The 72,089-nt window shown below is 45.8% G+C and overlaps 1 protein-coding gene across 1 annotated transcript; it reads right to left on the reverse strand.

Annotated features, from left to right (window-relative positions):
* Positions 1-20,461: 20,461 nt before the first annotated feature.
* Positions 20,462-37,068, reverse strand: LOC127307213 (tRNA (guanine(37)-N(1))-methyltransferase). Its single transcript, XM_071822748.1, has 11 exons — positions 36,827-37,068; positions 36,583-36,680; positions 36,137-36,241; positions 35,836-35,898; positions 35,663-35,736; positions 22,717-23,233; positions 22,549-22,632; positions 22,182-22,331; positions 21,613-21,719; positions 21,391-21,465; positions 20,462-20,898 (listed from the first exon to the last, which is right to left on the reverse strand). The coding sequence occupies exons 1-11, from the start codon at positions 36,928-36,930 to the stop codon at positions 20,815-20,817; spliced, it is 1,461 nt and encodes a 486-aa protein (XP_071678849.1). The 5' UTR covers positions 36,931-37,068; the 3' UTR covers positions 20,462-20,814.
* Between the last annotated feature and the right edge of the window lie 35,021 nt (positions 37,069-72,089).

The following is a 72,089-nucleotide window of genomic DNA, read 5'->3' on the forward strand; positions in this document are numbered from 1 at the left end:
AACGCACCAGAGCTCTACGCCAGGAAGTTAACTACATGGTAGCTCATTCGCTACACCGTCATTCTGAGAGCCTGGTGAACGCTTTCGAGCGCGTTGCGGTTCGCGTGGTTCAGGAGATCATGAAGCATCAGTACTCTCCGTCAGGACCTACCCTAGGTACTCACCAAGGAGAAATACTGTTCCAGACCAGACCGCAGCTTCCTTTCTCGCTAGCAGCCCCAGAGCCGCCGGGTTCACCGGCGTACGTCGTCTACAAGATTGGAGGCAATGCTGGTGACTACCAGTTCCTGCATGAACCGCCTAAGGAAATCCCGCATGGATACATGTGCACGTACGTGTCGGACTGCAATAACTTGGCGCGCACGAACCAGATTGCAGCAGGAGGGGTTTCTAGAGCAGCAGGAGGGATTACTGGAGTGGATGCCGATAAACAGGCGTGGCTAGCTAAATATGCCACTGCAACGAGTCATCAAAGCTCGGCCCCTGCAGCTCCTACAGTGGACCAAATCAGTGCAATTTTGAGAGATCAGTTCGGCATGGTGCCGAAAAGGAGGGCAATCGGCTATGGAAAGCCGTACCCCAACGAATATGATTTGATTCCACTGCCGCCCAAGTATCGGCTCCCTGAGTTCTCAAAGTTTAGTGGGTCAGAAGGCTCTAGTTCAATTGAGCATGTGAGCCGATATTTGGCACAGTTGGGCATGATTTCAGCATCAGACCCGTTACGTGTGAGGTTTTTTGCGCAATCTCTCACAGGGCCAGCTTTTGGGTGGTACACCTCGTTACCACCAGACTCAGTTCGGACGTGGAAGCAGCTGGAAGAGCAATTTCACATGCAATATCACTCGGAAGCTACCGAGGCTGGCATTGCCGATCTGGCGCAAGTACGACAGAAGCATGGAGAAACGGTGTCGGAATACATTCAGCGTTTCAGGACTGTTAGGAACCGATGTTATTCGGCTCGTTTGCATGAGAAAGAAGCAGTCGATCTGGCAGTGTTGGGCCTCGCGGCGCCGATCAAGGATCTGGCTTTCCAAGCGGAATACACTTCACTGGCGCATATGGTTCAGAAATTATCATTGTATGAGCAGCGCCACCCTGAATTGTATCAAGACAAGTTCAAACGCCCTATAAGCCTGGTTGAGATAGAAGAAGCTGAAGACTCTGCAGAAGACCAGGAAGTAGCCGTGGCTGAATGGGCTCGGGGGGCAAATCCCGTGTCCTGCAAATGGGTGAAGCCACAAGGGCCTGCAAAAGGGTTTGACTTCGACGTAAGCAAGGCTGAGCAGATATTTGATTTACTGCTTAAGGAGAAACAGCTGAAATTACCTGAAGGCCATAAGATCCCTACGGTGCAAGAGCTGAACGGAAGACCATACTGCAAGTGGCATAACTCGTTCACCCATATCACCAACGACTGCAAAGTGTTGCGTCAGCAAATCCAAATGGCGATAGAACAAGGCCGTCTGATTTTCGGTCAGTATGCCATGAAAGTGGACACGCAACCGTTTCCTGCCGTCAACATGCTGGAGTGCAATCACTCCGTGAGGCGCCAGCCAGATTTCTCGTTCAGTGTTAACATGGCAGGGCCTGTATACCACCCCGGCAAGGATAAAGAAGAGAGCAGTCGTTCTCATGGCAAGGACAAGGAGCAGGCCGGCCCACGTGACCGGCCCCGATATGATGACAAACGGTACGTCACCGAGGAACAAGTGAGAAGCGTGCAGTATCAACGACCACTCTCCGAGCATCTTCTCAACAAATATGAGCGTCAGTACGACGAACGCCGGCGGTACGACACAGCCGACGAAAGATATCGTCAGTCTGACATAAACAACAGAAAGTATCGTCGGTATGATAGAGACGACGAAGGATATGAGCGCCATGCTAAGGAAAGGTCAAGAGAGCAGGAAGACATGGACAGGCACTGGGATTGTCCTTTCTTTAAGCATTGCTGGGATTCAGGGATGAGCCGATTGCCTACGATCGACAACTGCCCGGAGTGTAGCCAGAAGAAGAAGGACACAGGTGACGTGTCAGTGTTCAAACTTCTAGGGCCTCTCCCATCTCGGAACAAGCAAGCTGAGTCATCTCGGGTGGAAGATCTCGAGGAGTTAGAAGATGAATCAGAAGAAGAAGAAGATAGATACCACCGGCCAAGGTGGTGCCCCGATGGACTCAGTCACTCCCAAAAGCGTAGAGTTCAGCATCTACGTAGCTTGGAGGAAGCCGAGAGGCAATACCTGCACACGTTAAGGAAAGCGCGGCCCGATCTGGCCGTGAAAATTCAGCAAACTTTGGACGAGGAAAGTCATCCACAGAAGAAAGAGTGGCGCCCCAAGCAAATGAAAGCCGATGAGAAAACATCGGCTGGCACAAATATGGTGTTCATCCTTCCGGCGGAGTTTTGTGCTCCAAGAACAGAAGAAGCGTCGGTAGCTCAGTTCGACTGTGGCCCACGGCCAGTCATCTTTGAAAAGCCACAGGAGAAGGGCTACAAACATCTGAAGGCCCTATACCTAAAAGGTTAGATCAATGGGCAGCCTGTCAGCAAGATGTTGGTTGACACTGGAGTGGCAGTCAATATAATGTCGTACTCCATGCTACGACGTTTGGGACGCTCTACAGAAGATCTGATCAAAACCAACGTCACACTAAGCGACTTCAACGGCCAAGCATCAGAGACGCAGGGCGTTCTGAACGTGGATCTAACCGTAGGCCGAAAAACCATCCCTACATCGTTCTTCATCGTCGACAGCAAAAGCACCTACGCTGTCCTGCTAGGGAGGGATTGGATTCACGCCAACTGCTGCATTCCATCCACAATGCACCAATGCCTGATACAGTGGGATGGAGATGAGGTGGAGGTCGTTCATGCAGATGACTCTATCGAGATCTCAATAGCTGGCATGAACATTTGGGACGCGGAAGACCAAGGGCCGCTCTCTGGAATCAGTTTGGACGGCTGTGAGCGCATCGAAGTTACAAAAAACGGGGTGAGGCTGGTCTTATCCACCGGCCTGACAGGTAGCAAGAGCAAAGTCAGTGGACGTACGTGGCAAGGCCGATCCCTGCGATCGGCCCCAAAAAATAAAAAGCAATGATCTAACCTCAAACATGTCACGTAGTCCTAGTAGGGAGACTCCCTCCCGTAGTAGAGCATGAACAAGTTGTAAACCTTCATGGAGCAATACAATCAAAATGGGGGCCGATTCCAGCAATCAGCCCAAATTATCCTCTCCATACGTTTTGCCTGTGTTCAGCATTGATCTAGTAGGCGGCGGAAAGCTAGGATATGGGTTTACATCGGCTGATGAGCTAGAAGAGATTGACATTGGTCCTGGGGATAAGCCACGACCAACTTTTATCAGCAAAAAGTTAGATCCGCATCTGAGGAGCCTGATGATAGCTCTGTTGAAAGAATACCCAGATTGCTTTGCATGGGATTACACAGAGATGCCTGGGTTAGACAGGAGCATCATTGAGCATTGGCTCCCTCTCAAGAAAGGATTTCGGCCGTTTCAGCAGTGAGCACGACAGATGAAGGCCAACATTCTAGAAGAAGTCAAGAAAGAGATCGAGAAAATGTTGACCGCCGGATTCATCAGGCCATGCAGGTATGCTGAGTGGATTTCTAGTATCGTACATGTGCAGAAAAAGGACGGCCGATGGTGAGTCGCCATAGATTTTCGGGATCTCAATAGAGCCACGCCAAAAGATGAATACCCCATGCCGGTAGCAGAGACATTGATCAATGCAGCTGCTGGTCACAAGGTTTTAAGCTTCATGGATGGCAATGCCGGCTACAACCAAATTTTTATGGCTCCAGAAGATATACACAAGACTGCATTCAGAGTGCCAGGTTCGGTTGGCTTGTTTGAATACGTAGTCATGACATTTGGACTGAAAAATGCCGGCGCAACATACCAAAGAGCCATGAATTACATCTTTCATGATCTGATCGGCAAGTTGGTGGAGATATACATCGATGACGTGGTAGTCAAGTCTGTTTCACTAGAAGGACACTTAGAAGACTTGTGACGCATCCTGGACCGAACTAGAAAATTCGGACTAAGAATGAATCCAAAGAAGTGTGCCTTTGGTGTGACGGCTGGTCAATTCTTGGGTTTCTTGGTTCATGAACGCGGAATTGAGATCGGCTTGAAAAGTCACGAGGCAGTGCAAACAATGCAGCCACCTACCACGAAGAAGGAAATCCAGTCTCTCATCGGCAAAATCAACTTCGTCAGAAGATTCATCTCTAATCTGTCAGGGCGAATTGAGCCATTCATGGGACTGGTAAAAATTAAATCTGATGAGGAGTTTTACTGGGGGGCAGAGCAACAGCGAGCGTTTGACGAAATTAAAGAGTATCTAACGAAGCCACCTGTGTTGGTTCCGCCCCAGCAAGACAGACCATTCTATATTTACTTGTCAGTAGCTGACACTTCCATCGCCTCAGTGGTGGTGCAAGTTTATGATGGTCTGGAGAGAGTCGCTTTCTACCTCAGCAGAAGGATGTTGGATGCAGAGACGAGGTACCATGAGATTGAGAAGTTGTGCCTCTGCCTATTTTTCACCTGCACCAAGCTTCGTCACGTCTTGTTGACAGCAGAAATTATCATCATATGCAAGTCAGACGTGGTCAAACATATGCTATCGGCTCCTGTGCTGAAAGGCCGACTCGGTAAATGGATGTTTGCGTTATCAGAATTTGATCTCCGGTATCAACCTGCGAAGGCAGTCAAGGGACAAGCGTTGGCCGATCTTATTGCCGAACGGATTAACACTGATATAGCAGCCTTGTCGGTACGTGCATGGGCCATGTTTTTCGATGGATCGGTTTGTGACGATGGCTGCGGCATCGGCATTCTGCTCGTGTCAACCCGGGGAGCAACATATTCCTTCTCCATCAGGCTATCTACCCCTTGCACCAACAATGTTGCTGAGTATGAAGCAATACGCAAGGGAATGGAGTTGCTTATAGAAGCCAGGGCAGAAGCAGTGGAACTTTTTGGAGATTCAAAATTGGTGATTTCCCAACTCACGGAGGACTACAAGTGTGAGAACGAGTCGCTCTTCCCATTATGGATGCAATGCCGTGAGTTGATGGCACAATTTAGGTACATAAACTTCAATTGGATCCCAAGGTCGCAAAATACCGAGGCCAATGATCTCGCACAGATGGCATCAGGCTACAAGGACATAGCAGATGGAGCCGATGTTCAGGTACAGTTCCTAGAACAGGACGACTGGAGAGCCGATATCTTCAATTACTTGAAAGATCCGGCTCGGGGGGCACCTAAACGGATAAGGTACAAGGCCATGAAGTATGTCCTTATAGGAGATGACATGTTCTACATGACTTTGGAAGGGTTACTTCTCAAATGCCTGGGACCAGCCGAGTCGAATCGGCTGTTACACGAGGTACACGAAGGCGCCTGTGGAACTCACCAATCGGCTCATAAGATGAAATGGCTGATCAAGCGATCAGGGTTTTACTGGCCCACCATGCTTGAGGATTGCTTTAGGTACTATAAAGGATGTCAAGCGTGTCAGATATTTGGGAAAATTCAGATGGTACCCGCATCAGCAATGAACCCCATCATCAAGCCTTGGCCATTTCGAGGTTGGGGCATGGATATGATCGGCAAAATCAATCCTCCATCGAGCAAAGGCCACGAGTGGATTTTGGCCATTACGGATTATTTCACTAAATGGGTGGAGGCCGTCCCTATGAAGTCAGTGGCGTCGAAAGATGTTATCAGTTTCGTTAAAGAACATGTCATTCATAGATTCGGGATTCCCCAGACTATCACGACCGATGGAGGTTCGGTCTTCATTTCTAAAGAGTTCAGAAAGTTTTGCGACGACATGGGGATTAACTTGATCCGATCATCTCCATACTATGCCCAAGCAAATGGGCAAGCTGAAGCGTCCAACCAGAGCCTTATCAAGCTGATTAAGAGGAAAGTTGACGAGCACCATAGACGTTGGCATGAGGTATTGTCGGAAGCTTTGTGGGCTTATCGCATGTCATGTCATGGAGCTATAAAAACCTCGCCATACCATCTAGTCTATGGACAAGAAGCCGTATTGCCTTGGGAAATTACGGCTGGATCGAGACGTGTTACGTTTCAGAATGATCTAACAACTGAAGAATATGCAGCCCTGATGAGCGATAGTATTGAGGATCTAACGGAGCTCAGACTTTGGTCGCTGGAGAAGATTAAAGAGAACAAAGCCAAGGTAGCTCGCGCATATAATAAGAAGGTGAGACCAAAGGAGTTCCACGTTGGTGATCTAGTATGGGAAGCTGTATTGCCATTAGGAACTAAGGATAAAGTGTATGGTAAATGGTCTCCTAATTGGCATGGGCCGTACAGAGTCGGCCAAGTGTTAAAGGGTAATGCATACATGCTCGAGGAACTGAATGGTGTGAAATTCCCAGTAGCTGTCAATGGTCAGCATCTCAAGAAATATTTCCCAAGCATGTGGGATGACGGACAGTGAGATATGGGGGCTGACGCATGAAATCGGCCCGTAAGAAATATTTCCCAAGCATGTGGGATGACGGACAGTGAGATATGGGGGCCGACGCATGAAATCGGCCGGTAAAAAACAAAATGTACATACAAATCACAGCCGATGCACAGACATCGACTTTAGAAAAATACACAAAGCAACAGGACACAAGTACAGCTGATGCACAGACATCGACTTCAGACTAAAAAGCCGATGCACAGACATCGACTCTAGAGGTACAAGCTCAATCGAGCAGTTACCAGATTACATAAAGAGGCTCTACTGAAGGAATGCCTCGAGGGCATGGAGGGCATCAGCACGGACACGATCCACCTCGGCGATCTCGGCCTCATCATCTTCGTCCTTGCCTGTCACCAGCTGTCTGTTCAGGACACGTATCTCGGCCAGATCAGTCTTCAGTTCAGCTTTGAGACCTTCTGCCTCCTCTTGGGAGCGTGCAATGTGGGCTTCCTTATCATGGATGAGCTGTTTGGTTGCCCGGACTCTCTCTTCAAGGTCCTCCAACTCCTTTCGCAAGGCCTCAAGTTCAGCAGTGCTGACAGAGGTGTCAGTTTTGACGTCCAAGGTTGCCTTTTTCTCATTAAGCCGCTGACATTTGTCTGCAATATCGGTTTTCAACGGAAGCTGGGCATGGCGTAGGTCAATTCTCTGACGAGCCAACTTCACCCTTGACCTGAAGACAGACAGAGTCACCACTGGCCAGAGTTTCACCTGCAACGGCACCGGGAGATGGGGCTGGATGTCTTCAAGAATGCTCTTCACTTCCTCGGGGTTTTCAACCAATGTCTCAATTTAGGAGGAGAGCAGGGCCTTGAGACGCTGGAGTTGACCATGGGTAGCGCTGGGTCCTGGCTCTTCACTTGCCCTAGAAGTAGCTGGTTCGATGGATTCAGGGTCGAACGCTAGCAAACTTGAGAGGTCGTAATCCTGACAAACAACAAGAATAGCGTCAGTATGCAGCAAAAGAAAAGGGTAGAGCCAAGGGAGAGGAGTGTACCTCTCCTAAGACCAGAGGGACAGCCGATGATGAGATGATCGGCTCTTGTGTTTCTGATGTGGGCTTGGCCAAATTGGCAATCTTGTCAGCTGCACTCTTAGAGGTTGCCAGGTCCAGGGTGGCGGATGGCATCAGTACCTCCTCAACTTCCCCACTAGAGGTGTCTTCAGTCTGCAAGGGAAGTGGTTAGCCAATGCGAGCAGTGATGGGTCAGCATGAAATATGAGCGAGGAGAGTATGGAGAGTAATTAAATTTGAAGCCTCTTGATTTGATGCAGGGGCTTGCGATTCCTTTCGATCTCTCTTGATGCATCGGCTCTTTGTGCGTACTTTGGTTGGAGCTTGGGGTGCAACAAGTTCAGCCACTGACCTCTTCTTGGAAGCCGATGGTGGCAAATCTGGCTGGCTCTGCATGGTGATTTTCACAGAGTGGCCCGAACTCGAATTCCCTCGACTGGAGTGGGTTTCCTCGCTGGAGTTGTCTTCAGTGGAAGCCTGTAAAAGAGGAGTTAGTAAGCACAAGCATACCCATAAGGGTAGATGAAATCGGTCAAGGCATGGATCAGCTTACGTGCAAACTTTCTTGAGCTGGGGCAGGGGTTTGGCGCTTCAAGGTCTTCCTGGCAGCTACTTTCCTCACTGTTGTTCTCGCCTGGGTTGAGGCTCGGGGGGCAGCTGGCCCGGAAGACACTTTGCTCTTGGGAGCCGATTTTGGTGAGATCGGCTGGCTCTGCATCACAACCTTCTTCAAGGGTGGTGAGCCTTTGCAGAAGAGAACCACCAGAGCTAGTGGGAGGAATTTGAAGGGAGAGTCATCATCATGTACAGGTTCTGGACCATCTTGTTGCTACAAGGAAACAGAGCAAGGTTATAAAGATCATGGTAAGCCACTGCAAGAAAAAATTTGTGAGTAGTGGTACCTGTTCTGGAGGGATGTCATATTCAGCATCAAGTTGTTTCAGCAACAGTCCCAGAGCTCTTCTGAAGGCATGAGTCTTCCACATTGACCACCAGGTCTCAAAACCATCAGTGGATGAGGTGAAAGAGAGGTTGTGAGGGACTGGGATGGCTAGAGCATCAAAGAAAGAGTAACACCTCTGGCCAGTAAGGACATCAGGCAACTCAGCTCTGCTCTCTGTTAAGTGGTGGAGGAAGAAGTGTGGAGACACCTACCCAAGACCAAACTGCCGGGCTACTACGACCTGCTGATAAGACTCATAACCAGGTTTGATGATCCTGTTTGAGGTGCTCATGCCAACTGGAAGGAAGCAAGGACGGATCATGATCGAATACAAGTGCCGGGTGCTGGGGTCATCGGCAAAGCTGTCTAGCCTGAAGGAGACTGGATTTTCAAAATTTTCAGATTCTGTGTAAGGAAAGAACAGAGGGTTGTCGAGGCCTTGGAAGAAAATTCTGAACCACTCTGATGCTTCCTTAGGGGTCAGCTTACTACCTGGAAGGCTATATAAAGCTTGGCCGTAGCTAGTGCATCGGATTGGTTTCCCATTAGCATCTGGGAAGGTGCAAGTGGCCAAAGGTGGAAAATTTGGGATCTGGTTCTGGAAATACAGTTGAGCCCATAACTGAATAAACCACCAAGGACCTCCTGTTTTGACTGTCTTTTGGGAAAACAGGTTGACAGACATCAGTTGGAGATATCAATAGACCTCTCCAAGGAACAGTTTGCCGATGCCAAGTTGGGTACCTCTGGCAAGTTCATAGGCCAAGGAAAGATAGTTCTTGGTTGGAGCAAGTGAAGGGCCACAGAAGATGAAGTGTTCCAACCAGAAATTCAGGAAGGCCGTGTGTTCTTTCTCTGTTACAGGGCCTTTGGTTTTCATGTGGCGTCTAAGGTAGGCACCCCAGCTTGTACACGCTGTTTTGGAGGAAAGTGTGAAGGGAATCTTTGGCAGCATAAAGGCAGAGGGGCTTGGGGATGCGATGTCTAGGCCAGTGATCATGGCCACGTCTAGCAGAGTTGGTGTCATGGGGCCATGGCCAAACATGAAGTAGTTCAGAGCATCAGACCAAAAGTAGCCGATGGTTTTCAGAAGGTTCTCATGCTTCTCAAGGGGAGACAGTGATAATGATAAAGCATCGGCTATTCCTGTAGTTTCCCATGTGGCTTGATGAGTTTTGGATACTCTACTGTACCATGACACCCAATCTTCAGGAGGGTTAGGCCAGGCTCGTAAGCAGTCGGCCCAAGAAGTTAGATCTAAATTCTGGTTTACAAAGGGAATCCTATTGGCCTCGCAAGAAATCAAATGAGCAGGACTCTCGGTAGAACGGGGGCCAAGACAAAGAGAATTTGGAAGAGAAGGATGCGGCAGCAGAATGTCTAATACCTAAAATTAATGATGGAATGAGACATTAATTCAGGTGTTTTGCTGTTAATTCTAACACTATTGCTCGGATGGCGAGGAGCGGTTGAGGATTACCTTCAGGCCAGAGACCGTAGCGTTGGCGCTGGATGATTCTGCCATTGGAATCGTTGCGGAATTGAATTGGCGCGGGTGAGATCTGAGATTCGCGTGGCCGTGAATTGGATCTGTTCGAGCGGCGGTTTGGGGATCTGAGTTTACTCCTTTAGACAAGGGTCGCAGGTTACCATTTGAACAGGCAACTAAGTTTAGCCTTACTAGCGTTTTATGGTGAAGGCCGATGCGCTGCCATCGGCTCTTTGCGCGTTGACTTGCTTTGACAATCGGCAGAAATTGACATCGAAACTTTCTTCATTAATAAAGGGGGTTTTTTACAGAGAAGAGCCGATTGCTCAGCGAAAGGTAGAACAAAAGAAAGGTCTACTGACCAATCTACTACTACTAGTCCTATACTAGTAGATGCTAATCTACGGGCCGTCGCTGCCCTCGTCGTCGCCGTCGTAGCTGCCGTCAGCACTGCTGCCGGCAGGTTCCTCGTCGCTGCTGCCGTAGCCCTCGGCAGGAGCTTCTTCCTCCTCATCATCGTCGGCGTCGTCGTCCTCCGACCCGGCGCGGAAGCATTTCGCCGGCGGGTACTCGTCGGAGGAGGTGTCATCCTCCTCTTCCTCCTCCTCGTCGGAGGAGGTGAAGTCGTCCCAGGAGAAGAGGTCGTCCTCGCTCTCCACCTCCAGCTCCCCATCGACGAGGAACTGGAAGTCGTCTTCTCCGTCGGTCAAGGATTTGTCATCCTCGGACCAAACGGAGGAATCATGATCCTCCTTGTCCCACTTCGGTGGGGCGAGGATATCGTACGCCGCCATCGAGTCCCACTCCGGCGTCGGCTCGCGAGAGGAAGAGGATAGGGAGGAAAGACCCGATGAGGCAGAGGAGGAATAGGAAGACATGGTTGCAGAGGAGAGTGCTTTTCGATTGCTAATGAGCAAGAGGATGAAGAGGCGAACTGCTCGGTGCGGTTAAATAAAGGGGATATAGTGGAAATTTAATGCTGCGGCGGTTTCCGAGGAAGTGGTGCCAAAGAACTGTCAAATCTTGCAGAGAAGTTGAGAAGGCAAGGCATCATGATGAAGGATACTGTGATGGTTCTGCTCTGCCACGACGTGATCCGACGAAGAAAAAATAGAGTGGTTTTGGAATTATCATTACCAAAACCAGGGGGCATGTGTTATCGCCAGATTTTAACCAAGTCCGGAGATGGGCCGTGATTAAATGGGCTTAGAGAATATGCACGTAGAATATTTATGAATCGGCCTTGTACAAGAGTTTGGGCTAGATTGCCCGTGTATCTGTAAATTATGGTAGGTTGCGTGTCGGTTAGAATTAAGAGATAGAGTTTAGCCCGTACGCAGTTGGGTTTATTCCCAAGTTAGAAAGTCTACGGACTATAAATATGTATCTAGGGTTATTGAGAAAGGAGGACGATCACGTTCGCAACAAACCAATCTAGGCGCATCGCCACCCCTTTTTTCGAGGGTTTCTTCCGGGTAAGCGTCATGCTGCCTAGATTGCATCTTGCGATCTAAGCAGCATCAAGTTTATTCGTTGTTTATGTGTTGCTCGTACTGAAGCTTTTTTATGGCGAGCAACACCGTTATCATAGATATGTTAGGGTTAGCATTGGTACTTTCTTGATGTATTTGCTTAGTTATGCTACCCCTGGATATCTAGCTGCCCTTGCACCCATCTTAGGTGTAAGGGCAGCATCTTGCTTAGTCTTTATTCAGTAGATTCGATCTGTTACGGTTGTTCCTTGTTCTTCAAGGATTAGTTTGATATCCATATGGTTAGGCCTTGCAAACGGGTTGAATGATCCAGTAGTGCGCAAGGTACGGTTTGCTGGTCCTAGAAGGGATGTTCCGGGAATCAACTCCATGTTGGTTTTTAGGCCTTTTCTAGGGCTGGTTTTCTGTTATCTTTCGTATCTGCCAGGCTCAACTACGTGTAGGACGTTCCGGTTATGTGGTGAAAACCCTAAATCGTCCTAGATCGTTTTAACTTAGTGTTGATCAAGCAGGACCACCATGTTATCGTAAATCCAATACGAATCATGGGTGGATCGGCTCCTTGAGCCGATTCACAGGATAACCTGAGAGCCGATCGAGGCTCGTATTTAATGTTTACGTGTCTGCCATGCATGAAATTAATCGAAGCAACTCATCACCTTCCTGACCAGGTATAGGTCAGGTGGCACGCCCTTGCACCAGCTAGGACGTGTGCCGGAGCATTGCGGGCCGTCGCCCGAGGGACCAGGACCCACCAACAGTCCTGGGAGCCTCCCGGCTCTCCGTGTTGCCCGTCGCTGCTCGCCGGTGGGTTTTGGCAGGCAACAATTTCTATCGGCAGTACTGCCTCTGCGCCATGGACCAGGAAAAACGGAGTCTCCTGCGTTGCTGTATTTGGTGTTGTTCGAATACTCCATAATACACTTGGCAATTCTTCTGGCCACGTATTCCGAGCTTTTTCCAGTGGTCCCAACAAACGCTTCTTGATACCGTTGCAGATGATGCCATTAGCTTTCTCGACTTGACCATTGGTTTGTGGGTGCCCAACTGACGCGATGTGCAATTTGATGCCTACTTCTGCGCAGTATGCCTTGAATTCCTTGGATGTGAAGTTACTGCCATTGTCCGTGACGATGCTATGAGGTACTCCAAACCGAAAAACAATGTTTTTCACGAACTTTATTGCTGACGCTGCATCTGGTGAATTTATCGGCTTTGCTTCTATCCACTTGGTGAATTTGTCAACAGCGACGAGCATATACTCGTATCCTCCTGGCGAGGCTTTGTGTAACTTTCCCACCATATCGAGGCCCCATTGAGCAAAGGGCCAAGACAACGGTATTGGCATCAGTTCTGCTGCCGGAGAGTGAGGTTTTGCGGCAAATCTCTAGCACGCGTCACAAGTTCGTACTATCTCCTTCGCGTCCTCGATTGTTGTCAACCAGTAAAATCCAGCCCGAAAAACCTTGGCCACGATAGCTCGACTGCTCGCGTTATGACCACATATTCCCTCGTGTACATCCTTCAAGATTATCCTTCCTTCTTCGGGTGTGACGCACCTTTGTAGCACACCCGAAATATTGCGCTTGTACAACTCCCCTTTGATGACTGTAAAGGCTTTGGATCGTCGAATAACTCGCCTTGCTTCGACTGGGTCGTCGGGTATTTCTTTCCTTAAGATGTATGATATGTATGCTTGCATCCATGGGACCTGCACCATCATTACTAGCTCCTGGTCCTCTTCTTCTTCTGGTGCTTCCTTGGGAGTCGTCGAGGTTTTCTCTTCCTTCTGCTTCTTCTGCGCCTTCTTTGGCTTTGTGGATCTCTCGGTTATCTCTTCCCAAAACACACCTGGTGGAATTGCGAGGCACTGCGACCCGATGTTTGCAAGAACATCGGCTTCATCATTGCTCAGCCTGCTGATGTGATTTACTTCGCATCCATCAAATAACTTCTCGAGCTCATTGTACACTTCCTTGTATGCTACCATGCTATCATTGACTGCATCACATTGGTTCATGACTTGCTGAGCCACCAATTGTGAATCGCCAAATATTTTTAATCGAGTTGCACCACAAGCTTTCGCCATCTTCATCCCGTGTATAAGAGCTTCATATTCTGCTTCATTGTTAGATGCGTTTGGGAACGTCATCCGTAGGACATACTTCAGTTTGTCGCCTTCAGGTGATATAAGTATTACGCCTGCACCAGCTCCTTCTACCCTCTTGGATCCGTCAAAGTTCATAGTCCAAGTTCTCGATAAACCCGGGGGTCCTGTGTTTTGCAGCTCCATCCACTCTGCGATGAAATCTGGCAGAATTTGCGACTTTATTGCTTTTCTTTTTTCATACGTGATGTCCCGAGGAGAAAGTTCTATTCCCCAAAGGGAGACACGTCCTGTAGCTTCTGGATTGTTTAGTATATTTAATAGAGGTGCTTCGTTGACTACTATTATCGGGTGTGCCGAAAAATAGTGCCGCAATTTTCTTGCGGTTGTGAACACTTCACATGCTAGCTTCTGGTACTGCGGGTACCGCTGTTTTGAAGGCGATAAAACGTCACTGATGAAATATACTGGCCTCTGCACTCCATGTAGCTTTCCTTCTTCCTCTCTTTCGACAACTAGTGTCGTGCTGACCACCTGAGGTGTGGCTGCAATGTATAACAGGAGGGGTTCCTTCTCTTTCGGCGCCACCAAGATTGGTGGTGTCGAAATTGTGCGTTTAAGATCTTCGAAGGCTCTATCTACTTCTTCGTTCCACTGGAACTTCTCTCCCTGCTTGATTAAAGCGTAGAACGGTAACGCCTTTTCTCCCAGCCTAGCGACGAAGCTGCTTAAAGCTGCGACTCGCCCAGTTAGCTGTTGTATTTCTTTCAACTTTGTTGGCTTCCTCATTGTTACGATAGCTTGGATTTTTTCGGGATTAGCTTCAATCCCTCTTGCTGAGACTAAGAACCCGAGAAGTTCTCCTGCAGGGACGCCGAAAGAACACTTCGTTGGGTTCAGCTTGAGAGAAAACTTGTCGAGGTTGTCGAAAGTTTCCTTCAGGTCCTCGATGAGCGTTACCCTCTTTTTTGACGTTATGACGACATCGTCAATGTACACTTGTACGTTTTTCCCAATCTGTGTTGCTAAGCACTTCTGCATCATCCGCTGATATGTTGCTCCCGCGTTTTTTAGACCAAAAGGCATTGTTCTATAGCAAAACACGCCGTACGGTGTAATGAACGCTGTTTTGACAATGTCCTCTTCTTTCAATCTGAACTGGTTATAACGAGAGTATGCATCCAGGAAGGAAAAACGTTCACATCCTGCCGTGGAGTCGATAATTTGATCGATCCTCAGGAGGGGAAAGTGATCCTTTGGACAGTGTTTGTTGAGACATATAAAGTCGACACACATGCGAAGGACTTTAGTGTTTTTCTTCGGAACCAACACTGGGTTTTCTACCCACGTGGCTTCTGTATGCAGCTCCTTGATGAAACCAGCTTCTCTTAATCAATCAATCTCTGACAGCATAGCTTTGCGGTTTGGCTCCGAAAAACGCCGCAAAGGTTGTTTGATTGGTCTCGCTAGTGGATCCAAGTTTAGGTGGTGCTCGGCAAGTTCCCTGGGTACTCCTGGCATGTCAGCTGGACACCATGCGAAGATAATCCAGTGCTCACGGAGGAACTCGACGAGCGCGCTTTCCTATGCGAGGTCCATGTCTGTTGCGATGGACGTCGTCTTTTTTGGATCTGTCGGGTGAATCTGCACCTCCTTAGAATTTTTCGCAGTATTAAAGGTTGACTCTTTGTTAGGCCTTCCTACATCTGGCAGTACATCATAATCAGTCATGAGCCTTGACGCCACGTACTCTGCTTGCATCCCGAAGGTTTCTGACAGCCGATGAAAATCCTTATCACATTTATCGGCTAGCGCGAAGCTTCCCTTAACTGTGATTGGTCCCTTAGGTCCAGGCATCCTCCATAACAAGTATTGTAAGGTGGTACCGCCATAAACCTGGCATATGTTGGGCGTCCCAACAAGGCGTGGTACTGCGACGGGAAATCCACGACTTCAAACTCCATCCTCTCTATCCTGTAGTTTTCTCGGGTCCCAAACTGAACATCGAGATTGATCTTCCCCAACGGATAACTTGGCTTCTCTGGCGTGATGCCGTGGAAACGTGTGTCAGTTGGTTTCAGATTTGCTAGGGATATGTTCATCTTCCTGAGTGTATCTGCGTACATAAGGTTTAAACTGCTGCCTCCATCTATGAATACTCGAGACACGTCGAATCCTGCGATTACTGCTGGTAAGATAAGTGCTGACTGGCCTGGTCGAGGAACTTGCTGCGGGTGATCCGCTATTGTGAAGCCAATGTCTTGCCCTGACCAATTTAGGTACTCAATTGTTGGAGGAGGCATCTTTTCTGCCATGAACACCTATCGCGAGATTACTATCTGAGCTCTATTGGACGGCCTACCCTTCTGAATCATCGAGACCGCTCCGTTGGAGTTAGGATCAACGTATGGAGGTGGCGCTGGTGCTGCCGCTATTCTGAGCTGGTGTCGATTTTCGTCCGTAATTGCGGGAGGAGGTGGCAAGTGGATCTCGCTCCTGGGCCCTTGAGGGTTTCTATTTGTCGCCTGGGCATTGGCGTGCCCTGCCCACCTTAGCATTGCCTGAAAATTTCGAAAATCCTTTTGCAGGTGTCCTGACTGTCTCTTTCCATTGTTGTCGAGATAAAAATGCATCTGACACGGCCCGTTCATCATATCCTCGGGGGACACAAAAGGTCTCTGGAACCTTGGCCCATTATTTTGCCTGTTATTTCGGGAATCATCTCTATTGTCGCCTCGCTGCTCGTTGCTCCTTTGATAGTCATCTCTACTGTTTCCTCCAGCGCTCGCTCGAAAGCCAGCCGAAATTTGTCCAGGAGCATCATAGCTCGAGTACTGCCGAGGAAATCATCGCCTATTTTGATAATTTCGACTGCGGTCCTCCTCTGGTGACCTATGCCGTTTGTTGTGAACAACATCTTCTCCGTCTGCCCATCTGTTTGCTATCTCCATCAATGCGGATACTGTCTTTGGGTTGGTTCTCCCCAAGTCCTCGACAAAATCTCCCCGCCGGATTCCTGCGACAAACGCATCTATCGCTCTCTCGTCAGATATATTCTCTGCCGAGTTTTTAATGATATTCCACCTTTGGATATACTTTCTCATTGATTCATCATGCTTTTGTCGACACGCTCTCAACTCTTCCAACGACACAGGTTTTTTGCAGGTGGATCAAAAATTCTTGACGAACACATCCTCGAAGCTATCCCAACTGTCGATAGAACCGGGAGGAAGCTTCTTTATCCAAGATCGCGCAACTCCACTAAAGTGTACTTGGATGCTCTGCATGGTTGTTGCTCTGGTTCCTCCTATCAGCTTCACCGTCTCGAGATAATCAACTAGCCAATCCTCTGGATCTTGCAGGCCGTCGAATTTTTTGAAGTTATCGGGTAGTTTGAACCCCGAAGGAACTCGAGTTTTTCGGACCCTCCTTGTGAAGCACGGCAGCCCACACATATCCTCGTCATCTATCTCTAGGGAGTGTCGATGTTCCCTTCTATTTTGTCGTGCTCTGTCCACCCTTGCTTGCGCTGCTGTGTCTCTTGCTCCACCTGTTCTCTCGGGACCTGGTGCTGCTGCCGCAGGTCGTGGACTATTTTGCCTTGCTGAACCTTCGGGAGGCGTTGTTACAAACGTTGTCCCCATGGCTCCAACTCCTACCATAGCAATATTGTACAATGCTTCTCTTGGATCTCCGGGAGGTGGCTTGGATGCAAGGATAAAGGCTTGCGTCGCCATATACCCAGCTTCCGGTGTCTTAGGGATGATATTCCCCCTCGTGTCTATCGACATAAAGGACATGTCGAGGTTTTGAACCAGATTCTCTCTATCTGCCTCAGGTATATTTTGTAGCCGAGATCTCGCTCTATTTCGAGCTGCCCTGTGACTATCTCCCGAAGTACCAGAATGTTGACTCAAGTTAGCTCTTCGCCTGCTTGATCCAGAGGCTGCTTCCTGCCTTCTATCCAACTCGATTTTCTGCTTCTCGAGCTCCCGCCTGGTTCGTGCAAGCCTATATTGATATGCTTGTAACTCCTCGGGTGTCGCCGTTACAGTCATTGGCTCTGTACCATTAATAGCTCTTGCGACTCTATCCCATACTTCCTGCGGAAATCGCACCATCTCTCGTGTTCCTGGTCCAATATACTTTGTTCCTAGACCTCTCGTGAGATCTGCAGGATCGACATATGGATTTCCCACCTCTTCGAAATTCTCTGATGTCTCCTCTTGTGGGCGACTCGGATCTCTGATTGCATAGATCTGATGATATTTTGGATACTGAACCACGTTGGGTTTGGTGACACCATCATAGAGATTGGTGAAGACCTTGCCAATGGTAGTGGATCTGTCGATGAAATTGAAGCTGTCGAAGCTATTCGAGTCATCGCTTATATCTGAGTCCGCAGATGACTCGAAGGACATGTCGCTGAAGATCTTGGCGAGCTTTTCGCTTGCCCTGGTGCTGATGAAGCGTGGCGATGAAGTTTCCTCTTCGCCTGACTCGATTGACGATGTTGAGTTCGAAAAATCAGAATCGACCGCCGATAATCCCGACGAGATCGGAATTTCGAGACGATACGCTCCCTCTTTCTCGACGCGAAAGTGGAACCTTCCGAACGTCATCTCCATAGGCTCCTCCAGATACGCATATACATCCAAACGGGAGGGCGGGTGAGGAACAAAATCGACAGGACTAGTTTCGATCTGTTTACCTCGATCCATCGCGTTGCTTGCTGTTGACGAAGTCGACGATCTTGAACATGCCATCGAGATCAGATCCTTGACGCCTCTAATTCCCACAGACGGCGCCAATTGACAAGGGATTAACTTGTCAATGCCTACGGGTTGTAGAAGAGGGTTTTAGCTAGAAGTAGAGGGCAAGTAGATCTCGAAGGTTTCAGCCGAAAAGTACTCGACGATATGAAAACTAGGGTCTGTGAGACAATGAATCGATACTTTCTTTGTCCCTCGGCTCCCCCTTATATAGGAGGTGGAGCCGAGGAATTCGTAATACACAAGTTACAGAGCCCGGGAGGGTTTCCAACTCATCCCGCAATATTACAAGTGTTCTCTCCTAATACAACTCTAGCTTTCCTTAACTAGCAACTTGGGCTTCCGATTTTTCTTATCCTTCGGGTCATGGGCCTTCAGTAAACCCCGGGTACCATCTTTGGCAGGCCCATTGGGGATGCCTATGTCAGTAGTTGCAAGTGTGTGCTTCCCATTTGCTAATTTGGCAAACAAAGGGGACCTTTGCAGCACGTTGATGTCTTTGAGTGTCCTCGGCAAACCAAAAAAACAATGTCAAATCCATAAATCTTGTGATGCAACAGCCTCAAGTACAATGGTTGCATCTTTTCTCTTGCCACGGTACTGTCCATGTCATGCCTTTGGACAATTCTTCCATGTTCAATGCATACAATCAAGACTATCAAGCATGCCCGGCCAACATCTTCTCTCATTTATCTCCATGAATCGTTTGGTGTCATCCTCATTGGGAGCTCGGAGATAGGTTGGCCAAACAACTTGATAACCAGGCGAGCAAATGTGCACACCGACTCCGATGTAGTATCTTCGCCAATTCGAAGATACTCGTTGGTGTAATCCACAGGGATGCCATACGCGATGACCCTCATGGCAGCAGAGATTTTTTGGAACACGCTGAAGCCCATCACTCCGGCGGCATTTCTACGTTGCTTGAAATAATTTGAATTGGCTTTGTAGGCCTTGACGATTCGGACGAACAAGCTACACCGCATGCGATACCTCCTACGGAATAGATGGGGCGGATAGGTAGGTACCTCGGCGAAGTAGTCCTCCATCAGCTACTCGTGGCCGCGGAGGCGATTCCGCTGGATGTGGTTCCGGCCCATCACGGACTCGCGCCTCCGATTCAGCAGCTTCGCGCGGTCCTCCAGCTCCTTGACGGAGAGGAGGAGCATGGTGGACTCCATCTCGTCGTCCTGGAGCAGCTCGTCGAGGTCGGAATCGTCCGAGCTCGACGAATCCGACAGATCGACATCGACGAACTCGTCGCCCGAGCTCATCCTCGATTTGGACGGAGCGGCGGCGGCGGCACCCAGAGTTGGGCGAGGAACAGCGGGCGGGGTGCGGGGCGACCTGCGCTAGCTCCGGGATGCGGGGCTCGAGTGAATCTAGCGGTGCGGCGGCGGTAGAGTGTGGTGGCGGCGCGGGGAGAGAGAGAGAGCGAGCAGTTGCGTCAGCTGAAATTTCATCGCGCCCTAGATATGGATCGAGTGTTCGGTTCGCTTTACCGATCTCTACAAATACAGGTCGATTTGGGTTTTCGGTCTCGGCCCGATAAAGGTTTTTCGGTTTTGGCTTTTTTACGGTAACTGATCCGTGGCCACGAAAGGGTTGCGATTGCGCAGCCCGGGGTGGCCTTTCCATACCAACCGGCCGGTGTCGACGTTGTGGTCTCGACCCGAATATATGCAAGGTCAGGTGTTGGACGGATCGATTCGACGGGACGCCGGCCGTTCCAACGGCTTTTGGGAAGCGAAACATTTCTTCCGTTCTGCATCCCTGCGGCACTGCCTCGTTGCTCTCAAGCTCAAGTACGCAGTTTGCGGTGCCATTTTGTAGGTTAAAAGCTCTATCGACTTCTCTGTAATTCGCGTCATGATTCATGCTAACTGCAGTTACACACAAGTTTCAACCAAGTTTTTTCAGGTTGCACTGACCAAGAATTGAGCTTAATTGCTAATGTTCCTCGCAATTTTAACTGGCCGTGGTAACACTGTCAAGAAAATAAACTGCCACAGTCACCACAGAGCACACAGCGCCACATAGTGTTTAGCCATAGCACGCGTCAAATAGAACTACTAGCGTCGCCGACAATGAAGATATGATCATTTAAAAAACTGCTTAGATGTGTCAAAAAAATATACTGAAACTGGAACCTGATATCTCCCCGTAAATGCGAGATCTATCTACTGCAGAAGGACATCACATATCTGAGGCCTTACAAAACCAACTAAAAGTTTCCTAATGTAAAGCCAATGGCAGAAGAACGCTAAATCAGATGGTGCTACCGGGGTGCTGATTTCGGCCCCGACAAGCACCTCCCCAGGTTAAATCTGACAAAGCATCCTATTAACCACTCTTCGCAGTGGTATGGTGTTTCGGCTCAACTGCCCTGGATAGCTTGAATTGCCATTTCTCTATCAAACCTCCAAAAGTACCAGGAAACAGAAGAGGGCTAACCATCAACTGACTGAACGTTATCTTCAGTTTCCTCCACAAGACATTCCATGGGTAACCTAAAACTTAAGCAGTACATCGCCTGCAACAAACATCAAACACCACAAGAAGTTACTGCAATTAGGCTTACAAACAAACACTAAAAAAAGAATCAAGAATTCCTCGTTACTTCCCAGATATTGCTGGAAACAGAAAAGTTTGGTTTGGGCCAGGCAAAGTTTACCATGTGTCGATAATCAACCCAAACAAGCAAAACTGTTATTAGTGGCCAAATGGATTATCATGTGTCGCATAGATTATTTTGGAATAACTGATCTGTGCTTTATGCTTAAATAAAACTCATATTCTTGTACCCTCTTAATCCCTTTGTCACAGAAATATATATCATCAATACTGTTTAAAGATAATTCTGGGTGTGCATTTACAAAATTTTGGTCTGGGTCTTACACATTGTGCTTAAAGCAGGAGAAAGGGAAAAAAGACAGTACAGGGCATGTGGTAAGATCAATAAACATTTGAAGTACGCACAAAGTCTTGCAGACAATTAGTATGGATATTTAAGTATACAACCTACCTTGTTAGGTGCAACATCACGAACCCGATGGAATATTGGTTCTGCTATCTTGGCATTCAGTTTATTTTGTGCTTCCTGCAAAGAGGGAAAGAGCTGTTAAAAGAAAATACAAATGCCTTGCAAAAATAGATATAAGCATATAGATTGTGTTGCCTGTTATGGATCTATGGTATGATAAAAAAAAACATTTACTGAGAAATAACCAAAGAGGGATAGACCTACACATAGTATCAATTCTTCAGATTCACTTGAACGGATGAAACAATAACAGTGGATCCAAGGTAATGACCCTTTCCAGCATCTCTTTTGAACAAGTCCACTAAAACAATCTGCATAATAGATGCAGATAAGGAACTACATACAGAGCAACAATACGTGTATAAGAATTTAACTGTTCAATAATATTAAATCAGTTGCACCAAATATGTACAAGAGAATTACTAAATGTTTTGTATAGACAGCAACACCAAAGGTATTTTATACAGAAAAAGGAAATCCTCTTGTTAGGGGAAACTTTCATTTCTACTGGGCTGAACCAAATGTGCATATTAACGCAGGACCATGATCTAAGAGGTTAATATGGCTGACAGGTTGAGATATTTCCAGAAGCAGGGATGTTACACTGCTATCCGGGAAAAAGTTGCATGTTATTTGCAGTAAGCTAAATTAACTACTATGAAATTGCATAGTACTACATAACATGCTGAAAACTGAAAAGAACCCTGCCCCAAAACACACAGAGAGGATATGATCACTAGACCGGGAGAAATTAGGAGATGAAATAACATTACCGAGAAACTGAAGCGCAGAAGCAGGGAGATTCATTACTACATGATCAATGTGCTCCCATGGCTTGACAGGTAGTGGCCCTGAGCTTTTTACTTTCTTATTGTTCCTCTTTTTTGTTTGATTGGCATCCTCTTCTTGGCAGGCAACATCACCTATAGGAAGCATAACATTGTAACTCTACAACAAGAGACATAATAGCAAAAATTGCCGCGCTCATCAAGCCTGTTATCAATTGGATTAAGATGCTGGCCTCACTCATACAGAAGTTTCAGTTAACATATAGTCCCAGGATATAAATACTTTGAAACATTGAGAAAGCAGATATACTTCTAGCAGGATTCCTACAGACATTACATACAATGTAGTTACCTTCATTAGATGTTTCTTGACGCCTTTTCGCAGTGTTCACCAAAGAGGAGTCATCCAAACTCTCCTGGCAGACCTCTTGTACATCTATTACGCAACAGAGTTAGATTGAGTTGAGCAAAAATTCACCAGAAACTAGCATGCAGAGGGGATAGGGGGTGCAGAATGTACCATTATTGTTATCATTTGGCATAGAATGTTCATTAGCAGAAACTGTTTCTCCAGAAGAACAATTAGCAGCAGCAAATTGGGACTTAGCTTCTGGATCAGGTGCTATCATCAAATTTTGCATGAATACTCTAGCATCCATGTTATGTGTGAAGATATAATCCTCCACCTTGTTAATCTTTGCATTTATTTTAAGATAATGAACACTGTCTGGATTTAAATCATTTGCATATACAATACATCCTTTCTGTCCAGCTGGGACTGAAAATGGCCCAATACCAGCAAACATGTCACAGATCACATCTCCTTTTTTGAAAAGAGAAACCAATCGGATGTGCTCATGCTCAAGCCTCGAATTCCAGTAGACCAAACCATAGTCAAGTTTAAATGTAGCACCATACTGTTTGACTTCAGTCACCATATCGTTCTTCCCTGCTAGAATCTCAAACTTCGGAACTCTAAATTCGTTTGAAATTGCCCCAACTTTATTCACCACTGTTTGAATCCTTGGATAATTTTTCTGCATATAAGCATGACAGAAAACATTAGCTGAAGAATGGATGTCTTTACTATTAAAGTGAAACATGCAATGCCACAATTCGTTTGATGTCACACTTCTATGATGTCACACTTTCACTAATTTACATACGAAATACCACCGCTTGCATGCAAATTATCTATTATTTGTTAGATTTACCGATAACGCATGCAACCTTATCTACCCAAGTGATGCTCAACAACCAGCCATAACCGACTCGCCTTATGTGTGGAAATTGCGTCTCATTTCTCCTCCTAGAGTCTCGTCGGTTATATGGTACCAAAAATATCTCACAGCGCACGAAAAAAAAAATCAGATCAATACGGAGAGGATGGGGCAACAAATTGAGAGGGATCCATGTGCCGCCGCTTGCAGCTGCCACCAGGACCTTGTCCTCCGGTCAGTACGCAAGCGCGCTCGTTACCAGCCGAGAATGGCTCTTTGGTGGGGCGAGGTGCGCAATGGAAGCTCCAACGTACAGCGTTTCATCGCTGCCGCAGTGTGCGGCCTTTTGGGGGCGTCATCACTTCTTGGTCGCCGCCAAGACCAACTGGATGTTCTGGCAGAACGCCACCATGACTTTACGGCAATGACTTCCTTGATCAGGGGAGCGGCTGTGGCTCTTCACGTTCGTAGGTGCGCGGCGCGCCAACAGATGCTTGTCACCCGCGACCGCGTCATCGATTCATGCGTGTCTTCGATTCGGTGCCGACATGTCGACTAGCAGTCGTTGCTATGCTCTCTGCCACCACACCTCCGTACTTACTATCGGCGGCTTGGATGACAGGTTCGCTCGCCTCAATGCTACCGTCCGCTGCTCCGTTGCCAACATGCCAGCATCACGGCCTACCTATAGACTGAGGACGCCAGCCACGACCAGAGGTGCACAATTCTAAAAGTAAGATTAATTATTTGTGTACTGTGAAGCTTCTTCCTCTATTTCGTAGTCCAGCCGTCCAGCTCATATGCAAGATGATCTCCCAATCCGCCTCGCCTGCTGATCTTCTATTTGCTTTCGCTTATCCGTGGTTGATAGGTTCTTGATGAAATTTCTCTGCGAGTTAAGTGTTTGTGTTAAACTTCTGATTGCAGAAAAAATGCGATGAGGGGGAGTTTGTTACATTGCCAAACCACCAAAAAAGTGGGCCATCGCAACTGATTTGCCCCGCTCTCGCTCATCTATCTTCATCCTTTCCTCTCCCCTTCCGCGCCGTCGTCATCGGATCTATGCTTCGGCCACCAAAGTTGTTGATGTGGCTCTCTCCATCTTCCTTTAATGGTGTTGGATGATCACACGGCGGATGGTGGCTACGCAACATGGCCGGTCGAGAACAGTTGGAGGGAAAGAGAAGCCAGGTTTGCGGAGGCTGCAGTCGTATTTTCTTGGCGAGGTCAGCGAAAGAGACAATCTATATGAGAGGCAGAGTGGTTGTTGCATCCTCTTTGTGCCCATATGTCCGTCGTGCTCTGTCTCTCACTCTCATGGCAAAAAGTCAGGCCCCCCTTATGTTGTTGCTGGCCATGAGCCCATGACCAACACAGGCGGGACACTCCCCTTGCACCAGAGAACTCTTACTGCTCTTCTAATCGGGAATTAGTATTCATTGAGAGATCATAAGAATGATTTATGCAGTGCAAATGTTTTCTCCTTTGACATTATTGCCAATTTCTTGAGAAGGATCCTGAAGAATTGTGTATTGGTTGCTGAATTGTGAGCTGCACACTTTCTGGAACTTTCTGAAAATAGGGAAATTTGATCCCTGTTTCCTAATGACGTTTTGTTGGAGAAAGATGCTGCCATTGTCAAGGTATTTAAAGCTTGTTTATCCTTGTAGCTATTGTAAGATGCAGATGTTGCATTGCTAATTATTCAACCTTCCACATTATCATATATTGCTGGTATAGGAGGACTGGAGCCTAGAGGAGTCTGTGTGACAGGCAACTCAAGTCAAGAAGCAGCTCAAGGTGGCAGAAGTGGAGCAGTACATGGTACTTAAAACTCATGATTTCTTGACTTTTCTATCACTATACAAATTCTAGATGCATGAAGATAGAATACACGAGGAAAGATGGTCAGTAACTTAGTGGTCCATCTCCATCTGTCTTTTCTTGTGTATCTCTACATGTTGTTTGACATCAACATGCTTCATAAGTGAAAGGCACGATTTATTTGAATTCTTATTCTCAAGCTTGTATAGTGAATGGTGTGGTTTTGATTTTGGTGCAAGCCCACGTTAAGATTCTTCAGTTACACTACCAGGCACTAATGAAAAATATGGTTGCCAAGCTACTGTCGGCAGAAGCTGGGCCATTTAGCATTCCCACAACAACAATTGCAGGGAATGCCCTGTTTTGGCTATCACTTGTAGTACTAATCAACGCATTTCAATCGCAGATGCATGGTCTGAGCTGGGAATTGGGGTCTCGTTAGGGCATGATAATTGGCTACCTGTTGGGCTTCTTAGCTTGGAGTATCTGATCGTCAAATGGTCAACTAATAAGTACTGTATCGCGATGTGTTCAACTAATAAGTACTGCATGTCGCATAATTTTTTCTTCAGTTAAAGAGGACCAGTTGAACTCCACCTATGTTGTCTCAACATAGCCGGTCCCAAGCCCGGGTAAAGGAGGAGGGTTGTGATAGGCGAGGCGAGCCACCGTAAAAACCCAGCCACTCTTATGGAGATGAAACCCAAAGGAACCTCGTTGGGGCGTAACCCTCTTAGCGACGCGCCACATCGGAACCCGGGTGTGGTGTCAAATGGGCAAGGGCCGGGCCAGTCACCCCCTTGGTGGCGCGCGGTATCTTGATCTGGATACGGTGATAAGTGAGCAACGGTCGGATCGCTGCATCCTTAGTGGCGCGCTGCACCGACGCCCCGGTGTAGTGAAAAATGCGCAAGGGTCTCCGCATTTGACTTGACAAGTGCGGAGGGTAAGGAAGTTAGCCGAGCCTAGGAGGATACGCTTAGGTAGCTGGAACGTAGGGTCCCTGACGGGTAAGTTACGGGAGTTAGTTGATACGGCGGTGAGGAGGCGTGTTGATGTCCTATGTGTCCAAGAGACCAAATGGAAGGGACAGAAGGCGAAGGAGGTGGAGGATACTGGTTTCAAGTTATGGTACACGGGGACAACTTCAAACAAAAATGGAGTAGGCATCTTGGTCAATAAGAGCCTCAGGGATGGAGTTGTGGACGTCAAGAGGCAAGGGGACCGGATGATCCTTGTCAAGCTGGTTGTTGGGGACTTAGTCCTCAATGTTATCAGCGCGTATGCCCCACAAGTAGACCACAATGAGAGTACCAAGAGGGAGTTCTGGGAAGGCCTGGAGGACTTGGTTAGGAGGGTACCTATTGGTGAGAAGCTCTTCATAGGAGGAGACCTCAATGGCCATGTGGGTACATCTAACACAGGTTTTGAAAGGGTGCATGGGGGCTTTGGCTATGGCATCAGGAACCAAGAAGGAGAAGACGTCCTAAGCTTCGCTCTAGCCTATGACATGGTCGTAGCTAACACCCTCTTTAGGAAGAGAGAATTCCATCTAGTGACGTTCAGTAGTGGTCTACACTCTAGTAGTGGTCTACACTCTAGCCAGATTGATTTTGTCCTCTCTAGAAGAGAAGACAGACGCGCTGCATTGATTGTAAGGTGATACCTGGAGAGAGTGTTGTCCCTCAACATAAGCTGATGGTTGCTGACTTTCGCTTTATGATCCGTGTCCAGCGGGGTAAGCGCGCCAAAGTCGCTAGAACGAAGTGGTGGAAGCTCAAGGGTGAGGCATCCCAGGCTTTCAGGGAGAGGGTTATTAAGGAGAGCCCTTGGGAGGAAGGAGGTGATGCAAACATGATGTGGACGAGTATGGTGACCTGCTTGCGGAAGGTCGTTGTAGAGGAATTTGGGGTGACTAAGGGAAGTAGAAGGGAAGCTAAGGATACCTGGTGGTGGAGCGATGAGGTCCATAAGGTTATTACTTATTAGGGAGAAGAAGGACTGTTTCAGATGCCTATATCTGGACAGGAGTGCAGCTAACATGGAGAAGTACAAGGTGGCGAAGAAGGCTGCAAAGCGGGCGGTGAGTGAAGCAAGGGGTCGGGCGTATGAGGACCTCTACCAATGTTTAAACACGAAGGAAGGCGAAAGGGACATCTATAAGATGGCCAAGTTTAGGGAGAGGAAGACGAGGGATGTCAACGAAGTCAAATGCATCAAGGACGGAGAGGATCAGCTTCTTGTGAAGGATGAGGCGATCAAGCGTAGATGGCGGGAGTACTTTGACAACCTTTACAATGGAGAGGTTGAGAGCTCTACCATTGAGCTAGACGACTCCTTTGATGATACAAGCATGTGCTTTGTGCGACGTATCCAGGAGTCTGAGGTTAAGGAGGCGTTAAGGAGGATGAAAGGAGGCAAGGCGATGGGTCCTGATGGTATCCCCATCGAGGTGTGGAGAGGCCTTGGAGACATAGCGATAGTATGGCTAACTAAGCTTTTCAACCTCATTTTTCGGTCAGACAAGATGCCCGAAGAATGGAGGCGGAGTATTTTAGTACCAATCTTCAAGAACAAGGGGATGTTCAAAGTTGTACTAATTACTGTAGAATCAAGCTGATGAGCCATACTATTAAGCTATGGGAGAGAGTCATTGAGCACCGCTTAAGAAGGTTGACAAGCGTGAACAAAAAACCAATTTGGTTTCATGCCTGGGAGGTCATCTTCGCATCATCGTTGAAGTAGTCGGTGTCGAGGCGGTTCTCGGCAATGCCCACCATGAGGGGCTTATGGTTGACGGAAGGCGACGATGGAGATTTCGGGAGCGAGAGAAGACACGACGTACCTAGGTTCACGTCCCCGCGGCGGAGGATCGCTACGTCCTGCTAGCAATCCACTATATGAATATATGTGTATAGGGGGACGCCATAGGCGGAGTTGTTGTATCTAGTCTAGTTCTAATCTGCGGATTGTGATGTCTAGGCGTATCGCCTCTATGTTTTCTGTTTCTGAATCTTTCCTCTAAGGGGTGCTGACGAGGGATCACCTCGGCAATGCCTACATATTGTAGACTTGGGTTTCGGGAAGAGCGACGATGGAGATTCCGAGGTCGAGATTAGGCACACGACGTACCCAGCTTCGGGTCCCCTCGATGGAGGATCCCTACGTGCTGCTAGCAATCCAGTATATGATCATATGTATGTTTACAGGGTGCCGCCGTAGCGGAGCTATGTTGTCTATATGTTGTCTATCTCTTAGCGTCTCTATTTCGGGTGCTGGCTAGCTTTATATATGCAACCAGCCTAGGGTTTTACAAGAGTCCTAGTCGACTACTTCTTCGGGTTGCCTTGTTGGGCCTTCTCCATATTGGGCCGAGCCGATCCAGGTATACCAATAATGGGTACCCGAAGGGTATACCCATGTCAGTAGCCCCCGAGTGTCTAGGGAAGTCGAAGACTTGCGTAGAGACTCCAAGCATAATCATCTCCAAAGGCGAGGTCCATGTCGTAGATCATGTGTAGCATAAATGATGTCGACGATTCTCGAAATTATTTTTCTATCGGGTGCGCTACAGCGCTCCCGATGGGAGTAGCCCCCGAGTCTATGGGTAAGTGCTTGCACTTAGGCATAGACTCAAGTTGTACAACTCAATGAAGAACTTAACTATATTTCTCGAGGACTTGATGAAATCCATGTGCTCCCGATGGGAGTAGACTCCACTCGAGTCGTAGAATCGAGCTGAGTCTACAAACCTTGATTGTCATAGATGCTGTCGAAGTTATTTTTCTATCGGGTGCGCGACCAGCGCTCCCGATGGGAGTAGCCCCCGAGGCTACAGCCAAGTGTTTGCACTTGGGTGTAGGCTCAACTTGCTTTTAATGGACACCACAATTTTTCCTCTTTCTGGTATCTTATCGGGAGGGTGAACAATACTCTCGATAAGAGTAGCCCCCGAGCCTATGGGCAGGTGCTTGCACCTGGGCATAGACTCAAGTTGTACTACTCGATAAAGAACTTGACTATATTTCTGGGCGCAGCCCCTCGTTTTATTGACTCCAGGCCGTTGCTATCTATGTTGTTCCGGGATAATGGTAAATGGGGCTGGTTCATCGACGGATCGTGTACCGATTAATCGCTCTTGTGGCAATCCCGCAAGAACCTACTTCAAGATCACGTCCCTGGACATGATCTCGGGATACTGGTGTAAACTTCGACAGGTGCCGCTTAAGGTCTTACCATCTATCGAGTCCCAGTCATATTTTATCGGGTACCTAACGCGTCCGTTAGGATTTTTCTTCGTATCTGTTGATACGGAAAAAAGTAGCAAACCGACGTCAGAGACGGTGCCACGCCACTCAGGACGAACCCGGGGTCTTACCTTCGCAGAGTTTTGCGGCATTAAGAGATTATTCGCGACTTTGGCGCTCTGAGAATATTTTGTCAAGTGCCTTGTTCGGCTAATGCAATGACCCATTTTGCGGGTTCTTCTATTTTTCTCTCGGGCTTGATGAAACAGCCGAATATATTGGTTATTCTATATTGTCGGGTACATCACCGATGCTCTTGCTCGGAACAATATGACGAGTCAATGGACCCGAAGATTTCTCCACCTCTTTTTTTTTTTTGGGTTCCTCCTTGATGAAAATTTCGTCGAGTTCCTCCTTCAGGAAAATTTCTTCGGGTCCTCCTTGAGGACAATTCTTCGGGTCCTCCCTGAGGACAATTCTTCGGGTCCTCATTGAAGATAATTCTTCGAGTCCTCCTTGAAGATAATTCTTCGGGTTCTCCTTGAGGATAATTTTTCTGGTCTTCCCTGAGGATAATTCTTCGGGACCTCCTTGAGGATAATTCTTCGGGACCTCCTTGAGGATAATTCTTCGGGACCTCCTTGAGGATAATTCTTCGGGACCTCCTTGAAGATAATTCTTCGCGACATCCTTGAGGATAATTCTTCGGGACCTCCTTGAGGATAATTCTTCGGGACCTCCTTGAAGATAATTCTTCGAGACCTCCTTGAGGTTTTGAAAGGGTGCATGGGGGCTTTGGCTATGGCATCAGGAACCAAGAAGGAGAAGACGTCCTGAGCTTCGCTCTAGCCTATGAGATGGTCGTAGCTAACACCCTCTTTAGGAAGAGAGAATTCCATCTAGTGACGTTCAGTAGCGGTCTACACTCTAGTAGTGGTCTACACTCTAGCCAAATTGATTTTGTCCTCTCTAGAAGAGAAGACAGACGCGCTGCATTGATTGTAAGGTGATACCTGGAGAGAGTGTTGTCCCTCAACATAAGTTGGTGGTTGCTGACTTTCGCTTTATGATCCGTGTCCAGCGGGGTAAGTGCGCCAAAGTCACTAGAACGAAGTGGTGGAAGCTCAAGGGTGAGGCATCCCAGGCTTTCAGGGAGAGGGTTATTAAGGAGAGCCCTTGGGAGGAAGGAGGTGATGCAAACATGATGTGGACGAGTATGGTGACCTGCTTGCGGAAGGTCGTTGTAGAGGAATTTGGGGTGACTAAGGGAAGTAGAAGGGAAGCTAAGGATACCTGGTGGTGGAGCGATGAGGTCCAGAAGGTTATTACTTATTAGGGAGAAGAAGGACTGTTTCAGATGCCTATATCTGGACAGGAGTGCAGCTAACATGGAGAAGTACAAGGTGGCGAAGAAGGCTGCAAAGCGGGCGGTGAGTGAAGCAAGGGGTCGGGCGTATGAGGACCTCTACCAACGTTTAAACACGAAGGAAGGCGAAAGGGACATCTATAAGATGGCCAAGTTTAGGGAGAGGAAGACGAGGGATGTCAACGAAGTCAAATGCATCAAGGACGGAGAGGATCAGCTTCTTGTGAAGGATGAGGCGATCAAGCGTAGATGGCGGGAGTACTTTGACAACCTTTACAATGGAGAGGTTGAGAGCTCTACCATTGAGCTAGACGACTCCTTTGATGATAGCAGCATGTGCTTTGTGCGACGTATCCAGGAGTCTGAGGTTAAGGAGGCGTTAAGGAGGATGAAAGGAGGCAAGGCGATGGATCCTGATGGTATCCCCGTCGAGGTGTGGAGAGGCCTTGGAGACATAGCGATAGTATGGCTAACTAAGCTTTTCAACCTCATTTTTCGGTCAGACAAGATGCCCGAAGAATGGAGGCGGAGTATTTTAGTACCAATCTTCAAGAACAAGGGGATGTTCAAAGTTGTACTAATTACCGTGGAATCAAGCTGATGAGCCATACTATGAAGCTATGGGAGAGAGTCATTGAGCACCGCTTAAGAAGGTTGACAAACGTGACCAAAAAACCAATTTGGTTTCATGCCTGGGAGGTCTACCATGGAAGCCATCTTCTTGGTACGACAGCTGATGGAGAGATACAGGGAGCAAAAGAAGGACCTTCATATGGTGTTCATTGATTTGGAGAAGGCCTATGATAAGATACCTCGGAATGTCATGTGGTGGGCCTTGGAGAAACACAAAGTCCCAATAAAGTACATTACCCTCATCAAGGATATGTATGATAATGTTGTGACAAGTGTTCGAACAAGTGATGGCGACACTGATGACTTTCCAATTAGAATAGGGCTACACCAAGGGTTAGCTTTGAGCCCTTATCTTTTTGATTTGGTGATGGATGAGGTCACAAAAGATATACAAGGAGATATCCCATGGTGTATGCTCTTTGCGGATGATGTGCTGCTAGTCGATGATAGCCGAACGGGGGTTAATAGAAAGTTAGAGTTGTGGAGGCGAACTCTAGAATCGAAAGGTTTTAGGCTTAGTAGAACTAAAACTGAATACACGAGGTGCAGTTTCAGTTCTACTAGGCACGAGGAGGGAGAAGTTAGCCTTGATGGGCAGGTGGTACCGGAGAGAGACACTTTTCGATATTTGGGGTCCATGTTGCAGAAGGATGGCGATATCGATGAAGATGTGGGCCACCGAATCAAGGCTGGTTGGATGAAGTGGCGCCAAGCTTCTGGCGTACTCTGTGACAAGAGTGCCACAAAAGCGCTATCCGACCTGCGATGTTGTATGGCGCAGAGTGTTGGCCAACGAAGAGACGACATATCCAACAGTTAAGTGTAGCAGAGATGCGCATGTTGAGATGGATATGTGGCCACACAAGAAAGAATAGGGTACGGAATGACGATATACGGGAGAGAGTTGGGGTAGCACCGATTGAAGAGAAGTTGGTCCAACATCGTCTCAGATGGTTTGGACATATCCAACGGAGGCCTTCGGGCACCAGTGCATAGCGGACAGATAAAGTGTGCTGAGAATGTTAAGAGGGGTCGTGGTAGACCAAGCTTGACATGGGAGGAGTCCGTTAAAATAGACCTGAAGGTTTGGAATATCGACAAAGATTTAGCCATGGACAGGGTGCGTGGAAGTTAGCTATCCACGTTCCGGAACCATGACTTGGCTTCGAGATCTTATGGTTTCAACTCTAGCCTACCCCAACTTGTTTGGGACTGAAAGGCTTGGTTGTTGTTGTTGTTGTTGTTGTTAAAGAGGACCAGTTGCATAGTCAAATGATCACTGGAATAAGGGTACCTTCTATTTTTCATTTTACAGGAGTTGCAACCACACCACGGCTTCACCCGCAGCCACCCGCCCTAGGAGGTGCTCCTCTACCCGTAGGAGGCAGGAATTCTGGTGAACACACGCAAGGTGCAGAATTTCCCATGGACTCAAGTTACATTGTGCTGAATGGGGACTACTTGCGCGTGTTCCGCTCCTGGAGCTTCTTACCGACGGTGAGGAGCAAGGCGCCGGAGCTGAAGCCACCTGCCCCAGTGCTCCTCCGCGCGGAGGAGGCAGGAATTCCGCCGTACCCATGGCCTTCACGAGGACAACCTGCTCGAGCTCCAGGTCACAACATCTAACCATCAGATCGAGGTAAACCCTTTGGGGCAGCCATTGCTTCAAGTAGTCTGCGGGCGGTCATCAGATCGAGGTAATCCGTTTTGGGGGTAGCCGTTTCTTGCCGTCGTCGGCCCGCGGTGCCTGAACCTCTGGGCGTCCCTCCTCTCCTTCCATCTACCGTGCACTCTTTATTCCTCTCTGAGTTTTATATCAGCCTTGCATGCAGCCGTTGATGGGACGAGAGCGGCAAATCAATCGGCAACTGACCATCGACCTACAACCTATATGTTACGGGTAGATGGAGTGGCTTCGTGTGCTGCTGGCTTTAATATTCTGGTGCAGATGGAGCGCATGACTTTAATATTCTTGTGCGGAAAGGATACTAGCATGGTCGGTTTCAAGGTTACAGACTTTTTTCGTTTGCCAAAATTTAACCCAGTTTTTCATCTGTTTCATGTGCCACGAAAACTTAGTGAAATCGCCACCACTTTAAATTGTTAGAAAATTTGAGCACGTGTATGGAAGAAGGTACTTCCGAATTGAAGAATATAGTCTATAGAGATTACAGCTAAGCTGCTAGGAACTGACAAGTAGTAGATTATCAGATCATCTTCTATGTGGTTCAAGTGCACCCAGCTAGCAAGATCCTCTCGATTCCCACCGATTACAACGACCTGCTTCAAAGCATATTCTCTCAAGCAACAAAGGGCGCATTGTGGCAAGGACATAATGCACCCTACAAGAATTCTGCCTTTTAGACATCGTTCAGTTCCTATGTTTGATGTTACAGGTTATGGGTTATGTAATAGAATTCATAATTCTTCGCGAAAGAAATTAGAGTTCAAAATAGTGGAGAACTTACAAAAGAAGGTCATATTATTCTCTCTCGGGAGATTTGTACAGAAAAGGAAAAAAATGAAGTTCAAGTGGACGGTATGAAATCTGATTTTTTAAGATAATGGCAATTCGTTGTATCTTAGTTTGAAGTTAATTTATATATATACCCTTATTTTATTTACAAAGTTAGGTGTCTGAATGTATCTTCGAAATATAGAGATTATTTTTGTAATTTATCTCATTGTTCAAATATTGTTCATTTTTCTATTTGCCTTTTTCAGAAATCCTCTTACTATAGATCGCAAGCCAATGCACCGAGTTGTGCACCATAAAACTTGAAGGAATATCTCAACTCACCAAAAATAATTGAGTTTTACACAACCAACAATTTTAACATAATATCAAATGTACCTCAGCGAGTAGATCTTAGTTAATAGGAGATCAGTACTTGTGCCTATGACGTCCACTTCTATCTTTTATCAAAATACACTTCTTGGAAACTCGAATCTCAATGTTTTCAAAATACTCTGTAGCTATCAATCACTTAAATAATGTTTACATGTGTGGGAAAAAATATCACTTGATGAGCCGTAGCGACATAGGCATTTAACTAGGCCTGCATTTTCATTTTCGTCGTAGCAACAGATGATCTCTGTGAAAAATGCATAGAGAGGACGGGCTCCATGGAGCCCTTTATGATTTTTTTTTTAAATCGACATTTTAAGTTCCACAAAAAAAACCAAAGAGAAAATATTGATGTTTATAATGATGTATTCTATGGTCCTGCCAAATCGCAATGCGAAATAGTTCGTATTCCATTCTACACAAAAATGACAAAATACGGAGTTCTCGAATTTTACAGTGTTCATTACACAGATCTGCAAATTTGTCATTTTTACACTGCCCAGAATACTTAATAATCCGCATTGGTATTTTGTACACATATAGACATCATCATTATGTATATCTAAGTTTTTTTCAGATTTTTTTACAAAATACAGTTTTCAATCTTTTGTTTTGAAAACCGTACTCCATGGAGTCCGTCCATCATATTGATAAATGAACTGCCGTTTTCATCTGTTATATGAACTGTCGTGTTACAACTGGGCATATGAACTATCGGGCATTTTCATTTTAGACGCCAGGCTATAACAGGCCATTTTCATTTTTGATGAGCGGCCACATAAAGCTACACATTGAACACAATAATAATAAAAAAATTGTGTCCTTTAGTTCCGTACGTATAAAATTGGATAAATTTGTTATGCCGTGGCGAAGCACAGGCATTCAACTAGTAGGCAAACTATTCTAGAATGTTATGAATCATTTCAATATTTCTGCAGTGCCAACTGCTTTACAACTTTGGTTTCAATTTACTTTAGCCTATTTTCATGTGAAAGTTGCAAGGTAAACCCGCTCATATCTGCGTTTAGGAGCGGTATAAAGGTAAAAGTAAAGTACGGGCAGGACCTTGCACTTTTTTTGGGGAGGCCTTGCACTTATATGAATATATGAAGTATGTAAATGCAACATGATGCTAAGTGAATCTTTTTGCAACATTACGGAGTAGTGCTACTCTGCATTGTCCTTATACATGGAGAAATAAATTCAAGCAGTAGTTCATGTTAATGAGCAAACACTTTGCTCCAAGTTAAGTATCCTTGATTATGTAGGAATTTGGATATGTGCAAGTTACTCATGGAAAAGAAAAAAAGACAAGCAAGCAGCCTTACATCATAGATAACCTTTGCTATGACATCTTTGTATATTAGCAAATCATCAGGTATGTTTAAGTGGGCAACATGGCCTGCAAAATTCATTCAGAGTACTATCAGTAACAAGAGCAAAGAAAAAAAGGAAAATAACAAAATCAAAGCTTCATGAAGTACAGTCAGGTATTACTTAACAATTGTTTCAAACGAAGATGGCACCTCTACCCCTGCAGGCAATAATTGCTTCAGAATATGGTCTGCGCGAAATAAAAAATATTAGCATCCAACCAACGACATTTTTCATCTATCAAAATGAAATCCTACAAATACAAAGAGTGGGGGGTTAAAAGTAGTATTCCAGATGAGCAAGTCAGAATTTTTTAAGAAAACTAAATTACCATCTATTCATTTTGTAGTATATACAGAAACACAGTTGAGGGCAGACCACAACATCATTATAGGAATCGGATCACACAGAACAGAGGAGAAACTGACCAGCACTCCAGTAAGAATAACCAAGAGTCAACGCGTATGGTACAACATCAACACTGCACAGCTGCTTCAATGAATCGCGGACCTGCTCCGGAATGTCAGACAAATCTACATACACCAAAAATAATGGACATAAGATTCTTTGGATAGAAGCATAAGAGAACAGAAACGTTAGTACATTTAAGTTTTTGTTTGAAAGCAAAAGATGTCAATAAGCACGGCAAAGTACAGAAGTAGCAACTAGCAATATAGACGTGAACAACCAAATGGGCTTAACAAGTATTAATTCTTATCACCGCAATCAAGCTTTTACAGTAACTTTTTTTTTTTGGTAAATTCTGAGAAGCAAGCTCGGTGCCATTTTACAGTTGTCAAGAACAATGGACAAGCACCTCACAAGTCAAAATAAATAAATATCTGCTTGATTGTAGGGAGAGGCCAAGGCATACCGGGGTTCTGGACCTTCTCCGACAGCACGACGAGTCTGTGCTTGTCACTCTCAGGGTCCTCGACTACAGGCTTGACCCGCGGCATGTCCAGCAGGCACCTATGAGGGCAACAAAACAAAATTCAGCTATGCATTACCGCTCATGGTACTAAACACGAAGGATACTTTCGAATCCGGGAAAGTTTGTGCTATCAGGCTCCATTCGGAATCATTAGATGATAGAGTGACGGAGCGGCAGGCGTTACCCGGAGCGGAGCAGGCGGGTGACGGCGGAGGCGAGCTCGCGGGGGATGCGGAGCGCCAGGAGCTGCAGCCGCTGCTCTAACTTGCTCTCGTCCAGCTTCTCCATGGCCGGCCGCACACACACACTCTACCTTCCTCCTCCTTCAGCTCAGGTTTCTAGGGTTTTGGACGCCGGGGGAGCTGAAGACTATAGAGCGACGGCGCAATGTCGGAGACGAAGACAATGAAGCGATGGAGGAGATCCGTGCGAGGTGGGCTTCGGCCCATGCTGCCGTTGCTTGAAGCGTCTGGGCCGTACGACGCGGGACCTGCTTTACACTTTACACCGGCAAATCCTATACACCCACCAGGTCGGTGGGTGGAAGGCACGGGCACGCCTACTTTTTTTTTTTTTTTGAGACAACCAGCCAAGCTCTTTTATTCATCGAAAACAGCTATTACAGGAATAGACATGGAATGAGGAGTTCCCAGCCATAAGTGCCGGCCAACCCAAGAGCTAAACTATGCTTGGCTAAATTGTGTGCTTCAAAATTCGAAGCTCTACTTTCAAAAACAAAACTACACTCCTGGAATAAAGAAGTCTTGTGATTTATTTCAGAAATAATAGCTCCATTTCTACCCTGGCTACCATCGTGTATCTCTTTAACCACTTGCTTGATGTCAGATGCAACATATAGCGATGAAAGCATCAAGTCCTCCGCCAGAACTAAAGCTTCCCTACATGCCAATGTCTCGAGAACAGCTGGGTCTGTGATTCCATCGAAAATCATCACCGACGAGCCTAGGTAGATGCCCCTGTAATCTCGACAAACAGCAGATGCCGCTCCCTTGTTCGCTGTCTTAGCCACAGCCCCGTCGACATTGATCTTTGCTACATCATGAGGAGGTGGGATCCACTAATTCTTCTCTGGAGGGTTATGCAATCTAGATGCAGCATTGCTCAATGGTTTCTCCAAGCTTCTCAACTCCGACAAGTAAGAATTAATGAATGTATGGGTAGATAACGGGCTCTGGAAAATCTCCTCATGTATAGCTTTCCTTCGAGCAGTCCAGATCGCCCAAAGAGTGACCGTTAATCTCGTGAACTGATCATGTGGCAGGGTCTCCAACATATCAAACAACCATTGTTTAGCACTTGGCTCAGTATTCATCAACATATGCTCCACCAACAGATCATCTGCTAAAACCCAGACACTTGCCGCCATGTTGCACTCCATTAGAGAATGTTTCCATGAGTCCACAGCACCACAGATGGAGCAAGAACTAGACTGAGACATGTTGCGGTGATGAAGTAGATCGGCCGTAGGGAGGGATTGTCTAGCCAAACGCCAAAGGAAAACTCTGACCTTCGAGGGTATTGACGTCTTCCATAGAGAACTCCAGCCTTTCTCCTCAGCCTCCGCATTGGATGGCCCCGGATTCCCTTCTAAGTAATTTTCTCTGTGTATTTTTGTAACCATCAACATGCCGTATGCCGACTTTACAGTGAAGATACCACTGTGATCATAGTGCCAGGCCCAAAAGTCATTCTGCCTACTCGTACACACAGGAATACTTAATATTGCAGCAGCGTCCACTGGCAGGAAAAACTCACGGATAAGTTCTTCGCGCCATGTAGCTTGTGTCTCGTCTATCAATTCTGATAATTGCTGAGGTGGATTTGGTTTAAGCGCCACAATAGGCCTCAACATGTTATCCCGCGGCAACCAATTGTCCAGCCAAATATTGGTCGTTGAGCCATCCCCAATCCTCCTTATTAATCCTTGGACCATCACTTCTCTCCCATCCAGGATTGAACGCCATATCTGCAATGGGTGGGATCCAAGCCCGGCCTCCAGAATTGATGAGCTAGGGAAATACACCGCCTTTAAAATACGAGCGCTAAGCGAATTTGGCTGTTGCAAAATCCTCCATGATTGCCGAGCAAGAAGACATAAATTAAACAGCTCAAGGTCCTTAAACCCAAGACCTCCCAAGTGTTTTGGTCGTGTCATGTCCTCCCAGGATACCCATGCCACCTTTCTCTTCCCCTGTTTACTACCCCACCAAAACTGGCGGATGAGTGAATTGATATGCTCACATAAACCTCGGGGCAACCTGAAACATGCCATTGAATATACTGGGATAGCCTGTACAACTGATTTAATAAGCACTTCCTTTCCTCCAGCTGAGAGGATTTTCTCCAACCATCCTTTGATCTTACTCCAGACCCTGTCTTTCAGGAATTTAAACGTTCCATACCTTGAGCTTCCAACATCTGTGGGCATCCCCAAGTATCTATCATTCAAGGCTTCATTCTCCACCTCCAGAATTTGTTTGACCATATCTCTTATCACTTGAGGACAACCTTTAGTAAAGAAAATTGAAGACTTTTCCCTGTTAATCCTCTGTCCAGAAGCTAGACAGTAGATCTCCAATAGGCTAGACAATTCTTCCGCTCCCTCTCTACTTCCCTTGAAAAACAGCAGGCTGTCATCCACGAATAGCAAGTGGTTCACCAGTGGTGCCGATGGAGCCACCTTAATTCCACCAAGGTGAGATGACTGGTCATAAACTTTTAACATGCACGAAAAGCCCTCTGCTGCTAACAAGAACAAATAGGGTGAAATAGGATCACCTTGTCTGATACCTCTTGTAGGTTGATACGTCTCCAACGTATCGATAATTTCTTATGTTACATGCTTGTTTTATGATGATACACACATGTTTTATACATACTTTATGTCATATTTATGCATTTTCCGGCACTAACCTATTAACGAGATGCCGAAGAGCCAGTTGCTGTTTTCTGCTGTTTTTGGTTTCAGAAATCCTAGTAAGGAAATATTCTCGGAATTGGACGAAATCAACGCCCAGGATCTTATTTTTCCACAAAGCTTCCAGAAGTCCGGAGGAGATACGAAGTGGGGCGACGAGGCGCCCACACAACAGGGCGGCGCGGCCCAGGTGCTGGTCGCGCGGCCCTGGCGTGTGGGGCCCTCGTGGCGCCCCTGACCTACCCTTCCGCCTACATAAGCCTTCGTCGAGAATAGTTCCAGTACCGAGAGCCACGATACGGAAAACCTTCCAGAGACACCGCCGCCGCCAATCCATCTCGGGGGATTCAGGAGATCGTCTCCGGCACCCTGCCGGAGAGGGGAATCATCTCCCGGAGGACTCTTCACCGCCATGGTCGCCTCCGGAGTGATGTGTGAGTAGTTCACCCCTGGACTATGGGTCCATAGCAGTAGCTAGATGGTTGTCTTCTCCTAATTGTGCTATCATTGTTGGATCTTGTGAGCTGCCTAACATGATCAAGATCATCTATTTGTAATGCTACATGTTGTGTTTGTTGGGATCCGATGAATAGTGAATGCTATGTTATGTTGATTATCAATCTATCATCTATGTGTTGTTTATGATCTTGCATGCTTTTCGTTATTAGTAGAGGCTCTGGCCAAGTTTTTACTTGTAACTCCAAGAGGGAGTATTTATGCTCGATAGTGGGTTCATGCCTCCATTAAATCTAGGACAGTGACAGAAAGTTCTAAGGTTGTGGATGTGATGTTGCCACTAGGGATAAAACATCAATTCTATGTCTAAGGATGTATTTGTTGATTACATTACGCACCATACTTAATGCAATTGTCTGTTGTTTGCAACTTAATACTGGAGGGGGTTCGGATGATAACCTGAGGGTGGACTTTTTAGGCATAGATGCATGCTAGATAGCGGTCTATGTACTTTGTCGTAATGCCCAATTGAATCTCACACTACTCATCATAACATGTATGTGCATGGTCATGCCCTCTTTATTTGTCAATTGCCCAACTGTAATTTGTTCACCCAACATGCTATTTATCTTACGGAGAGACACCTCTAGTGAACTGTGGACCCCGGTCCATTCTTTTACATCGAATACAATCTACTGCAATACTCGTTTTACTGTTCTCTACAAACATCATCATGCACATACATGTTATGATGAGTAGTGTGAGATTCAATTGGGCATTACGACAAAGTACATAGACCGCTATCCAGCATGCATCTATGCCTAAAAAGTCCACCTTCAGGTTATCATCCGAACCCCCTCCAGTATTAAGTTGCAAACAACAGACAATTGCATTAAGTATGGTGCGTAATGTAATCAACAAATACATCCTTAGACATAGCATTGATGTTTTATCCCTAGTGGCAACGGCACATCCACAACCTTAGAACTTTCTGTCACTGTCCCAGATTTAATGGAGGCATGAACCCACTATCGAGCATAAATACTCCCTCTTGGAGTTACAAGTGAAAACTTGGCCAGAGCCTCTACTAGCAACGGAGAGCATGCAAGATCATAAACAACACATAGATGATAGATTGATAATCAACATAACATAGCATTCACTATTCATCGGATCCCAACAAACGCAACATGTAGCATTACAAATAGATGATTTTGATCATGTTAGGCAGCTCACAAGATCCAACAATGATAGCACAATTAGGAGAAGACGACCATCTAGCTACTGCTATGGACCCATAGTCCAGGGGTGAACTACTCAAACATCACTCCGGAGGCGACCATGGCGGTGAAGAGTCCTCCGGGAGATGATTCCCCTCTCCGGCAGGGTGCCGGAGGCGATCTCCTGAATCCCCCGAGATGGGATTGGTGGCGGCGGCGTCTCTGGAAGGTTTTCCGTATCGTGGCTCTCGGTACTGGAACTATTCTCGATGAAGGCTTATGTAGGCGGAAGGGTAGGTCAGGGGGCGCCACGAGGGCCCCACACGCCAGGGCCGCGCGGCCCAAGCCTTGGCCGCGCCGCCCTGTTGTGTGGGCGCCTCGTCGCCCCACTTCGTACTCCTCCGGACTTCTGGAAGCTTCGTGGAAAAATAAGATCCTGGGCGTTGATTTCGTCCAATTCCGAGAATATTTCCTTACTAGGATTTCTGAAACCAAAAACAGCAGAAAACAACAACTGGCTCTTCGGCATCTCGTTAATAGGTTAGTGCCGAAAAATGCATAAATATGACATAAAGTATGTATAAAACATGTGTGTATCATCATAACATAAGCATGGAACATAAGAAATTATCGATACGTTGGAGACGTATCAACACCATCAACTACCCTTTGTTGAATATCATGTGAGTTGCTATGCATGTTCGTCTTGTCTGAAGTAAGGGCGATTTACCATGAGTTGAATGGTTTGCGTATGCATATTGTTAGAGAAGAGCATTGGGCCGCTAACTAAAGCCATGATCCATGGTGGAAGTTTCAGTTTTGGACAACTATCCTCAATCTCTTATGAGAATATTATTTGTTGTTGAATGCTTATGCATTAAAGAGCAGTCCATTATCTGTTGTCTATGTTGTCCCGGTATGGATGTCTAAGTTGAGAATAATCAAAAGCGAGAAATCCAATGCGAGCTTTCTCCTTAGACCTTTGTACAGGCGACATAGAGGTACCCCTATGCGACACTTGGTTAAAACATATGTATTGCGATGATAATCCATGTAATCCGAGCTAATTAGGACAAGGTGCGGGCACTATTGGTATACTATGCATGAGGCTTGCAACTTGTAGGATATAATTTACATAATGCATATGCTTTATTACTACCGTTGACAAAATTGTTTCTTGTTTTCAAAATAAAAGCTCTAGCACAAATATAACAATCAATGCTTCCCTCTGCGAAGGGCCATTCTTCTACTTTTATGTTGAGTCAGTTTACCCACTTCTCTCCATCTTAAGAAGCAAACACTTGTGTTAACTGTGCATTGATTCTTACATACTTGCTTATTGCACTTATTATATTACTTTATGTTGACAATATCCATGAGATATACATGTTACAAGTTGAAAGCAACCGGTGAAACTTAATCTTCCTTTGTGTTGCTTCAATGCCTTTACTTTGAATTTATTGCTTTATGAGTTAACTCTTATGCAAGACTTATTGATGCTTGTCTTGAAAGTACTATTCATGAAAAGTCATTGCTATATGATTCAATTGTTTACTCATTATATTTACCATTGCTCCGAATCGCTGCATTCATTACATGTGCTTACAATAGTATTGATCAAGATTATGATGGCATGTCACTTCAGAAATTATCTTTGTTATCGTTTACCTACTCGGGACGAGTAGGAACTAAGCTTGGGGATGCTGATACGTCTCCAACGTATCGATAATTTCTTATGTTCCATGCTTCTTTTATGATGATACACACATGTCTTATACATACTTTATGTCATATTTATGCATTTTCCGGCACTAACCTATTAACGAGATGCCGAAGAGCCGATTCTTTGTTCTAACTGTTTTTGGTTTCAGAAATCCTAGTAAGGAAATATTCTCGGAATTGGACGAAATCAACGCCCAGGATCTTATTTTTCCACGAAGCTTCCAGAAGTCTGGAGGAGATACGAAGTGGGGCAACGAGGCGCCCACACAACAGGGCAGCGCGGCCCAGATGCTGGCCGCGCGGCCCTGGCGTGTGGGGCCCTCGTGGCGCCCCCTGACCCACTCTTCCGCCTACATAAGCCTTCGTCGAGAATAGTTCCAATACCGAGAGCCACGATACGGAAAACCTTCCAGAGACGCCGCCGCCAATCCCATCTCGGGGGATTCAGGAGATCACCTCCGGCACCCTGCCGGAGTGGGGAATCATCTCCCAGAGGACTCTTCACCGCCATGGTCGCCTCCGGAGTGATGTGTGAGTAGTTCACCCCTGGACTATGGGTCCATAGCAGTAGCTAGATGGTTGTCTTCTCCTAATTGTGCTATCATTGTTGGATCTTGTGAGCTGCCTAACATGATCAAGATCATCTATTTGTAATGCTACATGTTGCGTTTGTTGGGATCCGATGAATAGTGAATGCTATGTTATGTTGATTATCAATCTATCATCTATGTGTTGTTTATGATCTTGCATGCTCTCCGTTATTAGTAGAGGCTCTGGCCAAGTTTTTACTTGTAACTCCAAGAGGGAGTATTTATGCTCGATAGTGGGTTCATGCCTCCATTAAATGCAGGACGATGTGAGAAAGTTCTAAGGTTGTGGATGTCTTTGTTGCCACTAGGGATAAAACATCAATGCTATGTCTAAGGATGTATTTGTTGATTACATTACGCACCATACTTAATGCAATTGTCTGTTGTTTGCAACTTAATACTGGAGGGGGTTCGGATGATAACCTGAAGGTGGACTTTTTAGGCATAGATGCATGCTGGATAGCGGTTTATGTACTTTGTCGTAATGCCCAATTGAATCTCACACTACTCATCATAACATGTATGTGCATGGTCATGCCCTCTTTATTTGTCAATTGCCCAACTGTAATTTGTTCACCCAACATGCTATTTATCTTACGGAGAGACACCTCTAGTGAACTGTGGACCCCGGTCCATTCTTTTACATCGAATACAATTACTGCAATACTCGTTTTACTGTTCTCTGCAAACATCATCATCCACACTATACATCTAATCCTTTGTTACAGCAAGCCGGTGAGATTGATAACCTCACTGTCACGTTGAGGCAAAGTAATTTGGTTGTGTTGTGCAGGTTCCACGTTGGCGCCGGAATCCCTGGTGTTGCGCCGCACTACACTCCGCCGCCATCAACCTTCAACGTGCTTCTTGGCTCCTACTGGTTCGATAAACCTTGGTTTCATACTGAGGGAAACTTACTGCTGTACGCATCACACCTTCCACTTGTGGTTCCCAACGGTCGCGTGCTGAACGGAAAGACACACGTCAACTATGCGCAGCATAGGTTTAAACTTCTCCAATTTACTCCCATTGAACAAAACAGAAAAAGAGACAGATCTAACCATCCCCATGATCACAGAGATCCATTGTTGAGGAAAACCCAGCTTTGTCATGAGGGCCTCCAAATAATCCCATTCAACACAATCATATGCCTTCATCATGTCCAGCTTCAGAGCACAGTAGCTATTATTTTTAGATCTGTTACGCTTCATAAAGTGCAAACATTCATATGCCGAGATAATATTATCTGTAATAAGTCTTCCCGGGACAAAGGCAGATTGCTCCTCAGAAATAATATCAGGAAGGATTAACTTGAGGCGATTAGCTAAAACCTTTGAAGCAATCTTATAAAAGACATTACATAAACTGATCGGCCTGAACTGAGATAGTAAGGTTGGATTTTTCACCTTAGGTATTAAGACGAGAATTGTGTCGTTAATACTCTCCGCAGTTTCAATACCTCGGACTATCCTTAGCACCGCCTCAGTGACATCAGCTCCACATATGTCCCAGTGCCGCTGAAAGAAGTGCGCAGGGAAACCATCGGGCCCAGGAGCCTTGGTCGGAAACATCTGAAAAAGAGCTTTTTTTAACTTCCTCCGGGCTATAAGGGGCCAACAACATGGCGCTCATATCATGTGTGACCCTCCTGGGCACTTTATCAAGGACCCGATCCATGTCATGAACCCCTTCGGACGTGTACAGTGTCTTGTAGAACTCAGCCGTCATCGATTTAAGTTCACCCCCTCCTCAACCAACACACCATCACTCCTTGTTAACGACTTAATCAGATTCTTGCGTCTTCTCATGCTTGCTCTTTGGTGAAAGAAATGAGATTTTTTGTCGCCCGCAGATAGCCAATCAGCTCGGGACCTTTGGTGCCACATCATTTCCTCTCTATTGTATAATTCCACCAGCCTATCATTGATTTATCTCAGCATGCGTTGGACCAACTCTAAGGGGATCACTGATGACGCGTAAAGCACACGCTCGTTGGGAACCCCAAGTGGAAGGTGTGATGCATACAGCAGCAAGTTTCCCTCAGTAAGAAACCAAGGTTTATCGAACCAGTAGGAGTCAAGAAGCACGTTGAAGGTTGATGGCGGCGAGATGTAGTGCGGCGCAACACCAGGGATTCCGGCGCCAACGTGGAACCTGCACAACACAACCAAAGTACTTTGCCCCAACGAAACAGTGAGGTTGTCAATCTCACCGGCTTGCTGTAACAAAGGATTAACCGTATTGTGTGGAAGATGATTGTTTGCAGAAAACAGTAGAACAAGTATTGCAGTAGATTGTATTTCAGTAAAGAGAATTGGACCGGGGTCCACAGTTCACTAGAGGTGTCTCTCCCATAAGACAAACAGCATGTTGGGTGAACAAATTACAGTTGGGCAATTGACAAATAAAGAGAGCATGACCATGCACATACATATCATGATGAGTATAGTGAGATTTAATTGGGCATTACGACAAAGTACATAGACCGCCATCCAACTGCATCTATGCCTAAAAAGTCCACCTTCAGGTTATCATCCGAACCCCTTCCAGTATTAAGTTGCAAAGCAACAGACAATTGCATTAAGTATGGTGCGTAATGTAATCAACAACTACATCCTTAGACATAGCATCAATGTTTTATCCCTAGTGGCAACAGCACAACACAACCTTAGAACTTTCTGTCACTGTCCCAGGTGTCAATGCAGGCATGAACCCACTATCGAGCATAAATACTCCCTCTTGGAGTTACAAGCATCTACTTGGCCAGAGCATCTACTAGTAACGGAGAGCATGCAAGATCATAAACAACACATAGATATAACTTTGATAATCAACATAACAAGTATTCTCTATTCATCGGATCCCAACAAACGCAACATATAGAATTACAGATAGATGATCTTGATCATGTTAGGCAGCTCACAAGATCCGACAATGATAGCACAATGGGGAGAAGACAACCATCTAGCTACTGCTATGGACCCATAGTCCAGGGGTAGACTACTCACACATCACACCGGAGGCGACCATGGCGGTGTAGAGTCCTCCGGGAGATGATTCCCCTCTCCGGCAGGTGCGGAGGCGATCTCTGGATCCCCGAGATGGGATCGGCGTTGGCGGCGTCTCGGAAGGTTTTCCGTATCGTGGCTCTCGATGCGGGCGTTTCGTCACGGAGGCTTTAAGTAGGCGGAAGGGCAAGTCAGGAGGGGGCACAGGGGCCCCACACCATAGGCCGGCGCGGCCAGGGGGGGCCGCGCCGCCCTAGGGTTTGGGCACCCTGTGGCCCCACTTTGTTTCGTCTTCGGACTTCTGGAAGCTTCGTGGAAAAATAAGCCCCTGGGCGTTGATTTCGTCCAATTCCGAGAATATTTCCTTACTAGTATTTCTGAAACCAAAAACAGCAGAAAACAGCAACTGGCACTTCGGCATCTTGTTAATAGGTTAGTTCCAGAAAATGCACGAATATGACATAAAGTGTGCATAAAACATGTAGATAACATCAATAATGTGGCATGGAACATAAGAAATTATCGATACGTCGGAGACGTATCAGCATCCCCAAGCTTAGTTCTGCTCGTCCGAGCGAGGTAAAACGATAACACAGATAATTTCTAGAGTGACATGCCATCATAATCTTGATCATACTATTTGTAAAGCATATGTAGTGAATGCAGCGATCAAAACAATGTATATGACATGAGTAAACAGGTGAATCATATAGCAAAGACTTTTCATGAATAGCACTTCAAGACAAGCATCAATAAGTCTTGCATAAGAGTTAACTCATAAAGCAATAATTCAAAGTAAAGGTATTGAAGCAACACAAAAGAAGATTAAGTTTCAGCGGTTGCTTTCAACTTGTAACATGTATATCTCATGGATATTATCAACATAGAGTAATATAACAAGTGCAATAAGCAAATATGTAGGAATCAATGCACAGTTCACACAAGTGTTTGCTTCTTGAGGTGGAGAGAAATAGGTGAACTGAAACATTGAAAGTAAAAGAATTGTCCTCCATAGAGGAAAAGCATCTATTGCTATATTTGTGCTAGAGCTTTGATTTTGGAAACATGAAACAATTTTGTCAACGGTAGTAATAAAGCATATGTATCATGTAAATTATATCTTACAAGTTGCAAGCCTCATGCATAGTATACTAATAGTGTCCGCACCTTGTCCTAATTAGCTTGGACTATCGGATCATCACAATGCACATGTTTTGACCAAGTGTCACAAAGGGGTACCTCTATGCCGCCTGTACAAAGGTCTAAGGAGAAAGCTCGCATTGGATTTCTCGCTATTGATTATTCTTCAACTTAGACATCCATACCGGGACAACATAGACAACAGATAATGGACTCCTCTTTTATGCATAAGCATGTAACAACAATTAATAATTTTCTCATTTGAGATTGAGGATATATGTCCAAAACTGAAACTTCCACCATGGGTCATGGCTTTAGTTAGCGGCCCAATGTTCTTCTCTAACAATATGCATGCTTAACCATAAGGTGGTAGATCGCTCTTACTTCAGACAAGACGAACATGCATAGCAACTCACATGAAATTCAACAAAGAATAGTTGATGGTGTCCCCAGTGAACATGGTTATCGCACAACAAGCAACTTAATAAGAGATAAAGTGCATAATTACATATTCAATACCACAATAGTTTTTAAGCTATTTGTCCCATGAGCTATATATTGCAAAGGTGAATGATGGAATTTTAAAGGTAGCACTCAAGCAATTTACTTTGGAATGGCGGAAAATACCATGTAGTAGGTAGGTATGGTGGACACAAATGGCATAGTGGTTGGCTCAAGTATTTTGGATGCATGAGAAGTATTCCCTCTCGGTACAAGGTTTAGGCTAGCAAGGCTTATTTGAAACAAACACAAGGATGAACCGGTGCAGCAAAACTCACATAAAAGACATATTGTAAACATTATAAGACTCTACACCGTCTTCCTTGTTGTTCAAACTCAATACTAGAAATTATCTAGACCTTAGAGAAACCAAATATGCAAACCAAATTATAGCATGCTCTTTGTATTTCTTCATTAATGGGTGCAAAGCATATGATGCAAGAGCTTAATCATGAGCACAACAATTGCCAAGTATCATATTACCCAAGACATTTATAGCAATTACTACATGTATCATTTTCCAATTCCAACCATATAACAATTTAACGAAGAAGAAACTTCGCCATGAATACTATGAGTAGAAACTAAGGACATACTTGTCCATATGCTACAGCGGAGCGTGTCTCTCTCCCATAAAGTGAATGCTAGGATCCATTTTATTCAAACAAAACAAAAAACAAAAACAAACCGACGCTCCAAGCAAAGCACATAAGATGTGATGGAATAAAAATATAGTTTCAGGGGAGGAACCTGATAATGTTGTCGATGAAGAAGGGGATGTCTTGGGCATCCCCAAGCTTAGACGTTTGAGTCTTCTTAATATATGCAGGGGTGAACCACCGGGGCATCCCCAAGCTTAGAGCTTTCACTCTCCTTGATCATGTTGCATCATACTCCTCTCTTGATCCTTGAAAACTTCCTCCACACCAAACTCGAAACAACTCATTAGAGGGTTAGTGCACAATAAAAATTAACATATTCAGAGGTGACACAATCATTCTTAGCACTTCTGGACATTGCATAATGCTACTGGACATTAGTGGATCAAAGAAATTCATCCAACATAGCAAAAGAGGCAATGCGAAATAAAAGGCAGAATCTGTCAAAACAGAACAGTTCGTATTGACGAATTTTAAAATGGCACCAGACTTGCTCAAATGAAAATGCCTAAATTGAATGAAAGTTGCGTACATATCTGAGGATCATGCACGTAAATTGGCTTAATTTTCTGAGTTACCTACAGGGAGGTGGACCCAGATTCGTGACAGCAAAGAAATCTGGAACTGCGCAGTAATCCAAATCTAGTACTTACTTTTCTATCAACGGCTTAACTTGGCACAACAAAACACAAAACTAAGATAAGGAGAGGTTGCTACAGTAGTAAACAACTTCCAAGACACAAAATAAAAACAAAGTACTGTAGGTAAAAACATGGGTTGTCTCCCATAAGCGCTTTTCTTTAACGCCTTTCAGCTAGGCGCAGAAAGTGTGTATCAAGTATTATCAAGAGATGAAGTGTCAACATCATAATTTGTTCTCATAATAGAATCAAAAGGTACCTTCATTCTCTTTCTAGGGAAGTGTTCCATACCTTTCTTGAGAGGAAATTGATATTTTATATTACCTTCCTTCATATCAATAGTAGCACCAACAGTTCGAAGAAAAGGTCTTCCCAATATAATGGGACAAGATGCATTGCATTCAATATCCAAGACAACAAAATCAACGGGAACAAGGTTATTGTTAACGGTAATGCGAACATTATCAACTTTATCCAAAGGTTTCTTTGTAGAATGATCAGCAAGATTAACATCCAAATAATAATTTTTCAGCGGTGGCAAGTCAAGCATATTATAAATTTTCTTAGGCATAACAGAAATACTTGCACCAAGATCACATAAAGCATTACAATCAAAATCTTTAACCTTCATCTTAATGATAGGCTCCCAACCATCCTCTAGCTTTTTAGGAATAGAGGCTTCGCGCTCTAGTTTCTCTTCTCTAGCTTTTATGAGAGCATTTGTAATATGTTGCGTGAAAGCCAAATTTATAGCACTAGCATTAGGACTTTTAGCAAGTTTTTGCAAGAACTTTATAACTTCAGAGATGTGGCAATCATCAAAATTCAAACCATTATAATCTAAAGCAATGGGATCATCATCCCCGATGTTGGAAAAAATTTCAGCAGCTTTATCACAGGCAATTTCAGCAGTTTTAGCAGTTTCAGGTAGTTTCTCGCGCTTTGCATTAGAAGTGGAAACATTGCTAACACCAATTCTTTTATTAGTATTAGTAGGAGGTGCAGCAACATGTGTAGCATTAGCATTACAAGTGGTGGTAATAGTCCAAACTTTAGCTACATTCTTCTCTTTAGCTAGTTTTTCATTTTCTTCTCTATCCCACCTAGCACGCAGTTCAGCCATTAATCTTATATTCTCATTAATTCTAACTTGAATGGCATTTGCTGTAGTAACAATCTTATTATGATGATTTTCATTAGGCATAACTTTCGATTTCAAAAGATCAACATCAGCAGCAAGACTATCGACTTTAGAAGCAAGTATATCAATTTTCCCAAGCTTTTCTTCAACAGATTTGTTAAAAGCAGTTTGTGTACTAATAAATTCTTTAAGCATGGCTTCAAGTCCAGGGGGTGAATTCCTATTATTGTTGTAAGAATTCCCATAAGAATTACCATAGCTGTTGCCATTATTATAAGGATATGGCCTATAGTTGTTACTAGAATTGTTCCGGTAAGCATTGTTGTTGAAATTATTATTTTTAATGAAGTTTACATCAACATGTTCTTCTTGTGCAACCAATGAAGCTAATGGAACATTATTAGGATCAATATTAGTCCTATCATTCACAAGCATAGACATAATAGCATCAATCTTATCACTCAAGGAAGAGGTTTCTTCGACAGAATTTACCTTCTTACCTTGTGGAGCTCTTTCCGTGTGCCATTCAGAGTAATTGATCATCATATTATCAAGAAGCTTTGTTGCTTCACCAAGAGTGATGGACATAAAGGTACCTCCAGCAGCTGAATCCAATAAATTCCGTGAAGAAAAATTTAGTCCTGCATAGAAGGTTTGGATGATCATCCAAGTAGTCAGTCCATGGGTTGGGCAATTTTTAACCAAAGATTTCATTCTTTCCCAAGCTTGAGCAACATGTTCAGTATCTAATTGTTTAAAATTCATTATGCTACTCCTCAAAGATATAATTTTAGCAGGGGGATAATATCTACCAATAAAAGTATCCTTGCATTTAGTCCATGAATCAATACTATTCTTAGGCAGAGATAGCAACCAATCTTTAGCTCTTCCTCTTAATGAGAAAGGGAACAATTTTAGTTTTATAATATCACCATCTACATCTTTATATTTTTGCATTTCACATAATTCAACAAAATTATTGAGATGAGCAGCAGCATCATCAGAACTAACACCAGAAAATTGCTCTCGCATAACAAGATTAAGTAAAGCAGGTTTAATTTCAAAGAATTCTGCTGTAGTAGCAGGTGGAGCAATAGGTGTGCATAAGAAATCATTATTATTTGTGGTTGTGAAGTCACACAACTTAGTATTTTCAGGGTTGGCCATTTTAGCAACAGTAAATAAAGCAAACTAGATAAAGTAAATGCAAGTAAACTAATTTTTTTGTGTTTTTGATATAGCAAACAAGATAGCAAATAAAGTAAAACTAGCAACTAATTTTTTTGTATTTTGATTTAGTGCAGCAAACAAAGTAGTAAATAAAACTAAGCAAGACAAAAACAAAGTAAAGAGATTGAGAAGTGGAGACTCCCCTTGCAGCGTGTCTTGATCTCCCCGGCAACGGCGCCAGAAATCTAGCTTGATGACGCGTAAAGCACACGCTCGTTGGGAACCCCAAGTGGAAGGTGTGATGCGTACAGCAGCAAGTTTCCCTCAGTAAGAAACCAAGGTTTATCGAACCAGTAGGAGTCAAGAAGCACGTTGAAGGTTGATGGCGGCGAGATGTAGTGCGGCGCAACACCAGGGATTCCGGCGCCAACGTGGAACCTGCACAACACAACCAAAGTACTTTGCCCCAACGAAACAGTGAGGTTGTCAATCTCACCGGCTTGCTGTAACAAAGGATTAACCGTATTGTGTGGAAGATGATTGTTTGCGAAAACAGTAGAACAAGTATTGCGATGGGATTGTATTTCAAGAAAGAGAATTGGACCGGGGTCCACAGTTCACTAGAGGTGTCTCTCCCATAAGACAAACAACATGTTGGGTGAACAAATTACAGTTGGGCAATTGACAAATAAAGAGAGCATGACCATGCACATACATATCATGATGAGTATAGTGAGATTTAATTGGGCATTACGACAAAGTACATAGACCGCCATCCAACTGCATCTATGCCTAAAAAGTCCACCTTCAGGTTATCATCCGAACCCCTTCCAGTATTAAGTTGCAAAGCAAACAGAGACAATTGCATAAAGTATGGTGAGTAATGTAATCAAAAACTACATTCTTATACATAGCATCAATGTTTTATCCCTAGTGGCAACAGCACAACACAACCTTAGAACTTTCTGTCACTGTCCCAGGTGTCAATGCAGGCATGAACCCACTATCGAGCATAAATACTCCCTCTTGGAGTTACAAGCATCTACTTGGCCAGAGCATCTACTAGTAACGGAGAGCATGCAAGATCATAAACAACACATAGATATAACTTTGATAATCAACATAACAAGTATTCTCTATTCATCGGATCCCAACAAACGCAACATATAGAATTACAGATAGATGATCTTGATCATGTTAGGCAGCTCACAACATCCGACAATGACAGCACAATGGGGAGAAGACAACCATCTAGCTACTGCTATGGACCCATAGTCCAGGGGTAGACTACTCACACATCACACCGGAGGCGACCATGGCGGTGTAGAGTCCTCCGGGAGATGATTCCCCTCTCCGGCAGGGTGCCGGAGGCGATCTCCTGGATCCCCCGAGATGGGATCGGCGTTGGCGGCGTCTCTGGAAGGTTTTCCGTATCGTGGCTCTCGGTACTGGGGGTTTCGTCACGGAGGCTTTAAGTAGGCGGAAGGGCAAGTCAGGAGGGGGCACAGGGGCCCCACACCATAGGCCGGTGCGGCCAGGGGGGGCCGCGCCGCCCTAGGGTTTGGGCACCCTGTGGCCCCACTTCGTTTCGTCTTCGGACTTCTGGAAGCTTCGTGGAAAAATAAGCCCCTGGGCGTTGATTTCGTCCAATTCCGAGAATATTTCCTTACTAGGATTTCTGAAACCAAAAACAGCAGAAAACAGCAACTGGCACTTCGGCATCTTGTTAATAGGTTAGTTCCAGAAAATGCACGAATATGACATAAAGTGTGCATAAAACATGTAGATAACATCAATAATGTGGCATGGAACATAAGAAATTATCGATACGTCGGAGACGTATCAATCACTACGTAGCAGATCAAGTTCATTCTTCAGCTTCTTTATTTCTTTCCTTACGCTTCCGAAAGTATCAACTCCCCACCGGCCCAACTGGTGTGACAAAGATCTCAGCTTACCACGCACATCACTAACTGTCGCACCACCTCCCGTGCTATTCCATCCCGATGTTACCAGGGGTTTTAGATCTTCATGCCTCTCCCACATAGTCTCATACCGAAACTGAATAGGGCCCCTCTGAGTCACCTCCGCCTCATCATCAAACTGCAGCAGCAAAGCGCGATGATCCGAAGTAGCAACATTCACATGAGTAATACATGCCAGAAGAAACTGAGCTGACCACTCAGCCGACCCCAATGCCCGGTCAAGTCTAACTCGTGTGTATGATCCGCCGGTGACTTTTTTCTCCCAAGTCCAGAATTCACCCGTGTACCCAAGGTCGATGAGGTTGCAAATATCAACCATGTCTCGAAAGCCCTAGATCTGGCTATGGGTACGACTGCCCACTCCAAAATGCTCCTCGGGTCTAAGTACTTCATTAAAATCGCCTATACAAAGCCATGGGAGAGGGCTGTTACCACATATGTCTTTGATAGTATTCCATGTCTCATACCGTTCAGCTGTTTGGGCCTCCCCATATACTGAAGTAAGCCTCCACCGATTCTCTCCCAAACCTTGAACAGATGCATCAATATGGTATTGAGAATAACCCAAAACAGTAATATTTATATCATTATTCCAGAAAATACCAAGACCTCCACTTCTACCATCACTTCCTACTTGTTATCACCAGAATTTGACCGGATCAGAGGTGGGCCACGATCAAGATTGGGCTTGAAGAATATACATGGAAGAAATACGTGAACCGGCCTTGTACACGAAGTTTGGGCTAGTTTGCCCTTGTATCTGTAAATCTAGTAGGATACGTGTCGGTTAGTTAGAGCTTGGCTCGTGCACGGTTGGGATTATTCCCACGTTAGAAAGTCTACGGACTATAAATATGTATCTAGGGTTATCAAGAAAAACAACAATCACGTTCATCACAAACCAATCTTGGCGCATCGCCGACCCCTTGTTTCGAGGGTTTCTTCCGGGTAAGCATCATGCTGCCTAGATCGCATCTTGCGATCTAGGCAGTATACGTTTATTCGTTATCCATGCGTTGCTCGTGCTGAAGCCTTGTTGATGGCGAGCAACGTAATTATCATAGATGTGTTAGGGTTAGCATTGCTTTACCGTGCTACATGTTTTCGTCCATGCAACCCTTAGACGTCTAGCCGTCCTTACACCTTTCTTAGGTGTAAGGGCGGCACCTTGCTTGATCATTGTTTAGTAGATCCGATCCGTTATGATCGCTCCTTGATTCTTCAAGGATTAGTTTAATATCTGCATAGTTAGGCCTTACAAACGGGTTGAATGATCCAGTAGCACGTAGGGTGTAGTTTGCTAACCCTAGACAAGATGTTCCGGGGATCAACTTAATGTTGGTTTTTAGGCCTTGTCTAGGGTCGGTTTATTATCACCGTGCGTGGTTGCCAGGCTCAATCACGCGTAGGATGTTCCGATTATGTGGTGAAAACCCTAGATCGTCGTAGGTCGTTTTAGCTTTGTTTTGATCAAGCAGGACCACCATGCAATCGTAAACCCCATACGAGTCATGGGTGGATCGGCTCCTTGAGCCGATTCACGGGACAACCTGAGAGCCGATCGAGGCTCGTATTTAATGTTTACGTGTATGCCATGCAGGAAACTAAGCGAAGCAAATCCATCACCTTCCTGATCAGGTATAGATCAGGTGGCACGCCCTTGCACCAGCATCGGGACGTGCGTACCAGGAGCTTTGCGGGCCGTCGCTCGGAGGGACCAGGGCCAGCCGCAGCCCTAGGTTGTTCCCGGCTCTTCTTGTTGCCAGCCGTTGCTCACCGGTGGGTTTCGGACGCCAACACATTCTGGCACGCCCGGTGGGACGATCTTCGACATCAACTGCATCGCCATCTACATCTGAGATGGCGGAAGGTACTCCAGTCACGTACGAGGATCTGCCCGAGGAGCTCAAGAAAAAGTATGACGACGTCAAAGCTATCCTCGAAGCCGACCTCGTCGGCTCTTTCCACAGGACCCGCTCACACGGCATCAGGTGGAGAGGGTTCACACCTGAAGGCGCGCTCGATGGAGTGGACCTGTCCACCCCTTCAGAAGAACGCACCAGGTCCTTGCGTTAGGAGATCAATTTCATGGTAGCTCATTCGCTACACCGCCACTCTGAGAGCTTGGTGAACACTTTGGAGCGTGTCGCCCTTCGGGTGCTCCATGAAATCTTGAGGCATCAGTACTCTCCGTCAGGACCTACTCTAGGGACTCACCAAGGAGAGCTACCACTCCAGAGCCGACCACCGCTGCCGTTCGTGCTGGCAGCACCAGAGGTGCCGAGTACACCGGCATTCGTTGTCTACAAGATCGGTGGCGATACTAGCGATTACCAGTTCTTGTATGAGGCGCCTAAGGAAATCCCTCACGGATACACGTGCACGTACGTGCCAGACAGCAGTAACTGGGCACTCACGAACCAGGCTGCAACAGCAGGGACTTCCGGAACAGCAGGAGGAGCTTCTGGATCAGATCTTGAGAAGCGACGTGGCTAGCTAAGTATGCCACTCCGACGAACCTCCGAGCTCAACTCCTGTAGCTAGCTCGGATCTTGAGAAGCAAGCGTGGCTAGCTAAGTATGCCACGCCGGCGAATCTTCAGAGCTCCACTCCTGCAGCTAGCACTGCGGATCAGATCAGCACGATCTTGAGAGACCAGTTCGGCATGGTGCCGAAAAGAAGGGCAATCGGCTATTCCAAGCCGTACCCCAACGACTACGATTTGATCCCACTACCACCCAAATATCGGCTCCCTGAATTCTCCAAGTTTAGTGGGTCAGATGGCTCCAGCTCTATCGAGCATGTAAGCCGATATTTGGCGCAGCTGGGCACGATCTCAACTGCAGATGCACTACGCGTGAGGTTCTTCGCACAGTCCCTCACATGATCGGCTTTTGGATGGTACACATCACTGCCACCAGATTCGATCCGGACTTGGAAGCAGTTGGAGGAACAATTCCACATGCAGTATCACTCAGAAGCTTTCGAGGCTGGCATTGCCGATCTAGCACAAGTACGTCAGAAGCGCGGAGAAACAGTGTCAGAATACATCCAGCGCTTCAGGGCCGTTAGGAACCGATGCTATTCGGCTCGTTTGACTGAAAAAGAAGCAGTCGAGTTGGCAGTGGTGGGTCTCGCATCACCGATCAAGGATATGGCTTCCCAAGCAGACTACCCCTCACTGGCGCATATGGTTCATAAACTGTCTATGAACAGCGCCACCCAGAGCTGTACCAGGACAAATTCAAGCGTGCAGTGGTCCTGGTTGAGACAGAGGAAGATGAAGGGTCTGCGGGAGATCAAGAGGTAGCAGTGGCTGAATGGACTCGGGGGGCAACCCCCGTGTCCTGCAAGTGGGTTAAGCCACAAGGTCCGCCTAGAGGGTTTGACTTTGACGTAACTAAAGCTGAGCAAATTTTCGACCTTTTACTTAAGGAGAAGCAGCTGAAGTTACCCGAAGGCCTCAAAATCCCCACGGTACAGGAGCTGAACGGAAAGCCATACTGCAAATGGCATAACACGTTCTCCCATACCACCAACGACTGCAGGGTGTGGTGTCAGCAGATCCAAATGGCGATAGAACAAGGACGTCTAATTTTCAACCAGTACGCCATGAAAGTTGACACACACCCCTTCCCCGCCGTTAACACGGTGGAATACGCTTACCCCGAGGGGTGCCAACCAGGTTTCTCGTTAAGCATTAACATGGTTGAGCCTGGGCACCACTCTGGTAAGAACAAAGGCGAGGGCAGCCGCTCTCGTAGCAAGAACAAAGAGGAAGCCGCTCCACGCGATCGGCTCCGGCACGATGACAAACGCTACATCACAGAGGGAGAAGTGAAGAATGTGCGGTATCAACGACCTCTCTCTGATCATCTCCTCAACAAATATGTAAGTCAGCACGACCAGCGCCGGCGGTACAACAGCGACGATGAAAGGGATCGTCTAGCTAGTAGGGACGCCAGGAGACATCGTCGGCATGATCGCGATGAGGAGAGATACGAGCGCCGTGCCAAGGAAAGGTCAAGAGAACAAGACGACGTGGACAAGCACTGGGACTGTCCTTTCTTCAAACACTGCTAGGATTCAGGAATGAGCCGATTGCCTACAATCGGCAAGCGCCTTAATGTAGACAGAAGAAGAAGGGTGCAACAGACGTGTCAGTGTTCAAACATCTAGGGCCTCTCCCATCTAGGAACAAGCAAACTGAGTCCTCTCGGGAAGAAGACCTCGAGGAGTTAGAAGATGACTACGAAGAAGAAGAGGACAAGTACCACCGGCCAAGGTGGTGCCCTGATGGACTCAGCCGTTCCCAAAAGCGTAGGGTTCAGCGACTGCGTGGCTTGGAGGAAGCCGAAAGGTTATACCTGCACACGCTAAGGAAGGCGCGGCCTGATCTGGCCGCGAAAATTCAACGAACCATGGACGAAGAGGGTCGACCACAAAAGATGGAGTGGCGCCCCAAGCAAAGGAAAGTCGATGATGAGACATCGGCTAGTACAAACATGGTGTTCATCCTTCCAGCGGAGTTTTGTGCTCCAGGATTAGACGAAGCGCCTGTGGCACAACTTGACTGCGGCCCACGGCCGGTTATCTTTGAGAAGCCACGTGAAAGAAGCTACAGACACCTGAAGGCCCTGTACTTACGAGGTTATATCAATGGGCAGCCTGTCAATAGGATGCTGGTGGACACCGGAGCGGCAGTCAACATCATGCCATACTCCATGCTACGTCGGTTGGGATGCTCTAGCTCGGATCTGATCAAGACCAACGTTACACTGAGCGATTTCAACGGCCAAGCATCTGATGCACAAGGTGTTCTGAACGTGGATCTGACTATAGGGAGGAAAACCATCCCTACGACATTCTTCATTGTCGATAGCAAGAGCACTTACGCTGTCCTGCTAGGGAGAGATTGGATCCACGCCAACTGTTGCATTCCATCTACGATGCACCAATGCCTAATACAGTGGGATGGAGATGAAGTAGAAGTCGTCCAGGCAGACGATACAGCCGAGATTTCAACGGCTGGCATGAACGTTTGGGAGACGGAAGGCCAAGAGCCACTCTCAGGCATCACTTTGGACGACTGCGAGTACATCGACGTGTCAAAAAACGGGGTGAGGCTAGTCTTATCCACTGGCCTGACCGTGTAACAAGAGCAAAGTCTATGAACGTACATGGGAAGGCCGATCCTTGTGATCGGCCCCAAAAAATAAAAAGTAATGATCTTGTCTCAAGCATGTCACGTAGTCATAGTGAAGCACGAACAAGATGTAAACTTCTTTTGAGCAATGCAATCAAGATGGGGGCCGATTCCAGCAATCGGCCTATATTATCCTTGCCCTACGTTTTGCCTGTGTTCAACGTTGATCTAACAGGTGACGGAAAGCTATGATATGGGTTTACATCGGCTGATGAGCTAGAAGAAGTCGACATTGGTCCTGGGGATAAGCCACGACCAACCTTCATCAGCAAGAAGTTAGATCCACATCTCAGGAGCCAGATGATAGCTCTATTAAAAGAGTACCCAGATTGCTTTGCATGGGATTACACAGAGATGTCTGGGCTAGACAGGAGCATCATTGAGCATCGGCTCCCTCTAAAGAAAGGATTTCGGCCATACCAACAACGAGCACGTCAGATGAAGGCCGAAATTCTCGAAGAAGTCAAGAAAGAGATCGAGAAAATGTTGGCCGCCGGGTTCATCAGGCCATGCAGGTATCTTTGAATGGATCTCCGATGTGTACTGTGGAGAAAAAGGACGGCCGATGGCGTGTGGCAATAGATTTTCGAGATCTTAACAGAGCCACTCCAAAGGATGAATATCCAATGCCTGTGGCAGAAACATTGATCAACGCAGCTGCTGGCCACAAGGTGTTGAGTTTCATGGATGGCAATGCCGGCTACAACCAGATTTTCATGGCCCCAGAAGATATACACAAGACTGCATTCCGAGTACCAGGATCAGTGGGCTTGTTCGAATATGTGGTCATGACTTTTGGTTTGAAGAATGCCGGTGCAACGTACCAACGAGCCATGAATTATATTTTTCATGATCTGATCGGCAAGTTGGTAGAAATCTACATCGATGACGTGGTGGTCAAGTCTGTCTCCATGGAAGGACACTTGGATGATTTGTGACGCATCCTAGACCGAACTCGGAAGTTAGGACTCAGAATGAATCCAAAGAAGTGTGCCTTTGGTGTGACGGCCGGTCAGTTCCTAGGTTTTCTTGTTCATGAACGAGGAATTGAGATCGGCTTTGAAAAGTCGGAGAGGCGATCGTACCATGCAGCCGCCTACCACGAAGAAGGAGCTCCAACGTCCGATCGGCAAGATCAATTTCGTCCGGCGATTCATCTCTAATCTCTCGGGACGAATTGAGCCGTTCATGGCGTTGGTCAAGATTAAATACGATGACGAGTTTCACTGGGGCAGAACGACGACGGGCGTTTGACGAGATTAAGCGGTATCTAACAACACCGCTTTGTCTTTGGTTCCGCCTCGACGGGACAGAGCCGTTCTATATCTACCTATCGATGGGCCGACACGTCCATTGCTTCAGTGGTGGTGCAACTCTACGAAGGCGTTGAAAAGGTTGTATTCTACCTCAGCAGAAGGATGTTGGATGCAGAGACAAGGTATCCTGAGGTCGAGAAGTTATGCCTCTGCCTGTTCTTCACCTGCACCAAGCTCCATCACATCCTTTTGACGGCAGAAATAATCGTCATATGCAAGTCAGACGTTGTCAAGCACATGCTGTCGGCTCCTGTTTTGAAAGGCCGACTTGGTAAGTGGATGTTTGCGTTATCGGAGTTTGATCTCCGGTCTCAGCCTGCAAAAGCAGTCAAGGGACAAGTGTTGGCCGATCTCATAGCTGAACGGATCAATACTAATATAGCAGCACTATCTATACGTGCATGGGCTATGTTCTTCGATGGATCGGCTTGTGACGATGGTTGTGGCATCGGCATTCTGCTTGTGTCGCCTCGGGGGGCAACATACTCCTTCTCCATCAGACTATCTACCCCTTGCACAAACAATGTCGTTGAGTATGAGGCAGTACGCAAGGGACTGGAGTTGCTGCTGGAAGCCGGGGCAGAAGCGGTAGAGCTTTTTGGAGACTCGAAGTTGGTGATTTTCCAGCTCACGGACGAATACAAGTGCGAGAGTGAATCGCTCTTCCCATATTGGATGGAATGTCGTGAGCTGATGACACATTTTCGGTACATCAATTTCAATTGGGTCCCAAGATCTCAGAATACCGACGCCAATGATCTCGCGCAAATGGCGTCAGGGTACAAGGACATACCAGATGGGTCAGAAGTTCAGGTGCAGTTCCTGGAACAGGATGATTGGAGAGCCGATATCTTCAATTACTTGAAGGATTCGGCTCGGGGGGCACCTAAACGGATAAGATACAAGGCTATGAAATGTGTCCTTATAGGAGATGACATGTTCTACAGGACGTTGGAAGGGTTACTACTCAAGTGCCTGGGACCAACTGAGTCTAATCGGCTCTTACATGAGGTGCATGAAGGTGCCTGTGGAACTCACCAATCGGCTCATAAGATGAAGTGGCTGATTAGGTGATCAGGGTTTTATTGGCCCACTATGCTTGAGGATTGCTTCAAGTACTACAAGGGATGCCAAGCGTGTCAGATGTTCGGGAAGATCCAGATGGTACCCGCGTCAGCGATGAACCCTATCGTCAAGCCTTGGCCATTTCGAGGTTGGGGCATGGATATGATCGGCAAAATCCATCCTGCGTCAAGCAAAGGCCACGAGTGGATTCTGGCCATTACAGATTACTTCACCAAGTGGGTGGAGGCCGTTCCTATGAAGAAGGTAAAATCAGAAGATGTTATCAAATTTGTCAAAGAACACGTCATTCATAGGTTCGGGATTCCCCAAACAATCACGACCGATGGAGGTTCGGTCTTTATTTCTAAAGAATTCAGAAAATTCTGCGATGACATGGGGATTAAGCTGATCCGATCATCTCCATACTATGCTCAAGCCAACGGGCAAGCTGAAGCGTCTAATCAGAGCCTGATCAAGCTGATCAAGAGGAAGATTGACGAGAACCCTAGGGTTTGGCATGAAACATTGTCAGAAGCTTTGTGGGCCTACCGCATGTCATGCCATGGAGCCATAAAGACTTCGCCTTACCAGCTCGTCTATGGGCAGGAAGCCGTATTACCTTGGGAAATTACGGCTGGATCAAGACGTGTCACGTTTCAGAATGACCTGACAGCTGAAGAATATGCAGCTCTGATGAGTGATACCATTGAGGATGCAACGGAACTTAGACTTTGGTCATTGGAGAAGATTAAAGAGAACAAAGCCAGGGTAGCTCGTGCATACAATAAGAAGGTGAGACCAAAGGAGTTCCAAGTTGGTGATCTGGTATGGGAAGCAGTATTGCCATTAGGAACCAAGGATAAAGCATATGGCAAATGGTCCCCTAATTGGCACGGTCCATACAAAGTCGTCCAGGCATTGAAGGATAATGCATACATGCTAGAGCAACTGGACGGCGCTAAGTTCCCAGTAGCTGTCAATGGTCAGCACCTCAAGAAATACTTCCCAAGCATGTGGGACGATGGGCAGTGAAATATGGGGGCCGATTCATGAAATCGGCCAGTAAAAAAAATTTCTTTATACAAATCATAGCCGATGTGCAGACATCGACTTGAGAAATACGGATATCAGTACAACCGATGCATGGACATCGACTTTAGAATAACGAAAAAGCCGACGTGTAGCCATCAACTCTGGAGGAACGAAGCTCAATGGAGCGGATTAACAGATCGGTTTCATGCCAGAGTTCATGGCATCTGAGGTAATTTTCCCGTGGATTCTGCAGAATCTGTGCGTTTGAGACCGGGAGATGGCATGGACACGAATTGGATCTGTTGACCGTGTGAATAGGCAACTGTTATGGCCTTAAAGCATGTGTATGGCATAAGCTGATGCCCTGCCATCGGCTCTTTGTGCATCAACTTCGTTTGACAATCGGCAAAATCGACAAAGAAGCAAAATTAATTGGGGAATATTTCTTCATTAATAAAGGATTTCTTACAAAGAAAGAGCCGATTGCTCAAGGAAGGAAGAACAAAAGAAAGGCCTATTGGCCGATCTACTACTACTGCTAGGCCTATGCTACTAGGTCCTAGTCTACGGGCCGTTGCTGCCCTCGTCATCGTCGTCGGAGCTCTCGTCAGCGCTGCTGCCGGCGGGCTCCTCGTAACTGCTCCAGCGGCCCCCAGGGGGGCCTCATCATCTTCATCATCGACGTCGTCGTCGTCGTCATCATCATCGTCTGACCCGGCGCGAAACCACTTCGCCGGTGGGTAATCCTCGAGGGAGTCGTCATCATCGTCTTCCTCCTCCTCTTCCTCGAAGAAGGTGTAGCCATCCCAGGAGAACGAGTCATCCTCGCTCTCCGATTCCAGTTCCCCATCGGCGAGGAACTGGAGCTCTTCGTCTCCGCTGGTCAAGGACTTGTCGTCCTCGGACCAGACGGAGGAGGCGTGGTCCACCTGGTCCCACTCTTCTGGGGCGCGCTCGTCGTGCGCCGCCATCTGAGCCGCCATCGGGTCCCATTCTGGCGTCGGCTCGCGGGAGGAGGAGGAAGAGGAGGAGTAGGACTGGGAGGAGAGATCCGACGAGGCGGAGGAGGAAGAGGAGGAAGACATTGCTCTGGATTGGGGTTTTTTGGGTGCCGATGGCCAGAACAGAGCAAGGGGATGAAGAGGCGAATCGTTCGGCACGGTTAAATAAGGGGAGCAATGTGGAAATTTAATGCCATTACAGTTTCCGAGGAAGTGATGCTAAAGCTATCAAATCTTGCAGAGAAGTTGAGAAGGCAAGGCATCATGATGAAGAATACTGCGACGGTTCTGCTCTGCCACGACATGACCCGACGAAGAAAAAGCAGAGTGATTTTGGAATTATTAATTCTAAAACCAGGGGGGCATGTGTTATCACCAGAATTTGACCGGATCAGAGGTGGGCCGCGATCAAGATTGGGCTTGAAGAATATACATGGAAGAAATACGTGAACCGGCCTTGTACACGAAGTTGAAGGAGATATGCCCTAGAGGCAATAATAAAGTGGTTATTATTTATATCTTTATGTTTATGATAAATGTTTATATATCATGCTATAATTGTATTAACCGAAACATTAGTACATGTGTGATATGTAGACAAACAAGAAGTCCCTAGTATGCCTCTTAAACTAGCTTGTTGATTAATGGATGATTAGTTTCATAATCATGAACATTGGATGTTATTAATAACAAGGTTATATCATTATATGAATGATGTAATGGACACACCCAATTAAGCGTAGCATAAGATCTCGTCATTAAGTTATTTGCTATAAGCTTTCGATACATAGTTACCTAGTCCTTATGACCATGAGATCATGTAAATCACTTATACCGGAAAGGTACTTTGATTACACCAAACACCACTGCGTAAATGGGTGGCTATAAAGGTGGGATTAAGTATCCGGAAAGTATGAGTTGAGGCATATGGATCAACAGTGGGATTTGTCCATCCCGATGACGGATAGATATACTCTGGGCCCTCTCGGTGGAATGTCGTCTAATGTCTTGCAAGCATATGAATGAGTTCATAAGAGACCACATACCACGGTACGAGTAAAGAGTACTTGTCAGGAGACGAGGTTGAACAAGGTATAGAGTGATACCGAAGATCAAACCTCGGACAAGTAAAATATCGCGTGACAAAGGGAATTGGTATCGTATGTGAATGGTTCATTCGATCACTAAAGTCATCGTTGAATATGTGGGAGCCATTATGGATCTCCAGATCCCGCTATTGGTTATTGGTCGGAGTGAGTACTCAACCATGTCCACATAGTTCACGAACCGTAGGGTGACACACTTAAAGTTGGATGTTGAAATGGTAGTACTTGAATATGGAATGGAGTTCGAATATTTGTTCGGAGTCCCGGATGAGATCCCGGACATCACGAGGAGTTCCAGAATGGTCCGGAGAATAAGATTCATATATAGGATGTCATTTTATGTGAATTAAAATGTCGCGGAAGGTTCTATGGAAGGTTCTAGAAGGTTTTAGAAAAGTCCGGAAGAAACCACCAAGGAAGGTGGAGTCCACATGGGACTCCACCTCCATGGCCGGCCAACCCTAGTGGGGGAGGAGTCCCAAGTGGACTCCCCCTTAGGGGGCCGGCCACCCCCCCATATGGGAGGTGGAACTCCCACCTCTAGTGGGAGTCCTAGCTTGGCTAGGTTTCCCCCTCATATGGAAGGTTTTTGGTTCGGGTCTTATTCGAAGACTTGGACACCAACACTTGGGGATCCACCTATATAATGAGGGGCATAGGGGAGGGGGCCAGCCACCACAAATCCACAAGTTGGCCGCACCCCCTTGAGGCCGGCCACCCCCTCCCAAACCCTAGCTGCCCCCCTCTCCTCCATATCTCCCGCGTAGCTTTAGCGAAGCTCCGCCGGAGTTCTCCACCGCCACCGACACCACGCCGTCGTGCTGTCGGATTCAAGAGGAGCTACTACTTCCCCTGCCCGCTGGAACGGGAGGTGGACGTCGTCTTCATCAACAACCGAACGTGTGACCGAGTACGGAGGTGATGCCCGTTCGTGGCGCCGGAAGCGATCGTGATCAAGATCTTCTACGCGCTTTTGCAAGCGGCAAGTGAACGTCTACCGCAGCAACAAGAGCCTCATCTTGTAGGCTTTGGAATCTCTTCAAGGGTGAGACTCGATACCCCCTCGTTGCTACCGTCTTCTAGATTGCATCTTGGCTTGGATTGCGTGTTCGCGATAGGAAATTTTTTGTTTTCTATGCAACGTTATCCTACAGTGGTATCAGAGCCATGTCTATGCATAGATGGTTGCACGAGTAGAACACAATGGTTTTGTGGGTGTTGATGCTCTTGTTATCTTTAGTTTGAGTATTTTGCATCTTTGTGGCATAGTGGGATGAAGCGGCTCGGACTATCTTTACATGACCGCGTTCATGAGACTTGTTCCTCGTTCGACATGCAACTTGTATTGCATAAGAGGCTTTGCGGGTGTCTGTCTCTCCTACTATAGTGAAGATTCAATTTACTCTTCTATTGACAACACTAGTATCACCGTTGTGGTTCATGTTCGTAGGTAGATTAGATCTCACTCGAAAACCCTAAACCACGTAAAATATGCAAACCAAATTAGAGGCGTCTAACTTGTTTTTGCAGGGTTTGGTGATGTGATATGGCCATGATGTGATGATGAATATGTATGAGATGATCATTATTGTATTGTGGCAACCGGCAGGAGCCTTATGGTTGTCTTTAAATTTCATGTTGAGTAGTATTTCAAAGTAGTTGTAATAGTTGCTACATGAGGTGAACAATCATGAAGACGGCGCCATGAACCTTGACGCTACGCCGACGATGATGGAGATCATGCCATTTGATGATGGAGATCATGTCCGTGCTTTGGAGATGAAGATCGAAGGCGCAAAGACTAAAGGGCCATATCATATCACATATGAATTGCATGTGATGTTAATCCTTTATGCATCTTATTTTGCTTAGATCGCGACGGTAGCATTATAAGATGATCCCTCACATTAATATCAAGATAATAAAGTGTTCTCCCCTCGTATGCACCGTTGCCAAAGTTAAATGCGTTTCAAAGCATCTCGTGATGATCGGATGTGATAGATTCAACGTTCATATACAACGGGTGTAAGCCATGTTGCACACGTGGAATACTTGGGTTTGCTTGACGAGCCTAGCATGTACAGACATGGCCTCGGGACAACGGAAACCGAAAGGTTGAACGCGAGTCATATGGATGATATGATCAACATGTTGATGTTCACCATTGAAGCTACATCATCTCACGTGATGATCGGTTTTTGGTGTAGTGAATTTGGATCGTGTACCACTTAACAACTATGAGGGATGTTGTATTAAGTGGGAGTTCATTAGTAATTAGATTAAAACATGAACTAATTATCATAAACATAGTCTGGGTAGTATTTTGAATTAATTTTGTAGTATTGGCATCCGTTTACTACTATGCGCTAGTCTTGTTATTGAGATAGAAATACTGTTAAAATCTGACAAGAAACTTTACGGATTGGTACCGTATTGTTAAAGAATCAAGAATTGATTAAGTCCTATTGCAAACTTTTAGTAAACCTCACATTGTTGATTCAAAGAGCTATGGTTTCAATTAGTACCTAAAGTTATCTTGTCTCTGTAAAACTTGAAGTTCAAATTTGTTTGAAAAGTAAGGAGCTGAAAATTTAGTTTTCAGAAATAATCAAGGTATGAGATATATGTGATATCTAAGACCTTATTGCAAGATGATAGAATATAATTTGGTGAGACTACATAAACTCATAAGTTTTATGGGAATGTATGAAGGTTGAAGACGCCAGACGTCACAATCCTCCAACTATTGGGGCACTAATGATATTCGCATATCCATGAAAGTTATCATCCTTGGTATGCACCGTTGCTAAGACTCGTCGTTTCGAAGCATCACGTGATGATCGGGTGTTATAGATTCTACGTGTGCTTACAACGGGTGCAAGCCAGATTTGCACATGCGAATACTAAGGTTAAACTTTATGAGCCTAGCATGTACAGACATGGTCTCAAAAAGTTGTCATGAATTGATGGATAAAATTATGAGTGAAATTGTTCATCATATTACAAAGTTACTAATAAGTGAAATCTAGAACACTTGTCATATGATGATCAACTTCAAAGTAAGAACCTCAAGGTTATTGGTATTTTGACCAACAAACCTAGAAGTTATTGATGTTAAAGTGTTTTTCTGAATAATGAGGAAAGCTAAAAGAGAAACTGCAAAAGATATTTTGGCAAAAAGAAAGAAAAGACTAGAAAGTCTAGCTCAGGTGTATATAAATGATATACATGTTATGGTTGTATTCCTAGTTAGGTCACACAATGAAATTCTTGGGTATTTGTACCATATTGGTTGGTATGAAGTGTCATACAAAATAACGCAATACAAGAATACAATGGCCTAAGTGACTGATGATGCGTGTGGTTGACACGTCCGTTGGGAACCCCAAGAGGAAGGTGTGATGCGCACAGCGGCAAGTTTCCCTCAGTAAGAAACCAAGGTTTAATCGAACCAGTAGGAGTCAAGAAGCACGTTGAAGGTTGATGGCGGCGGGATGTAGTGCGGCGCAATGATGGCGTGTATTTCACACGTTCGTTGGGCAACCCCAAGAGGAAGGTATGATGCGCACAGCAGCAAGTTTTCCCTCAGAAAGAAACCAAGGTTTATCGAACCAGGAGGAGCCAAGAAGCACGTTGAAGGTTGATGGCGGCGGGATGTAGTGCGGCGCAACACCAGGGATTCCGGCGCCAACGTGGAACCTGCACAACACAACCAAAGTACTTTGCCCCAACGAAACAGTGAGGTTGTCAATCTCACCGGCTTGCTGTAACAAAGGATTAACCGTATTGTGTGGAAGATGATTGTTTGCAGAAAACAGTAGAACAAGTATTGCAGTAGATTGTATTTCAGTAAAGAGAATTGGACCGGGGTCCACAGTTCACTAGAGGTGTCTCTCCCATAAGACGAACAGCATGTTGGGTGAACAAATTACAGTTGGGCAATTGACAAATAAAGAGAGCATGACCATGCACATACATATCATGATGAGTATAGTGAGATTTAATTGGGCATTACGACAAAGTACATAGACCGCCATCCAACTGCATCTATGCCTAAAAAGTCCACCTTCAGGTTATCATCCGAACCCCCTCCAGTATTAAGTTGCAAAGCAACAGACAATTGCATTAAGTATGGTGCGTAATGTAATCAACAACTACATCCTTAGACATAGCATCAATGTTTTATCCCTAGTGGCAACAGCACAACACAACCTTAGAACTTTCATCCTTGTCCCAGTGTCAATGCGGGCATGAACCCACTATCGAGCATAAGTACTCCCTCTTGGAGTTACAAGCATCTACTTGGCCAGAGCATCTACTAGTAACGGAAAGCATGCAAGATCATAAACAACACATAAGCATAACTTTGATAATCAACATAACAAGTATTCTCTATTCATCGGATCCCAACAAACGCAACATATAGAATTACAGATAGATGATCTTGATCATGTTAGGCAGCTCACAAGATCCGACAATGATAGCACAATGGGGAGAAGACAACCATCTAGCTACTGCTATGGACCCATAGTCCAGGGGTAGACTACTCACACATCACACCGGAGGCGACCATGGCGGCGTAGAGTCCTCCGGAGATGATTCCCCTCTCCGGCAGGGTGCCGGAGGCGATCTCCTGGATCCCCGAGATGGGATCGGCGGCGGCGGCGTCTCTGGAAGGTTTTCCGTATCGTGGTTCTCGATGCGGGGTTTCGTCACGGAGGCTTTAAGTAGGCGGAAGGGCGAGTCGGGGGCCGGGCAGGGGGCCACACCCTGGGGCGCCGCGGGCCCCCCCGGGCCCGCGCCGCCACGTGGTGTCGCCACCTCGTGGCCCTACTTCGTGTGTTCTTCGGTCTTCTGGAAGCTCCGTGGAAAAATAGGCCCCTGGGCTTTGATTTCGTCCAATTCCGAGAATATTTCCTTACTAGGATTTCTGAAACCAAAAACAGCAGAAAACAGAATCGGCACTTCGGCATCTTGTTAATAGGTTAGTTCCAGAAAATGCACGAATATGACATAAAGTGTGCATAAAACATGTAGATAACATCAATAATGTGGCATGGAACATAAGAAATTATCGATACGTCGGAGACGTATCAGCATCCCCAAGCTTAGTTCTGCTCGTCCCGAGCAGGTGAAACGATAACACAGATAATTTCTGGAGTGACATGCCATCATAATCTTGATCATACTATTTGTAAAGCATATGTAGTGAATGCAGCGATCAAAACAATGGTAATGACATGAGTAAACAAGTGAATCATATAGCAAAGACTTTTCATGAATAGCACTTCAAGACAAGCATCAATAAGTCTTGCATAAGAGTTAACTCATAAAGCAATAATTCAAAGTAGAGATATTGAAGCAACACAAAAGAAGATTAAGTTTCAGCGGTTGCTTTCAACTTGTAACATGTATATCTCATGGATATTGTCAACATAGAGTAATATAATAAGTGCAATAAGCAAATATGTAGGAATCAATGCACAGTTCACACAAGTGTTTGCTCCTTGAGGTGGAGAGAAATAGGTGAACTGACTCAACATTGAAAGTAAAAAGAATGGTCCTCATAGAGGTAAAGCATCGATTGCTATATTTGTGCTAGAGCTTTGATTTTGAAAACATGAAACAATTTTGTCAACGGTAGTAATAAAGCATATGCATCATGTAAATTATATCTTATAAGTTGCAAGCCTCATGCATAGTGTACCAATAGTGCCCGCACCTTGTCCTAATTAGCTCGGACTACCTGGATTATCACCGCAATACATATGCTTTAACCAAGTATCACAAAGGGGTACCTCTATGCCGCCTGTACAAAGGTCTAAGGAGAAAGCTCGCATTTGGATTTCTCGCTTTTGATTATTCTCAACTTAGACATCCATACCGGGACAACATAGACAACAGATAATGGACTCCTCTTTTAATGCTTAAGCATTCAACAACAATTAATTCTTTTCTCATTAGAGATTTGAGGATGTTTGTCCAAAACTGAAACTTCCACCATGAAACATGGCTTCGGTTAGCGGCCCAATGTTCTTCTCTCACAATATGCATGCTCAAACCATTCAACTCAGTGTAGATCGCCCTTACTTCAGACAAGACGAACATGCATAGCAACTCACATGAAATTCAACAATGAGTTGATGGCGTTCCCCAGTAAACATGGTTATCGCACAACAAGCAACTTAATAAGAGATAAAGTGCATAATTACATATTCAATACCACAATAGTTTTTAAGCTATTTGTCCCATGAGCTATATATTGCAAAGGTGAATGATGGAATTTTAAAGGTAGCACTCAAGCAATTTACTTTGGAATGGCGGAAAATACCATGTAGTATAGGTAGGTATGGTGGACACAAATGGCATAGTGGTTGGCTCAAGTATTTTGGATGCATGAGAAGTATTCCCTCTCGATACAAGGTTTAGGCTAGGAAGGCTTATTTGAAACAAACACAAGGATGAACCGGTGCAGCAAAACTCACATAAAAGACATATTGAAAACATTATAAGACTCTACACCGTCTTCCTTGTTGTTCAAACTCAATACTAGAAATTATCTAGACCTTAGAGAAACCAAATATGCAAACCAACTTTTAGCATGCTCTATGTATTTCTTCATTAATGGGTGCAAAGCATATGATGCAAGAGCTTAAACATGAGCACAACAATTGCCAAGTATCACATTACCCAAGACATTTATAGCAATTACTACATGTATCATTTTCCAATTCCAACCATATAACAATTTAACGAAGGAGAAACTTCGCCATGAATACTATGAGTAGAAACCAAGGACATACTTGTCCATATGCTACAGCGGAGCGTGTCTCTCTCCCATAAAGTGAATGCTAGGATCCATTTTATTCAAACTAAACAAAAAAACAAAAACAAACCGACGCTCCAAGAAAAAGCACATAAGATGTGATGGAATAAAAATATAGTTTCAGGGGAGGAACCTGATAATGTTGTCGATGAAGAAGGGGATGCCTTGGGCATCCCCAAGCTTAGACGCTTGAGTCTTCTTAATATATGCAGGGGTGAACCACCGGGTGCATCCCCAAGCTTAGAGCTTTCACTCTCCTTGATCATGTTGCATCATACTCCTCTCTTGATCCTTGAAAACTTCCTCCACACCAAACTCGAAACAACTCATTAGAGGGTTAGTGCACAATATAAATTGACATATTCAGAGGTGACACAATCATTCTTAACACTTCTGGACATTGCATAATGCTACTGGACATTAGTGGATCAAAGAAATTCATCCAACATAGCGAAAGAGGCAATGCGAAATAAAAGGCAGAATCTGTCAAAACAGAACAGTTCGTATTGACGAATTTTAAAATGGCACCAGACTTGCTCAAATGAAAATGCTCAAATTGAATGAAAGTTGCATACATATCTGAGGATCATGCACGTAAATTGGCTTAATTTTCTGAGCTACCTACAGGGAGGTGGACCCAGATTCGTGACAGCAAAGAAATCTGGAACTGTGCAGTAATCCAAATCTAGTACTTACTTTTCTATCAACGGCTTAACTTAGCACA

Source organism: Lolium perenne, chromosome 6, assembly GCF_019359855.2.
Source record: "Lolium perenne isolate Kyuss_39 chromosome 6, Kyuss_2.0, whole genome shotgun sequence".
Lineage (NCBI taxonomy): Eukaryota > Viridiplantae > Streptophyta > Magnoliopsida > Poales > Poaceae > Lolium > Lolium perenne.

What these genes read in the sequence shown, in the direction of transcription:
- LOC127307213 (XM_071822748.1), bottom strand. Translation starts at nt 36,930, where the DNA reads ATGGAGAAGCTGGACGAGAGCAAGTTAGAGCAGCGGCTGCAGCTCCTG. An exon ending in TAGCAAAGGTTATCTATGAT is followed by an intron (nt 23,234 to 35,662) that starts GTAAGGCTGCTT and finishes GCTTATATGCAG; the next exon opens with AAAAATTATCCAAGGATTCA. An exon ending in TTCTGCGCTTCAGTTTCTCG is followed by an intron (nt 21,720 to 22,181) that starts GTAATGTTATTT and finishes TCTATTATGCAG; the next exon opens with ATTGTTTTAGTGGACTTGTT.